Raw genomic sequence first — 72089 nt, 5'->3', positions numbered from 1 at the left:
AGTTAGGAGAAATGTTAACCTTTTGAAGGATTGTGAAATAAAAGACTAATATGGCAGCACTGCAATATCTGAATAACAATAGCTTATAATCTTGTTACATCCTCAGTGCAGGTATTGCTGTTTGCTAGACCAGTGCAGGCACACTGCTTCCCTCATTGTTCTGTCACTCCCTGCAGGAGCCCAGGAGAACCTTTTTCCTCTCACTGCTGCCAAGAGCATGGCTTAACATCCCTCCACAACCAAAAAAGGAATCAGGTCAGGGGTTCATCATTCTTACCTGCCTGGCCCAGGACATAACCTCATCACAGAAATCAGAAGAAACTAAACTGAGAAAATGAATGCAGACTGAGAGCAATGTCTATGCCATGTGGGAGAAATCACCCCACAAATCATAGCTGTCCAGCCTCCACTCCCTTCCCTAACAGATCTATTGCTCTAATGAGTCCCATTAATATAAGGTCTTGTGGTCTAATTAATCTTCCTCCAGGACATTAGCTGAATAACAACCAGAGGAGAAGCCTGGCTGTTCTCTTCACACTTGGTAACTCTTCGGTACCCAGCAGTAGGATTTTAATGAGGAGAAATTATCTGTGTCTTTCAGGGTGCAAAATTTACAAACTAGGTTGGGATTTTATTTTTGAGCAACTTTTTTTTTTTTTTTTTTTTTTTTTTGAGACAGATGAGGGTTATTTCCCCCTCATTAAGATGTTAATGGAATGCTGACAAGTGTTTTGTATTTTTAACATAATTAACTGTCAGGCTATTTTTGTTCTTCTCAAGCTATTTTTCTGTGTGCCTTTTTTTCCCAAGTAGCTCATCATATAATTAGAGATAATGAAACTGTTCAGTCCCAGAAACACAAAACCAACAAAAAAAGAGAAGACCCCAGACCTGCTTGATTCTTTCAGAAGAATGAAAATTTGATGATTTGTGAGACAGGTTAAAATAAACATTATACAGATTACATTCATGCATTTCAAGATAAACTGACCCCAATGCAGGACATTAAGGACTCTGTTTTGAAAAATGACCTTTTCTGTACTTATCCATTGAAATGTGCAGATGCTCACTGAAAACAAAAAGTCTTGCTGAAAATTACTAAACACAAAGCATGGAGAAACTGTCTCATAAAGAGAGCTGTGCCACTCTGACCTTCACCATTCTCAGGCTGAGCAGCTGCTAAATAAACACATTATTCAGGAACAGCTAAACATACAGCATGCTGGTGCAGAGATATCAATGGTAAAAGGATTGGAACAAGACTTTTTTTGTTTTTTTTTTTTTTCTATACATTGAATGAATTTCATCAGTTGAATCAAATTAAATAAGCAGAAAAAAATTCTGTGAATTAAGCACACAGTCCAGCCAGGTGCTAGAAAAACATTGCAATTTGGAGACAGACTGACGGGTAGAGCAAGACTGAGGAATAAACCCTGTCCTCCATCTGAATGGTGCATAAATAGGTTTTTGAAGAGAGTCTAACACACTAACATTTTGCATATCTTGCCAACTACTGGCCATAATGGCTCTAACCAGATGTGATATTTTGTACGATTTCCTTAACCGAAGGTAAATGTGCATTTCTCCTTTTTTCACTGGAATGTTCTCACCTGACCAATTTGTGGGCCTAGCAAAAATCACTGCTGGTTAGTTTACACAGTGGTGCTAATTGTTACAAACAGGGTTTTGAAGAGGAAGTGATCTGAAAAGAAAATAGAAGCATGATGAATGGCCACACAATATCACTGCAGGGAAGTGCTTGAGTCACCTCTCTAGCCTTTGAAAGACATGTAGACACCCTCAGGGGCATGGTTCAGTGGCGGACTTGCCAATGATTGGTTAGTGATCAGACCTGATGTTCTTGAAGGTTTTTACAAAAAATTCTACAATATTGTGTTCCTTAATGTGTAACAAGCATTATGTTTGTTCTCTCACTCATGTACTTTTTCTCCCTGTTTTATTAAAAGAAAGTATTGTGAATACCCCTGTGTTCAGGAAGGTTGAGATAAACCCCAAGCAGCTGACAAAAGTTTACACTTGTCATTCATATAAATAACTGTTAATAATCCATAATGTGATAATGTATGTATTTGTATTGAATGAATACATTATATGTGTGCTAAACAAAAGAAACATAATTATTAATTAAAATCATGCTTAAATGCTATAGGAATTTCTTATTGGAAGTGAATTTTACTTTAATTTTTTATTTTCCTCAGTTTATCTTGGTCCTTTCAAGTAATTTCTGCAGTTTTGCCATTCACTTCTGGGCAAAATGACAGGGTCCTGCTGGGCAAGGTCATGTTCACAACCCAACGAGTTGTATCAGGTCATTACATGGGAAAAGAGAGGTGTCCTCCTCTAAAAATAAAGGTAAAGGTATTTTGTAATGATAGCATTACCAATTACAGCCCAAACACTTGCCCACTTCCTGTCAATCTTTTGATCTTTTCTTTCTCTACTTTCAAGCAAGCGACAAAATCTCTTTGTTATCCATCTGAGTCCTCCCCAAAATTCTCCAGCCTACTATCTAGCTTAATTTTCCTGAGCTTGTACAAAAGAATTTATGTTTTGCCAGATAAAGGCACCTGTGTTGCTATTTCCATGGACTGTGAACTGTCCTGAACAGAGATTAATTGTGCACATGTTTTTGCAGAGAAATTCCTTTAAGATGGTTCATTCTCATGGCATAAAGTCTTTGAAAAGTACTGAACATTCTCTATAACTTTGATTTCTTCAGAATATACCAAAGAGTTTTACCTTTTACAGTTATAGATGCCTTACAACTGTGTGTCCTAGAGTAAAAAGAAGACTTGGGGAGGGAAATTATGGCAATTCTGCAGGATCATTTGCCATACTACCTACAACTCACAGATTGTTTCTAAGCTTGGTTTCTATTTTAACTTTTAAATAAACAGAATTTTCAGCACATAAACGCTCCTTGTCAAACACATCTCAAATTTTTGGCTTGTCAGCAGCTTAGAACACGAATGAAAGACTGAAGCAGCAGTCCGCTGTGTTAAAATAGAATGAGCATAAAGAGCTCCTGCAGGTAATTGGGAGTGCACTGCTTTTTTTCCTCTGCACTGCAAAATATTATTACAGCTCATGAGATAGCCCAAAACGTGTGTCAATTCACAAAGTGAAGCGAGAATTGTAGTGTCTCAGCAACTTTAAAAGGTCACTCCAGCTCTCCAGCTCCAGCGCTTTGTACAACTTCTGGCTACAGCATTAGTTCCACTTCATGTGCAAGGGACATCTCTTCCTTTAATTCACACCCTCCAGTATATTCCTGGGTGTGGGAGCAAGAGCTCACTAAGGTAAAATAATTCCTTTTCCCAGCTCTCATAGAAAGCCATTTGCAACCTTGATATGTAAGCCACGATAGGAGCTGCCTGGTGGTCAGGGGCAAGCAGGAATCACCCACCCACGGATCCTCACATTCAGCAGGAGGGCTGTACAGTTACTGCAGAAAGGTTACAGCTCCACTGGGGGGCTTCTGCATGTGGCCACTGCTTCCTTGAATATGTCCCTGAATATTTATTTCCCCCCAGCAAGCCAAGATTTTCCCCTGTGTTGTTTCTGAGGAACCTCTAATGGCACTTGGAAGGAATGCTCCCTTTGAAACTGCTGTCCCACCTAAACTTTCTCGTCCCATGCATAAGAAAGATTGCCTCCAGCCAGCTGTGCTCTCAGAGTGAAGTGTGGAGGCAGGGCCAGCACTATTCCAAAAATACCAGCAACACAGAGTTTTAAAAAAACCTTTGTCTTTCATGATAAGCACGTCAATGGAAGCACGTTGTCATTGCAGGCAGCTTCTGAGCACTTCTGAGAAATTAGGAAGCTCTTTGAATGACTGACTGGGAGTTCCCAGATTTCTAGCTGGCCATCAAGCCCTTGTAAAGCAACCTGACAAACTGGCTTAGATTTGCACTGACTCACAAGGTGAATCATTCAGCTTTCATTAATCAAACTTTCAGAAGCTGACTTCAAAGAGGTGCACTGTGGCTGGATGTAAATTTTAATGTACCTCATGACACATTGCACCAAAATCAAAAGCTGACTTCAGGAATAAGCAAAATTAGACTTTACAGATATTTGTAACAGCAACATTTAATACAGTAATGACAGATTATTTATCTTCTACCAAGTATTTTAGGATCCTGCAAACATTTTATGCACATTAAACATATGCAAACACAAGAAAAGGCAGAGATTATCAGGGGCAGTTGGCACACTTGAGTTTCAGAAAATCCAGGTGTTGGTTCTCGATGCGAGTCAGGCAGATGGCCCTGAATGCTGGATTATAGCTATTCTCACTCTGTGCAAGGATTCCTCAGCTACCCAGCTGGGCCATGGTACAGTCACATTTCATGGTTCCCATTTATGTTTGCAGATGAATGATACTGTGACTAATTTGGTGGCATAATATATAACATCTTAAAATGAATATACTCCCTAGACTGTTTTTATAGTGTCAGTGACTTGGGCCAGACTAGATGGCATGTATCCCAAATGGTGTTTTGGCAAGAAGACATTCATTTCCAGATGGATCATTTAAAAATTTTAATTTTTCTAACTAAATTACATTCCTGCTAAATCAATGTGTTGTGAGTATTTACAACTGTAGGGATCAATAGGCCATTTAATAGAGATATTTTGGAAACCTACCTCAGAATATCTATCAGCCTTAAATTGCACAGAACTATAGAATAAGGAAAACCATTTCTCTGTCCTTAGATCTATAAATATATAATCCAAAAGTAAAAAGCAGAAGGTGTTGTGGGAGACACAAATTAATTAAAACATTTAAATATGCATATGAAACCAAATGTAGTCAAAACTCTATAATGCATCCAGTATTAGATGCCTTGTACTTTTAGATTAATTAAAAATATTGTTAATAACATTAATTTCATATGGCAGGTTTTTGTTTCTATAATCTTGTGCTTTTCCTGAATTGTAGCAGGTCTCACTATTCTTCATATATGTGATGCCTAGAGAAAATTATAATGTATAAGGTGAATTTTTTGCCAACTGAAATCTCCCAGGCAATCATTCCTCATGAATGTGAAGGGTGTGACAAGATGATTATTTGCTCCTCAGTTATAAATATTCACTGACCCTCTGTGTCTGCTTCCAAAGGGAAATAAAGCTTTTACAATTTCTATTTCATTGCAATAAACTGTGTGATTTCCCTGCATGCACCAAACATTTATTAATTGTGACTTTTTTCAGGCAGCTGTGAGTCAGTAGTGAACAGAGGCACCCATAAGGCAAGCAACCCAGTGTGTCATTTTCTCAGGTTTTCTAGTGTAAAGCCTGAATACACATAAGGCTCTGCACTGGTTCTGGGAAGACTGAGAGTCACAGGGCAGGAGCCCCAGAGCCCTGTGTGCTGGCCATCACAAACTCACTGGAGCAGATCCATCGCCAGTGCACCCCTTCCCTGGGGAGCGGTCTCACCATGAGCTGAACTGCAAGGTTAAATGGTTTTAGTGCACAAAGTGACAAGAGACATATGAGAGCAGTTGCATAGAGGGAGATGGAAAGGAGTGCTCAGGGTACACAAGCAGAGCTCAGGTAGGTTTGGGTTCCCTCAGTCTCAAATGGGCTGATTTTCTCCCTTACACTAATGCAGTGACTTTTCTCCATATTTTTTATCTTCGTACTTCAGATCCTTGGTTTATTTCAGTACAGACTCAAGTATCCAGTAAGTGGGATGCATTTTTACTGAAACATTTCAAGGCAGAATACACAATGTTAATTCAATACTTTTTTTTTGATTGATTGGAAAAAAAAAAAAAACAAAAACCTGTAGAGCTCTTGAGTAGAAATGCCTGTTACTTGGTTGATTGCTTCTCACATTTCCATTAGAGTGACTGTACAAAATGAGTCACATAACTCACTTGTTTACTCTAGTTCTTGTCACAGGTAGACAAACAGATCACCATGGCTTGCATTAAAATGTCATTCCATCCAGATTATGTGTGATGTCTGACAACCTCTCCAACAACCTCTTAATGATGAGAATGGCGCTGTATTGCTACACTCCATAAGAGAGACAGAACAAGATGGCTTTGTCCCTTAAGGGCTAGTCTAGCAGAACCTTGAGTCACAGGCAACACAGATTTCAAAGGAGTTGAGGTGTGAAGCAGAGACACAGGTTGACAGGCCCATGCTTTAGTGGACCTGCCCACCTGGGAAAGCACATGTATCTCAGGCAGGCCTGGTTCTTACTGTTTATGCTGTTTTAATTGTGATGGTAAAATAAGCAAAAATTATTCCTGTGGGAGAAGAAATCTCTTTTATTAAATCAACAATTATGAGCAAGTGTTTGAATACCTAGAAATTACTATTCTTTGGGCTTGAAGCAGAGAAACAAGGATTAAATTGTGTTCAATTGAAGGCCAGTCTCGAGTGCCACAATGGCAGCTCTGCAGGGGTGAGCCAGGCTCCATCCCAGGCAGCAGCAGCAGGCATTCCTGAACCTGGTTCTGACTAATAACACTCAAGGAGGCTGGTTAGAGACAAAGGTCATAGTTATCCATAAGCCCTTTCACGTTTAAGATGTTTTTGTGTTTTGGGTAAAAAAGCCATGTGATGAGTTTTGGTCTAGCACTGAACAAAACAATGATTTAAATAGTGCACCTTCAGATCAAATGAACTTTGACAAATATTTTGATATGAAACCAAGTTAATTTTTCTCCAGTTTTTTTATAAGCGTGCTAAGTAAACCCCCATTTTGGATCAATCAAATCACACTACAGTTTTTTGTTTGGTTTTTTCTGATTTCATCTAAATTAAGCATTGAAATACAACTCTTTTCTTTAGCTGAAAATTCAAGATTGCTATTTTTTGGGGGAATAATCTTTTAATGCAAAACAAAACAAGTTTCAACAGGAAAAATTGCTTCAGTAGAAGCACTCCTGCTACAGGACACATAGGCAGTACATACCATGGCTGAGACCAGTAGATTGTCTCTGTTAAATCATCAACTAATGGTATGTGTTCTTGGGACTAGCTTAAAAAAGTCACTTTCTGTACAAATAAAGGGAATCAAAACTGTCATAAGAGTAGTTTTGTGTGTGTTTGTTAATTTTACAGTAAGAGTGTTAACATTAAATAAACATCAAAGCTCTGCCATCTGACTTCAGACTTTGAGTCTTGGCTTATGTGTAAGGATAGAATCACTGGCACCAGACAACATATTGTAATAATTTATGTCATTCCCAACTTCACACTTCTCCTTATAATTTTTTAATCTATTTTCACTGGACTGTTTCTGTTAAAAATATTTCCATAATGCTTCCCTTGTTTTGAGATATTGTGGTTTAAATATTCATTTTTGATAAGCAGCAAGGGATATGCTTCAAATGTATTGGTTCCTAGGGAATATCCCACATAGTCCATCCTTCCAGATATTTTCCTCTCCAGGGTGAACTTCAGCCTCTGCCTTGAAGACACAGCTCCTCCTCTTGGACCCTGAGATATTTTCTTACCTTGAAGGAATTTTCCAGAATCATTCTGGCCTCACTTTTGCTCTGGTCCCAATGTCTATGTGTTACTTCAGCTCAAAAGTGTCTTAAGTTTTAAGATGTGTAATTCTCAATGGAAAATCAAAAAGAAAGACCTGCTCAGAACTAAGTCTGTGTTATGAAAATGTTCATTTTCTTCAAATCAACATTTATTTTGAAATCGATTTGTTCAAAGAAAATTTATTTGAATGTTATTAATTATGTCTTAAAAAGGAGAATGGATTTCTTCAAACAGTCTGGTGATTAAATTTACTTGTTAAAGAGATCTTATGAAAACATCTATATCTGCAAGTGTGTTCAAATTTGCGTGGAGTTTAATTATGCAAGTTCACATCTTCTTGAGGAAGGACACCAAGTGTCTTGAAATTTTGAATAATTTGTAAGTACTAGCAACAGTGGCACTAATTCTCAATGACAAAATTGCTAACCCATGTAATTATTTTATAATCTATGATTTTGCAGTTTAGTCTTTCATAATAACAGATTGAACATATTGATGTCACATACTCAGAATAAGACATTAAAACCAAACATCAATTTAGGAATTAATTTCTGTTAAATTCAGGAGCCTTTGAACTGAACAGTAATTGCTGTGTAAACTCTAGGGACTCTGACCACAGAACAACAGCCAAGAGGCAAAGCCTGCTCAAGGCGTTCTAGGAGGAGGGCAGGCAGCACCAAGTGTTACTGTCTCAAGGATACAGATAAAATTAGCCAGCCCTTGGGAGACTGATTTCCTGGATTGGTGTTCACAAGGGGACGAGTGGTTTGCTTTCACAGCAGAAGCTGCTTTTCTGCCAAGTCCCCTGCCTTGCCTTAGCAAGGCCATGTCACTGCAGAGGTACCTGACCATCAGGAGAGGCGACAAGGGAAAGCATTCTCCAGAGATATGGCACAGGCAAAGCAGCAGGGAGCAGTACCTGGAGGGCTTCATCTTCCATTTTCACCTAACTGCAATGCTTAAGATTTTGTAAGGTGTTGGACAGAAGAAAGAGAAACCAGAAAGAAATGCAGATGGTGGTGCTAGCCTGCATTCTGTTTAGGGATGGTATAAGAGAGGATTGATTGAAAAATCGGTAAGAATTTGCGTAGTGATCTCAAATGGAGATAAAATTTTACCTATGAAGTTGCACACATGCAGACATGCCTCCATCTGTGTTTGGGTAGAGCAGTGAGCAAGAACATAGATGAACAAGCCCTCGTTTTTACTGTTTTATATTGTTTTTGAAAACTCCTAGAGTCGAGTTAAAGGAATCTATTCTTTAATCCACAATAGTTAACAGAGAGAATAAAGACTAAAATGAAAGAATTGTGTGAGATCCCCTTCCTTTAGGGTTAGGTCCCATTTGCTCCTTATTGTAATATTATTCATCTATTTTGTATTACATTTCTTTGTGTGGGAACATATTGAAGCGATTCTTATTAATCTGACTTAAACGTATTATTTTCACACTCACATTCTGTTAATTTTCCTTAGTTCTTCATCACTGAACATATTTTCTCTAGAGAGATGTATTTATATTTGCCTATAATAAACAATTTTTATTCATTTTCACTTTTTACAATGCTTCAAAATATGTCACTGGGTGTATTTTTTGGAAAATAATTCACCAAATATATTTGTGTCAAACTGACCAGCTCTCCAGTTTCACTCACTCTTCATTTCTTTCAAGTGTTTAGAGTTAACAGAAGTTACATTTATGCTTTACATTATGCACCTCACCTTTTCCACAATGGGATATAATGCAGTTTTACAAATCCACAAAACCCAACTCAGATAGCACCCAAAGCTTTGTAAAGGGGGCACCACCTCTTTGCAACAGACTACCAAAGGATAAAATCATCCACTGACAGAGGCTTAGAATAAACATTTCAAGACTGAAATCCATTAATCTATAAACAGAGATGACATGGTTGACATTTCCTGAAAAAATAAGCAGAGATTATCTTTTCATAGTGGCAGGAGGCTGAAAAAGAGTCTAAAGACTGGGTTGAGTTCTTTTCTTCACATGGAGAGTTCTTCCTCCTAGTAAAGTGTGGTAATCATGGTCTTTATGTTTAAATGCAGCTAATGAACAGGCATTTTAATTCAGACTGCATGCAAACAAAGCTAAAGAAGTTAAGCAATTAGATATACCTTCATGAAAAAACAAGAGTCTTCCACTACCTTCACCTGGAAGGACAGAAATTTTAAAGATAATCTTTGTCTTTAACAGTATCAAATTTATTGACTTTGCAAGTTCAGAGTTGGCAGCACGTATAAATAACTTAATAGACCTTGTGTTTTCTTTGGGAAAGCAAACCTACAATATACCTAAGGTGTAAGTTGCATTCAGTAATATAAATCCTATTATTACTATTACTATTACTATTACTATTGCTATTGCTATTGCTATTGCTATTGCTATTACTACTACTATTACTATTACTATTACTATTACTATTACTATTACTATTACTATTGCTATTGCTATTGCTATTGCTATTACTATTACTACTACTATTACTATTACTATTACTTTTACTATTACTATTGCTATTGCTATTGCTATTGCTATTGCTATTGCTATTACTATTACCATCCTTGGCATGCCTCTATGGGCCTTTTTGAAATAAATAAATACCTATATTTCAGGGAAATATTGTAATAGAAAAATAGAAATATATTTCAGGATATCAAATGTGGAATTAAAGAAAAAAAAAAAAAAAAGAAAAGCATGCCTAAAAGATTGAAAATTCCCAAGTTAAGCTGGAAGAAGAACTAGTCTGAAGAGGCAGGGAAAGATGGAGACCAAAAGAGAACATGTACAAATTACCCTTTAAATGTGGAATAGCAACTCCATTTGCACTGGATTAGAAAACACAATTTTAATACTGCTTGGGTAAGGGAATGTAAGTGCTCATGAGGCAGGAGAATACTGTATTCCACACTGTCTAGAGTTACCAGTTTTATTAGCAATTTCAAGGACACGGATAATATAACTGAGCAACACCTAAAATAAAAATGTAACACGCTCCGGTACAGTGTTCCTTTTCTATGAGACATCTTTACTTCTTTGGTCAGAAAAACCCAGCCTGAGAGTTAACTGGTGGATTTATTTTCCACAATGAAATCCCAAATATAAATCATTCTTTATTTGCTGAATATGGCTGGTTTCCAAAGAATTTTCCAAGCATGTGTTTCACTGTGCTGCTGTGACATCCACGGTCTGGCTACAGACGCAGATGATCAGAGCTGGTTCCCACCCCTCCAAAGTCCCTCAGCAACAGAATTCCCCTGGGAACTTGCTCACAGAAAAGCCTGGATCCCACATGCTCATCCTCACCTCCTTGTGCTTTAGCCCCAAGGCTGAACCTAAACCAGGCAATGCAGGTCCAGCACAGGAAGCACTGGCTGTAGGAGGCTTTACAACAGCAGAACTGCCTCAAAGAAAAAATGCTGTGGAACAACATCCAGCTGTTCTATACTCAAAATACAATATGTAATAAATAAATTAAAAAGTGAGCAAACTGAACTCAGAGAACTGGAGGAGTTAACACAATATCTTCTAGAAGTAATAATATCATACTGTAGTTCTGTTTATTATGCTTCATTATTCTACCCATCTTTCTGGTTTTGTCACTGACCAGAACAGTAAATGCAATGCTAACTTACATGCTATAATTAGTCTGCTGGCTTCTACTCCAATTTGTCAGCAGTAATCCTCGTGTGTAACAGGCGGATGGAAATTTTTTTAGGATTTTATTCTTCAATTCTTTAATTCTTCAAGCAGACAACTTTGTGTCTTCTCACTGTCCCTCATCTATTAGGTCCAGTTTCTTCTTCCCTCATTCCAAAGCCAAAAAAAATTCAGTATTCCAACAGGAGAAAACACATTCAGTTCATTCATGTCAATCTCTCCAAATTGTTTGTATTTGCTTCACAAAAAACTGAAGCTTAGAAACCAAACCTGTGTAAGCCCACGTCTGCCAGCAGACAGCAGCTGTCAGCAAACCAAAGCCAATCACTTCTCATTGAGTCTGAAGGAACTCGAGCTTTTCTCCCCCCTTGTTGCCTCTTCTTCCTGCCAAGGATTACACAAAACAAAACCTTCTTCTCCAAAAAGCAAACAGTCAGATTGGCTTTTCAGAAGGGATTGGCACTTTATCATCACCTTCTTTGCTCATATAAAAACAGATTTTGTGTTCTGCTGTTTCTGGGACTGGCCCATACAGGGCAGCTCTGACACATGGAAAGCCACCAGTGGGTCATTGTGAGGTCTGCACTGGGTACCTCGCTGCTCAGCTGCTGCAAGTGCTCACATGTTTGGGCGAACCAGGGCTGCAAGCCTGCCTGAATCCTGAAGCCATGCTGAGGATGATGAACCCAAGCAAACAGAAGGGATGAAGGGAAGATTCCTGCTGGCTCCATGTGGATGCAGGTCTGGGGCTTCAGGCTTGAGCTAAAACACAGGTAGGATCTCACAGGCTGCACCTATCCTGCATTGAGGTCCAGTTTTTAAAGTTATTAGAAATGTCTCTGCCTGAATCGAGGGGCAAACGAGACCATATGCCAAAGTCAATATTATGGATTTTATTTAATAGTGACTATGAGAGAGACAGAGAGAGATAAAAAGGAAGAGAAAGCAACATAAAAGAGCTGGGGGGGACAGAAAGATACTGACAGATACAAATTCAAGTAAATATCATCATGCCATGGATCCTAACAATGTTCCATTGATCCTCTCCATTTGGTCCTCTTAGCGGTGAGGGTCCCCCCAAAAAACATGGAATCAGATGGGTTAATATATGTTCAGGCCAGGTGGGAATGCCCAGATAACCCTCCTGAGTGGGGGCATGTTTGACACAATCTCTTGCAGAAGGCTCTGGGTTTGTTGCCTCTCTTTACATCACGTGCAGTCTTGTGGTGCAAGGTCTCAGGAACGAGTCTGGGTACCACTTTTGGGGGTCTTTGGTGGATTGTGACACCTCCTCAGCTGCCTTTCACATGAATGTCCCACGGATGTAGCCTTTTGAGGTTGGAGGTTCCATAGGCGAGCCAGTTTGTGTAAGGGAGGATGGGTGTTTACCACCTCTGATCTGAGGTTATGCCATGCCAAAATTCTCCTCCTCCTCACGTCATTGTGGGAGAGGTGAGTCTGTAAACCTGGCCTCTGTGGGCTGTGGTGTCCCCCACCCCAAACCCAGCCAGGGATGATTTTTCTGCTGGACTTGGCTTTCTTGTGGATGCGTTCTTTTCCCTCAGCCTTGTTTACTTTTCCCCAGACCTGAGATGATTGAACAATGGTGTCTTATCTTGAATTCCCTTAGGTGGCTTAACTCACAGTCCAAAGTTCCAGTCAGGAATCTTCAAGGAGGGATGGGCTACAGAGGTTGTAGCTTCTTCGTACAGTTTTTGCTATAATGGGCAAAACTCCTTCATAACAATGCTTAAGGCATGAACCATTTCAGCGTCTGGCACCTGGTGAACAGGAAACATCTCTAGGTTTCTGCCAAGATCACAACCTGTATTGATGCAAACTCAGATATATCATGCCATTTATACTCTTCATAATTTAATTGTGTTAGTCCCTCATGGCCCCACGTAGACTCACAGTTCTGTGCCAGGTGCAACAAAAACATGCAATTCAGAGATGGACTGATGAGTATACCAAGACTGGGGAGTAAACCCTGTCCTCCGTCTAAGTGGTCCATAAAAGATAATTAGGTTTTTGAAGTGAGAGCTGCCTCCAAAAAAAAGTGCAACATATATCAGTGTCTTAATTAAAAACACATGTGAGGTAGTGCTAGAGTTGAAACTGTCTGGTGAGCAGGGCTTGATTGAATAAAATTTTAGTTAGGAGCCTGCATGTGCATGAAACACCACAGAATAAATCACAAAGGAGCAGAAATGTAGCACATGGCTGATCAAAAACTGCAGCATTTACTAAGGAAACATAAAGAGCCTTGGAATGAAACGGACTGAAGGCAAAGAAGCTCTGGGCTATTGCTTGATTCATGTTGCATTCAGAAAATCAGGACTTTTGTTCACTCTGGGTGAGTAGACATGATTCCTCCTAAGCTGCTTGAGACACAATCAACCTCTCTTCTCAGTTGAAAGCAACACAAGGAGCCCTGGAACACGGTGAACTGCTCAGGTCAAAAAAGTGTATAAAAAGGCATAACTTGTCCTGATAGAATTAATCTTGAAGTGGCAAGAGAGCTGTTGTGAGGGCTGCTGTCCCACTTGCTCTTGCCACAAGGTGTTAATTTCTATCTATGACTTAGGACTTTTACCACCTTAATTTTCACTCAAACCTTCAACACCAGAGGTGTATTTGGAATCAGTTAGGATTAAACCTACATTATGAGAGAAGACATGCATATTCTGTCCTTTCTTGATAATATATACTTAAGGCTCACAATAGCAAACAGGCTGAAATTAATTTGTGTGAATTTGCCACTTGATCATTTGTGGAGCAGTTTGCTCCCATGATGGAGGCTATCCTCACCATACAATTGCACAACACTGGTAAAGTGTTGATCCAGACTTATCTTACAGGTCCTTACTTTTGTTGTCAGACCTTCTGGACTACCAGCCTGTGTGTGCAGCTTTCTGTGTCTGCAGCCTCATGAAAGAAAATGTCTGTGGAAAATCCAATGCATTTCTTTCCTTGTGAGATGCTTCTCCCCTAGCATTTATATAACACAGGGCAAAGGCAGAAAAGAGGGATGGGACTGCAGGTCCACTTCTTTCCTGAGAATGTTTTTGAAAGCTACCTTTTTCTGCATGTGTGTTCCTGATAAGGAGCAAATGCAAGACAATGGGTGCATGAGGAAATAGCAAATATTCAAGCACAGAAATAATGCTTGTTATGAGGCATATTACTTTATTTTTGCATTTGGAGTGCATTTCTATATGTCTATATTGACTTTTTTGGCTGAGGAGTAGATGCACCCAAAGCACTTATATTTGAATTAATATTCTTTTCAGATATTGCTGACATATTTTTTAATATCTAGTAATGAATGAATTACATAACAACATAACAATAACAGTACCTTAGTTTAATGTTGATTCAAGAAAACCATGGTGTGGAGCTTAAGTTTCTAAGTTTCTTATTCCACATCATTTCCTCATTACAACAGAATTGTACCATCTTTTCTATTCTATTCATGAGGCTCCTATAAAACGTCTCTTAACTGTCTTCTAGTAAAATATTTAGGGATGACTGCAAAAAAAGTTTTGATCATGCTACAGAAAACAACATCTGAAAAAGAACCAGGAATGTTAAAAGTGTTTGACTCTTGGAACTATAAATCTATTTGTTAAGGATGAATTCAGCCTAAGCATCAAGAAACTTTCATGGTAGTGTTTTACACAAAATCATACTTTGGCTTCATTTCAGTACAGTGTTGCATAATTCCTCTAAGGTTTTCTGAGAATAAAAACTTGTACATATGGTCTACTGATGGCCTTAAAACTTTCCTGGGAAATGGTGTTCTTTATACATTAACTCATTCACAAATGAAAAAGGCAGACCCTGTAATGTTATTGTCTTCAAAGCATAATGCTCTATGTGATTTTTTTATTCTTAACTCTCAACACAGTCAATTTTCCAGCAGCCGTAGTCTAATAAAGAGGGGAAAAGTACTTATGCTTCCTGGTCAAAATAGTCTCTTTGGATGAGCTTGCTTCCCTGCTGCTGCTTTGACTGTCCTGCTCTTGAAGGACGTGGTGCTGTGCCCCAGTTGCTCCTGAGCAACCAGTTCAGTGAACACGATATCTGCACAATTGCCTCTGATCTAAATTCAATTTCTTCCTCTAATCTCTTATTTCTCTTTAATAATGTCTGTTCAAAGAAAAAAAGAAAAAGAGAAAGAGCAAGAGAATGAGAAAGAGAAAGATAAATTTTGCTGGGACGTAGAAGACAAATGCATATATTTCCCCTTTATTGCTTCCCTGACTCTTCTGCCTCCAAAATAGAATGAAGAATTTTTCTTTTTTTCTTTTCTTTTCTTTTCTTTTCTTTTCTTTTCTTTTCTTTTCTTTTCTTTTCTTTTCTTTTCTTTTCTTTTCTTTTCTTTTCTTTTCTTTTCTTTTCTTTTCTTTTCTTTTCTTTTCTTTTCTCTTTTCTTTTCTTTTCTTTTCTTTTCTTTTCTTTTCTTTTCTTTTCTTTTCTTTTCTTTTCTTTTCTCTTTTCTTTTCTCTTTTCTTTCCTTTCTTTTCTTTTCTTTTCTTTTCTTTTCTTTTCTTTTCTTTTCTTTTCTTTTCTTTTCTTTTCTTTTCTTTTCTTTTCTTTTCTTTTCTTTTCTTTTCTTTTCTTTTCTTTTCTTTTCTTTTTTTCTTTTTCTCCTCTCCTCTCCTCTCCTCTCCTCTCCTCTCCTCTCCTCTCCTCTCCTCTCCTCTCCTCCCCCTTCCCTTCCCTTCCCTTCCCTTCCCTTCCCTTCCCTTCCCTTCCCTTCCCTTCCCTTCCCTTCCCTTCCCTTCCCTTCCCTTCCCTTCCCTTCCCTTCCCTTCCCTTCCCTTCCCTTCCCTTCCCTTCCCTTCCCTTCCCTTCCCTTCCCTTCCCTTCCCTTCCCTTCCCTTCCCTTCCCTTCCCTTCCCTTCCCTTCCCTTCCCTTCCCTTCCCTTCCCTTCCCTTCCCTTCCCTTCCCTTCCCTTCCCTTTCTTCTGTTCATTAAATGACCACTCCTTCTCTACCTCCCTCTTTTTTTATGTTTTTTGGCAAAGCTGCAAAAGTGAAAAACTATGTATTGAAAAATAATTCAGATTTTGTTGTTGACTTCAATAGAACTATTGACTTGCATGATGCTTTTCCTTTACCTGCAATAGAACATTCCTTGATTAAAAAAACTCATATTTTAGAATAATGTGCTGGGGTAAAGTGTTGATCCTAACTTATTATTTAGCCTGTATTAAAAATGTGTGAAATACATATCTGTGTGAACACAATACCTGCGAAACACAGACTTTAACAGTAAGATTATAAGAATTCATGTACTCTTTGCCAGTCCAACTTCCTTAAATACATTCATATACGGTTTTGACTCAACCCTTAAGAATTAATTTTGGAAGCCTGATGCTGCCAAGACCACAGAGTTTTTATTGCATTCACTTCTCTACTTTGGAAACTAACTTTGCACTCTTCATGTGACTTTTCTCATTGAAGATCAGAAGTCCAAGACTTTTGCTGCTGACAGAATTATAGTATAGATCTTCTAAACATTTTGCTGCATGCATAAGGAAATTGATTAACTCTAATAAGCCTAGCATGCAATGCTAGTCCTTTAGAGTTTCTTTTGGCAATCTTCAGTTGATTTAATGTAATTCAGTAAGTATCCATACAGATGCCTCATCATGCCCAAAGAGACAGCACTGACACCAGCAGTCAGTGCTGCATCTTAGCATTAAATTTTTATACTGCTTTATGTAATATTTTTGTGTAGTTTTTAATTAAATCTAAGACCTAGAGGAAAGTGAGGGCTGTGCATGCTATTTGTATGCCGGTAGCCATGAAGAGCACCCAGAAGAAAGTGGAAGCAAAGGCAACTGTTTGCCAGTGCTGTTCTTTGCAGTGAATCTCTTGGTTACTGTACGTGTGCGTGGCAGCCAGTGAAAGGAGCTCTTAACGGGCACAAGAGAGAACTCAATGTCATGTGAGTGAGCCCACGAGCACCTGGCAGGCTGTGACTGTTTGCTGTCCATGGCTGGGTGAACACAGAAGGAAGCAGCCGGGCCTAGGAGTCTTTTTGGATGATGTTTCATCCATGAACTCCCCAGGCGCAAGGTGGCTCTTCCAGGCAGTTACCTAAACCCTCTTCTGGGTGAAGATCAGTTCTTCTGAAACCACCCCAGAAGGATTCATAAGAGGGAGATGTCGTTGAATGTGTCACTGTCTATTCTCTTTGAACATTGAAACAATGATAAGGGGGGTTTTTTGACATACTATGGCCAGAAAATGATAGATACAGCAGACTCAATATCTGACTGAAGCTGGTGGGACTGAGAGGGAGCTAATCCTCAAGTCTAGTTCAGAAACAGCAATGACAAAAAGTTCCTTCATAGACAGATTTGCAGGGAAATTAAGAGAATATGCTGGAGACAGCTCCAAAAAAACCCTATAATTAGAAGTATAAACATTGGAGTAAAATCTAGGAGTTTCTTAAAGGTATCAGGCAGTAATCCCCTAGAAGAACAACTCCTTCACATCAAACTACGATTTTAAGAAGGTATTGTCAAGAAGTGGCTAAGAAAATCTAATTTTTTTTTATTATTTTCAATCTCAGAAAAATCTTATCGTGACAAAGGTAATAATAATATATCCTAGAACCTTAATATTCTATTTTTCCCTTTTTTTTTTTTTTTTTACTGTCCTATGTATTTTGAGCCTTACTCTCTCTCCTTATGTAGAGTAGGTACAGCTTCCTTCTAGCAGCCACAACATAATTTTCTAGCTCTCTATGCCTTTGCTCTTTTCCATGAAAAATTTCCCTTTTTTACCATCTTACTGTAACTTTGTTTTAGGTAGTTCCTATTCTCCTCTTACTCCACTCATTCATTCTTGTTTCCTGTCTTTGACAAAACATGTCTCAGAATGAAAGACAAATTAAATTGAATAAATACAAACGAACTTACAAAATAACTTACTTTTTTGTTAAGAAAAATTGTGAAACTTTGAAATCCATTAACCAGAAACCCTTTAGGACTTTTCAGTACTGGGAAACAGAAACAACTTCTACAAATGCATAAAACTCTTGTTCCTAATTTTGTGTGGTTGGGAAAAAAATGCTAAACTCAGACACATTTTCATCTGTAAAGAAAAACTGTCATTTGTCCAGAACTGAACATTGCCCGTTCTGGGCATTAAGCCAGGATGATTTAGTGAGAAGGGAGAGGGGAGCCTGCACTTGGAGAGGCAATGAGGAAATGCTTCTCTGACAGGTTGATTTAAAGGAATGGCAGCTGTGTGAAGGTGCTGAAGGAAGAATTGTACATTACATTTTGAGGAAGAGAGGTTATTGGGCACCCAATGGAAACAGATATGAGGGGGTGATAAAAGCTAAATCCTGTGTAAAATGTACTTGCAGACACCTGAAATTTTGTGAACCTGTATATTTGGGGTGATGATATTTTTCCTCTGGAGCTTAATATATGTTAAATACCGAGGAACAAATCTCCTCATAGCTGGCAGGAAGGCTGCACTGGAACATAGGAACTTCTGCCACGTCCCTCTTTGTGGGTCTCCAGATGAAGGAGATTAACTGGCTGGCCAGTTCAGACGAGAATGTAGAAGCTTTGATAACATGGTCAGATTTTAATGATCATAAAAATAACCAAATCTGATTCCAGCATGTTTGAGTGCAACATTTTGCACAGCTCAGTAGATGATTAATTAAAAATTAATGCCTAAAATGGATTGTCTCTTCTGCCACGGTGCTGCTGTTAGCCTGTGTGTGAGTGATCTGCCACAGATGGTGGAGCTGCTGTGGATGGGAGACTGAGGGCTTCCATTTCCACGCCCAAAGTGCAGCATTTCCTGAACACACATGGACTGCTTGTCATGCCATCAAGCTTCAGCTCAGACTGGGCTCACAGACAGGCTGTATGTGCAAAGCTGATGGAAGGACTCTGGTAGGTAGAGTTTTAAGGTGATTTAAAGATAGGTCATGAGGTGGATTTGGCAGGTTGGGTTTCAGGTACGGATTTGGCACATGACTGAAGGAGCATAGCCATGGCAGAGGCAGAAGGAAACCCTGGCTGTGACAGCAGTCAGTGTCCACTTCCCATGGACAAGGACTTGTTAGCATGAATTTAGGGGTACCTTGTTGGCACCTTCCTGTCCTGTCTTTCATTTATTCTCCTGCTTTCCTGTGAGACCTCTCTGTCACTGCATCCAACAGCCATGACTTGTCCCAGAGTTGTTTCTGACTTTCTCTGGGGACCGTCTGTGTGTGGAACTTTACTTCTCTCCAAGTCAAATAAATTTTCCGGAAAGCACAAGTCAGTTTTGGATGCATCCTTTTTTTCAGAGATTCAGCTTCCTCGCTTTCTGCTAAGGGCTAAAGATGTCTCTGCTAAAGCTACCTCCCTTGGTCCTAGACATTTGTGGAGAATTTATTGAAAATATTGTTTTCTGCATGACAGAATATTTTTATACAAAGAGTGTACAATACTTTAAATTGACTGAATTTCATTATCTTCATGCACAATATCTTATCTGGAAATTTTCCTCAACAAATATTATTAGCATGCAGTTGGTGCAGTAAGTCTGGAAGGAAAAGGTCTTATGTAGTTTTGGGAGAATTATGAATCACTGCTATTTTATATCCCTATGAGAAAATACTGTAATGCATGTAAGTCTTCATCCCAAACCATAACTACATTAGCAGCATTTTGCCTTTCTACATTCCTCCACAGACTCAGTTGATATGATATTCCTCATTTTTTGTCTTAAATCGTTGCATAATGCTGAAAGGTGCTGTTCAAGCTTCTTTATTTCACCCTACTTTTATGCAGTGAAGGAGTAACTCCTGCAAATAATTTGTACCTGGGTTGGGTAAACTAAAATACATTTGTGAGACACTGAGATGCAAAGATAACATGTAAAGGCTTTGGGTATATATTGTTACAATTCATATGAAATATATTTGCAAATAAAATTAAATATTAAGAGATAAAGGAAAAACATAGAACAAACAAAAGCTTCAGGATAAAATACTTCATTTGGAACAGATGGCACAAGCTTTCAGTTGTGAGGAAAAATTTATTAGATCATGGAAAAAGAAATTTGAGAGAACTAGAAGTCATATAAAGTCATTAGGGGTAACTGATGCAGATATTGGAGATGCTGGAGAGAGCAATCTTGTTTTAACAATGCTGTTCTAAACATTCAGAGAAGCATGCTGTGAGCACCTTCTAAGAGAATAATGTAAAAGAGCTGGAGCAAATAAATGGCTGATCGTAAATGTCCACTTAACCTTCCTGCAAGAGCTGAAGTGCCTGCAGTGGATTTGTATGGGAAGTGAGGAATTTCTAAAAAATTGTTTTCCCCAAATTACAACAGTATCTGTGTATTTTATTTAGAAAGAGGGAAAGTATAGTAGATATTTTTGCCCCCAACGAGGGGGAGAGAATGATGCATCTGACTCCATCTTATCAGAAGGCTAATTAATTACTTTATTATGCTATATTATTCTATACTATATTACACTGTATTACATTACATGTAAACTGAATCTGCCAAGCACTCAACTCTGCATTTCACTGCACTGAATCTCCTGACTTTCAGCTGACAGTCCCAACACACACACACACACTTGGCCCTGACAGGCCAAGGAAACAAAACACGACCACTTTGGGTAAACACTCTCCATATTGCATTCTACTTTGGCACAAACACAGGCACAGCAAATGAGATAAGAACTGTTCTCTATTCTCTGAGGTTCAGAGAATGTGAAACCCAGAAATATTCTTGGGAGGAATTGTGCCTTGCTTTTCTCTGTGAAGAGAAACGTGGCTATGGGAAAGAAAGAAAGGAGCTGGAGACACGAGGAGACAAGAAGGAAATGTAACCCAAAGGAGCAACATGAGCCACTTTTCACAATCTGACATTTAGATTTCATTAGTACATCATATATGAATTTTAATATAGCCAAATATAAAACCCTCCTGTTACAGAGTGTTATATAAGAACAGAGGTGAAAAGCCATTGCAGATGAAATGTTGGAATTTTTTCCACTAACTCCTTAGATATGATTTCTGTTAGAGAGACTTTCCCCATTTAAAATGGGACGGCATGGGTGAGGCTTGAAGTCTGTACTGCATATTCACTGGCAAGGGCCAAAATGGATCCACCACCTCTCTGTCCTGTCTTCAATTACCTGTCTGAAATTACTTCATATTTGTTTTATTTGTCATTAAAAGTTACTTGAGTCAAAACTATTTGATGTTCACTAAGTAAATTTCCTAAAGCAGTGCATTTTTGTGTGTTAAAATTTGAAGTAATTTCCACTTATCATACATGGTAATATTACTGATTGAATTATAAAATAGTCTGTGGCTATTGTGAGGAACAATATGACAATGAACTTTATTATTGTTGTATTTTAATTTAATATGTAATTCAAATTACCAACAGCATTGTGATTTTAGTTTTAACATTGTTTTGGGAGCGATGCAAAAGGACAGACAACATAAAAAGGAGATGGTTTGGAAAATAATCATCTGAATCTGGTTGTAGTTAAGTAAAGCTGAGAACATCCTGACCTTCCACACAGCCAGATGTGGAAAATATACTTCAAAGTCTTCAAGACCAACCTAATGGCATACAAGATTAATGGGTGCTGTTCCTGAAGGACATAAAGGGTCTTATAATCTTGGAACCCATGAAAACAAGGCATAGATGTGAAGTGCAAACTGATATTTTTTTTAGTAATCTGGAAGAGATAAATTTCTTATCTATAACTGAATAACTGCTTTGAGAGGCTACTACCTCTTCAATTTGTGTTTTCATTTATTTAATTTAACTTTAACACTGGCTTAATCTTTTACTCAGGTCAGTCTAAGCTTTATCAAAGAAAACTAATTAAAAATAAGTGTTTTAAAAATATATTAAGTTAAATATTTACAGAATTTCTACTATTTGTAGTCAATGTGTGTGAACATTAATTTCCATATACTGCTGTAAATGGAAATTACAGACAACAAAATTATCAGACAACAAAACTATTTTATTTTAAATATAAATTCAGTTAAAATTTAAAACTAAAATATTCTTCAACTTTTAGCAACTAATGCAAATGAAGGGATTTTTTTTTTCAAGCCAGGCTATCACTTAAAAAGCAGTATATTTGGGGAAAAAGAATAACTTTTTTATATTACATCCTGATAGCAAAATTAAAGTTAGTAGAAATTATTTTTTTTTTCATTTTTCAGTTATTCTTTTAAGTGCTGACATATAGTAGGATACTCACCATGTCCTAATACAACTGTACACCTTTGTTTAAGGTGTATGGTTGTGTTAGGACATGGTGAGTATCCATGTCCTAATATAACTCTGTTTATCCCTATCTATGTTTCTTTTATGAAGTAGAGCAACCCCAGCCAGAAATGACTACACAGTATTCCTTGTTATAAGGAATAAAACAGCCAGTCTTCCCAGAGAGGCTGTTGACATCAAACTTTCAGCATTTCATACTCTTCTTTTTTCTCCCTTTGAAGAGAGAAGGGGGAAAGAAAGCCAAAAATCCTACTAAAATACAAAATCCCAATAACAACAACTCATACCCGGTCAGCTCTACTTTATTGAATAAAATGGAGGAGCAGGTGACTTGAAGAATTGGTAACAAGATATGAAGATTTTTATCGCCCATGTGAATGATTTGAACACAGCTCAGTGTTCACAGTGGCTGAATCTGTCCCCAGGAGACTGTTGCTCAAGTGAAAAGCCTGTTGATCATTTTGGTACAATGGCAGTGCCCTGTGTAAGTGCATCTTAGTAACCAGCATCACAGCTGTCATCTCTGCAGCCTCTGCAAGGAGTATAGAAAATAATGCTGAGGAGTGAAATACTCTCTCAAATAAATCATTCCACTGGGGAGCCCTCAGACACTGAAATAAAAATGCACGTGAAGCTTTCACTGTGGCTTTTTCTGATTTTGTACTTGTATGTACACATGGGAATTGTCTGGTTTGATCTAGAGCAGGAATGAGTGTGCCAGGCACCCCAAGAAGGCCCAACCAGTTACCCATGTAGCATTACACTGGGTCAGCTTATTTAGGAATGAGCTTTTAGCAATTCCAGTCATCAGTGCACATATTTCCATTCAACTATTTATCCTATCCATACCAAGGAAAGCAATAGTCACTCCTCAACCCCATCTCCTCTGTACTTAAATAAATGAATTTGAAATAGAATTACTGTCAGACAGCTCAGCAGTTTTGTAGCTCTAATGGAAGCCTTTCCCCTTGGCCCCTCCTTGCAAACACTTAAGTAAATTAACAGAGTATAGACAAAGCCATACACAGATCAAAGGAGCAAATCATACTAAATGGCTTAAGACTATTTAATGTCCTCCTTCTATACAGAAAATGAACCTTTGCTTCTGTTTTCACAAGGTGCAGCCCCGCTTTAAAGGCTGTCATATAAGGATGAATTAACTCTCTCCTCTTGTCAGAGGATCTGTGCTTCTATTTCCCTCTAACAGGACATTTATCTTGCGTGCAAAACCAGAAAATTTGCTCCAATTTGGCTTTTGAAATACTAAAATAATTTAAAATAATCTGCTTATGATGCCAAGTTCTCTTCATTGTATACTCACTCCCCCTATCTTCTGATGGGATTTCCTTAGCCCTGTCTTCTCCAAAGCACCTTATTCAGAAAAACCAATAATCTGCTGATAATTTCCACACTGTACCTTATTGCTTCTTTGTCTGTTTCTACTTCCCTTCCACAAAGACATGGATTTGTTAAATGGCAGAGATTACAACTCTCTCCATTTATGCCTCATTTTGCCTTTTTCAGGTGGTAATGTACCGTGTTGCTTTTTCTTCCCTGTAGTTCTAAATTTCAGAAGTTAATGTGGTTTACCTAAATATGGGCATAATTGTTTCACTGAGGAACAAGATCATCTATCAGCTGCTCTGAAAACTCCTTCTCAGCAGCAAGAGCATAACCAGGATTGCCCTCTCACGGGGGATACGACTGTATGATGCTCAGGGGGGAAAAAACCCAACACTAAAAAACAACAAATAAAAAACACAGAAGAGGGGCTTTGAGTTATGGGAAGAGTAAATCTTTCAGAAAAGTACATATCTGTCATCTTAAACAACCCCATGAGCAGTGGAGGCACCCCCAGTTGGGAAATGCCATGCTGCAGCCCAGCAGCAGAATTCATAATGGTAGGGACTGGCAGTGGATTTCTGACCCTTTTCACGATGGAAGCCAGTGGTTCTCTGATTCCACCTCCAGAAAACAAGTGAGCATGGCTGCTGCTGCTCCCAGCTGGGGAAGCACACAGCAGTGTGTGGGCAGAACCACTGTATGCCTCACAGCTGGCCAGCTGCAGCAGCAGATAAATGTCCCTCTCTGCAACAGGGGAGGTCGAGCTTCCTCAGACCAAAAGAAACACTCTTCCTCTGCTTAATAGCCCTTCAGCTGGAAATCATTAAGGAGCAGATAAGAATAATATGATGATGGCTTGGGGAGAAGCATTTTACATCTTTGCCTGTTCTATGTGCTTGAAGGGGCTTTGCTGAGCTGGAAGGCAATGGTGTGCCTGGAGCTGTGCCAGAACAGACCGTCCTCCCTCCTCAGCATGGTCAAACTGGCATCTGACTTCCAGTGCCGCAACCAGGAGAGCTACTTGAGTTAAACACCTTGAGGCAGGGACCTGATTAATTGCAAGGTATCCAAGTTCCTGCCAGTTACAGGAATGGTTTGTCTCCTATTAGCACAAGGCAAGGTCCAAGGTAGGGTTGAATGCATGACATCCCTTCAGTGTTTGCTTTTCTTTAGTCTGGCCCCACTTGCTGCTTTATGAGAAAATGCATGTAGCCAAAAAAGGGCACTCAACAACTACTCACAATCACTTCAGCAGCATCTTTTATAGGAATGGAAAAGAAGGTCACTGTTTGTGTCTCTGTGTGTTTTTGATTTACTTTTAACAATCTTCATATTTGCTAAGTTGGTGGCACAATACAAGTTTCTTTGGAATGGCAATTTGAACAGAACTGTGCAAATGTCAAAAACTAAGCTACTGTGAAACAAACGTCTGTAATTATAATTCATAATATTCCCTGCAAAATGCTTCAGGCCTGAAAAAATTGTCAAAGCAGACAACTGGACAAGTGCACTGTGATCCTAAGCTTATGATGGCTTGACCCCCCACTGAATCATTGCCATCCTAAATGATGCAGGGTAGCCCTTTTTTTCTCATTCTCTTATTTTGTGCTCCTCTCAAATCAAAACTTTTCATCATCTGCTGTTTGGCTGCTGTCTTTGGTAGGGGGTGGGAGGTTTAGTTACTTTTGTTTTCCTACTCACTGTGTGACTTCAGCAGCAATCTTTCTTTAAAATTATTGTTCTTCATATTTGAATGACTAATTTCTTGCTATATAGATGACTCAGGACAGCATTCACTTGTGAGATATAAGGGAGTGCTGGAGACCTTTGAAACAGCAAAAGTCAGTGCCAGAGGAAGACACCCAAAATTCAGCTGCTGTTTGTTCCGTGGGACATTACAGCATAGAACAGGAAGGAAAACAACCTCATTTTCAGCCTTCCAATCTCCATGTCTCTCTTTCTGTTCCTATTACACCAGAATGAAAACCAGCTGTTTATCAGCTCATAGTTTGCTTTGCTGATTGTGGTTTTGGCAGACGAATGAGATTTCCTCTTTTGTGCTTCTTGTATTTCCCACAGTACCAAAGTCTATTAGAGGGGAAGAGTGCTGAATATTAATTCCAGACACTGCATTGTAAAGTTGTACCTGGCACTTCTGTTCAGATGCATTAACATTCCAGTTCAAATACATTAACATTCCCAGACCCAGCTCTGACCTCACTTGTGCTGATTTTACACTTATATAACTGCTGACAGATCAGGACTTGTCCTTAATTTACACTGAGCTGCTTTTACTGTCTGTTTGCAATGTTTACAAATGCTTGGTTATTTACTGTACTTCTATTTATCATCCTGTTTTGTAAAGAAGATTTGTATCATTTATCTCACAAGGCTGTGGCATGCATCACAATAGATAACATACTTTTTATTATTTTCTTTACAGTTTGATTTCTTTTCATTCTTTCTTTTAGTATTCTCTTAATCATACTTCTTAATTAATATTGCCATAAGTTATGTACAATATTTGCTCTCCATTGTTCTGCATTCCTTTCTAGATCTTGCTAAAACATTTCTCATGTGAGGACTAGAAGCTTTTAATGGCTTTTTTCAGTCATGAAGAAAGCCAGCAGCAGAATAGAGACAACCAGCTTCCCAGCTCTGAGCCAGAAGACCACTTTGCCCTGCACTTTTTGTTGCTCTTGGCTGCTCTGAATCCTCCAAACTTCTGAGTTGAATAAGTATTCACTAGAAACTGATGAATAAACCTAATGAATGTTCTGTGACCAGTCAAATTCATGTGCTCTTTGTTTCCCTTCATTTATTTATACCCAGGGGGAATAAAATTACTTTTATTCTAAGTTTCTAAAGCAAATTAAATGTAATTGACAGCCCTGTGCTGCTTGCTGCTGATGATTATTGAATGAGAGTGAAATTAACTGAAAAGCAGTATTTCTAGACTGGTCTAGACTAACTTCAATTTTTCTACAGCTTAAGAGTTACATTTATTAGCATTCTTCAGCCTTTAGTTAAAAGGAAAGGGAGAAAAAAAGAAAGAAATGGGTCTGTGAATATCCTCAAGTCTTATATATATTTATTTTTTTAAGTAATTTTGGAGCTTCTGATAACAACATGTAGACCAGATAAGACTAGCAGGAAATAACAACAAAAAAATCTGAGAAAAAATATTAGATAACCTTTGGGAGTAATTTCCTCAGAATCAGACAAGTAAGTTACAACATATATTTTATCTTGCTGAGTATGTTTTTAAAGCAAAACATAAATTGTCTCCATGCAAATGATATTTCATGACAAGAATAATAGTAAGTAGTTATGCTCTTACCATAGCCCTGTACTGTCTAGTCAGCTGCTAACACTCTTTAAGAATACCTTTTTTCCTGATTTTTTTTGTGTAGTGATTCAATCACAGCTACTATTTTGAGCTGCTTTGTGCTTTGGTTTTAAATATATTCAGCTGTTTCCCATTGGTTTACAGTGGCTGAATAACTGTAATAAATGCTTCTTGGTTTCTTTGTTTTACCAGAATGGCCTAAATTACTCACCAACTTACCAGTTTGAAATCTGCTTCAAAGAAGTCCATGCTATGTTACACATTTCCACTTTTGTGTTCCATAGGGGTTTTTTCTTAAAAAAAAAAAAATCCAAATTTTCCATAAGAGGATCATTCTGATTCTTGATTCCTAGCTTTATCCACCTGTTGAGGAAAATTCAGAAGCAGCAGAATTCCCAGCCTGCCACCAGGCAGTCAGCTATGAGTAATTACAGTTGATCAAAGGTTTTCCATACGCCACTTGTAAATAGTAAGGGACAAATTTGAATCAATTCAAATTCCAGCTCTGCTGACATCAATGGAATGAGGTGAATTGACAACAATTACTGACTCTAATGCTTTCCCACTAAAGTCTTTCACATCAAACTGCTAACCACTAGCAGGTACTGATAATTTTTTTTGTATCTCACAGGTGTATATATTAGAAGAGTTCTTTTCTATTCTAGTGGTGCTAAAATGTTCCAAAAGCTTCTTACCTATAACCTCCAATAATTATATTGCCATTTTAGTAATTTTTATTATTATTGCTGTTAATATTACTGCATCTAAAGCTAGTTTTATTCTCTAATCTGTTGCAAAATCATGACCAGATAATGCAGAATTCATTATTTCCTTTGTCTTGCCATTATTTCTAGGACTTGTCGCAACTTCTTTTAAATTAATGAGTCCCAAGAACACACATTTTCTTTTGGGAGTTTACCAAATACAATAAACTATGATTAGTGAATGCTAATCATTTGTATTAACTGGAGAAATTATGTTTAATCAAATTAATCTTATCATCTATAGACAAGCCTTTGACATCTTTTTAATAAATGGTTGTATCTTTTAGGGCATTTTATCTCTCAGGCTGCAGGATAAGAAAACAGGCAAACTTGCTTGTCTCTGGTAGTTGACAATATTAATGCTGATAAATTTATTTGCAAGAAGCACCAAGGTTGGTGTTGGATGGCAAATGTATCTCCTGTCTATAGAAATGGATGTGGAAGGCATCCTGGGATTTAGAGGCCAGTCTGCAGTCTGTGATGAGGTGCAAGAACATTGTGCTCTTATTCTCTGCAGCCCATGCCAAAGTTAGTGAGTTATATGCATGTTGTGGGGGAGTTAATGTGTGAGGGATGATCATCATGCAAGGCATTGCTTAGTAACTTTATTCCACTTACCCTGACAGTTTGCCATAGAAACAAATATATAAATCCCTGCAAATCTGAAGAAAATAATTAGCTGTAGTGTAATTTGGGATTAATAAGATTGTTATTTGCTATTTGCCATGTTGTTGCCTCTGCTGTTTGATTTATGAGAGATAAATTGATTTTCTTTAATACCACATTTTGATTTCTTTTTAGGCAGACTTGCTAATGGCACATGATACCTAAAAAACATGTTGCTGCACTGTGAGCAAATCCTTCCTTCCCTGAGGCTTGCTCAAATTGCTCAAAATCAAACTACATAGTCATTGCAGTCCTTAAAATAAGTACCAAGTCTTGTAAGTTGCTTTTTCTGCCACTGACATAAGTGGTGGGTCCTCATTCTCAGATTCTTTGAACATTTACTTCCCCTCATAGAAGAAAAACTTTTTGTAATGCTCCAGGGAAATGGATTTGCCTTGACCTGAAGTTTCTGGGAAGTTCTCTGCATGCTTGTGTGGGCAGTTTCAATAGTGCACCCAGCACAGGGTGAGAAGCACCACAGAAATCAGGAGACATTACTCAGAGCTGTGAACCTGTTTCTATAGAATTCCCAAAATAAACAAAGATGATTCAGGGATATTTTGCACCTAGGAGCCTTGTTGTTTTGTTTCATTGATTATATTATTTTACACTGGTAATCAATTAGCAATGGTGAAATCATGACCATTTTTTGTTTTGTTGATGAATAATTGTCTTTCACATTCAAAAGTAATGAAATGAGGAGAATCAAACTGAATACAGCTATTCCTTTTCTGGGGAGAGGATGGATAAGAGATTAATGTGCCAGTATTCTACATTTAAGAGGGTAAAAATACAATCTGATTTCCTTCAGACATAAAAAACCTTGCATGTGATCTGTATAGCAAGCATCACTTAGGATTTATGTGAGAACAGTTTAGAATAACATAGTTCAGTCTTTTCTTCTTTCTAACTGGATTGAAGCATATTTTGCATTAGCTGTATCTTTGCTTCTACAGCTATTATTATGTCACCTAAGCAATTTTTCAATAGAATACTGCTGAAAAGCTCCTTCCACAAGGGGAGAAAAAAGACTATTAAAAGAATCTGGAAGATTAAGAAAATCCAGTGGTCTACTAAATAGTTTACTGAAAGACTGATCTTCAAAGTCCAGAAAACAGCCATTACAAAGTCCAGAAAACAATAATTGCAAAGCAAAGGCAACAGAATAGAATATAAACAAAATAAATCTATTTAAAACAGATTACACGGAGGTTGAACGTTTTCATTCCACTTTCAGTAAAATCACTGGCAGTGCTGTCAGTTCAGTGTTCAAAGAATAAAGAGCAGGATTCCTGGAAAAGAAATTCCGCTTTCTGTAAAGTGATACAAATTATCTAAAACACATGGTCACTGCAAACAACAAAGGGGGATAATCCACATTTTTTACCATTAAAGGAAAAAGCTTTGCAAACAAAGGCTGCATTGTTATTGATGATGATATCTAAAATTAAACTTTGAAGATATTTGTGTCTGTTAGTGGAGAAACAAACATTCTGATGCGACTGTGGAGTGGAACAAAGTTGTGAAACTGTGTTTGCTATTCCATATATTTACAGATGAGAAATTGAGTAAAAAAATACTTAAATAACCTTCATGTGTTGTTTATAAGAATTCTAAGTATTTAATGATGAAAAAGACAGTTTGTTTTTTTAGTTTTCTTAGTAAAATTATTAGCTAAATGCCTCCAAATCTCAATGCACATAAAACACCAAATTGTTGTGGGTACTGGAAAAGGGACTAGTCAAAAGGGACAAATTTGTGGCATAAATAAGTATTTTATCACAAGGAGCTGGACTTTGGAGATTACATTTCTGAGGTCAATGAAGTTACTTGCATTTTGCACTACATGCAGCCTTTCTTGATCCTGTGTCTGGGGAAATTAAGAACCTTGAAATTAGTTCCATATGCAAGCAGACCTTGTAGGAGTATAAAACAAAGAAATGGTCCTTTTCAGCCTGAGTTCTAATCCTCTAAGCCCACTTTAAGGTTTCAGATTTCTTTTGTCTCAGAAGGTAATAAATCAAAGTAAGGAGCATAGAATATTGATCTTCTGCACACCAAAAAAAAAAAAAAAAAAAAAAAAAGCAAAGGAAAAAAAATCTCACCACCACCAAAAAGACAAAATAGAATAATGACCTTGTCTAGCTTTATGCTCTTATCTGGTCTGGCTTGAATATCAAGTGCTGGTTAGCATTTGTTTCTTTGGAGGGTGAAATAAACGCAAGAATTCCATCTCCTCAGTACACATAATTTAATTTTATCAGCCTGAACCTATGTGCTCAGTCCAATTGATTCTCCTATTAAGAAGGAAAATGGCTTTCCCTCAGATCTTTAATGTCTTCAGACCTACTGGGAACCTGCATGACCATCAAACAAAGATTACTACAACACTGAAACTATTGAACAACTATCACAAGCCCACTGCAGTGATCTTTAAATAAGGTTGCTTTTTATTACTTGTGCTCCCAGTGGGCAAAAAAATAGATTGAATCAGAATGAAGTAAACTGCTCTGTTTAGTTGGTGCAAAAAACAAGAGTGGCTGAAGTGGACAAATTGCATCTATTTTTTTAAATTAATGCACAGTAGCTCTTTTTTTGGTAACAGAAGGAGGGTCAAAGGTTATTGCCCAAGAGATTGATGGTTTTCCCAGTGTAACAAGAAGAACTTGTGAAACTAAAAGTTCTACTTTTCTGTGATAAGTCTAGAAGGAGGAAACTAAACTTGTGCCTCACTTCTGAGTAGAGCTCCAGCATTCTGCTTCAACAGACTTTTCAGAAAATGGCCCAGGAAGTTTGCTCACCCAGAAAATTGTTGGACTAATCAAAATTGAAGACCTTTCCAGAGCTTAACCTGTTCCAGAGTTTCCGAGTTTCATTAGGAATTAACCATGAAGAGCTGAGCCTACATGTCAGTCACAGAGGCACCCTGATTCCAGGAACGGTGTCTGGCTGCCCACAGCTTCCCCACAAAACCCAGGGCCCTCTTCTTCCTGAAGACAGTGAGATAATGTGAGACCTGTTCTGTTAGAATCAGCCTGGCAGGCCCTGCATTATAAAATAATCATAAGAAAGGAGATGGAGCAAATGAAAAGAATACACACCTGTCACAGTGGATGGACTTCTAAGGAGAGGATTTTTCCACAGCTTTGCAAATAGGCACAGCCATGCATGATGTCTCAGGCTGGAGGCAGACATATGAACCTTTTCCTCATGGATCTCCTCTCCTTCTGCTAACTGTTGTTTGCACAACGTTGTTTGGTATCTTCCACTGATGTCTATTCTCTTAGCAGCAAGCAGTGGAAGGATGTGACACAAAGTTGTTTCTATTTTCAGATGCTGGGGGATATATATGAAACAGGCATGGAAGCAAGCACACTGGGACTAGGCTAAAAGATATTCATCCTGCATACTGACATTCCCTTTAAAGTCAGTGACAGTATAAAGAACTGCTTTCCTCCTCACTTATCCATGTGCACAGACTAATGGCAACAGGAGTCGGAATTTTGGGGTTTCAGCTGCCTCATTCCACTTTTTTAAATTGATGTATGTATTTTCTGATTTTTTAAATTAACAGCAAAAATCCTTGTCAGGCTCTCTGTACAAATATGGTAGCTTTCATTAATAAAGCTGCCCAAAAGCCATCCTCTTAAGGTAGACTTAGAATTTCAGTTTATGGCAAAAAGAATTTGGGGGTGGAACTTCTGGGCAGTGAGAAGAGAGCAAGCTGGGAAGCCCCGATGCTGCTTCTTGCCATATGAGAAATGAAAATCCTATTGTATTAAAACATTGAGAATTCAGGCATTATTTGAATTCAGAAATATACAGTATTCAGAATTCATTATATACCTATCACTTTTGCAGAAAACATCTTCTAAATCCATTTCATATCAAGAATAATATTTAGGAGGATTTAAATAAATATACATAAAAATATAACATAATTTCTCTACAATTTTGTCAAAATATATTCTGTCAAAGCAGTTTGGGGACAATCTGGAAATCATCCATTTCACAACCAATTAAGATGGAACTATACAAAAATCAAAGGAACCCTCAAAATCTAACACAAATGCAGCAGACAAAAAGTACTGATTTAACCTAAAACAAAATTTTGGTACAAACATTTTCAGTCCTAATTATTGCCATTTACTGCATTTGAAAGTCAAATCTCTCAAGTGCCACTAACTTTAAGTTCTGTCTTAAACTTTTATATAAACACAAAGAATTGGTGATATTTAATTTTTGGTATCACAACCAAATAAAAAAAAATATGAGAGATGATTGTCCTATAAAGTCTCAAGCCCCCATTATTTCCTTACTCTGTCTCAAACATTTATATTCTCAGAAGTAAAGATAAATGTCTTTGGTATATGCATTCACATATTATTCCAAAAAAAGTACTTGACTATCAAAATCAATATGTATCTGTTAAAACTGCTGAGTATACCACTCCCTATTTAGGTTTTGAAAGCCCTGATTTCAAAATAAAGTATGAAATTAATTATTATTCATTTAACAAGGTTTGTTGTTGCAATTCAGACTGAGTCTGGCTACACCTCATTATAAGTGTTCCATGTCCAGAAATTTAATTTCTCTTTAAGGACATCTACTACACACTTCCTGTATAAAGATGCTTAACTTAATAAGCTTTTAATACCTGATAAGCAGTAAGCTACAATATATTTCTTTTCAAAGCAAATGAGGAATAGCAGTTTCGCAACATTTAATGGTATATAGTAAAACACTAATCTCTTTAAGACATAAAATACACCACAGCAGATACCTGTTATCATCTTACTAAAAAATCAAAAGTCATTATTAATTCACTCTACATTAATTATGATAGCCATTAATCACAATGATCTTGTTTAGCATTTTGATTACTAGAAAGAATATTATAGCTTGGAGATTCAGTATTTTATTCCAGGAGGATTAAATCAATTAAGGTGATGCAAAATCATTATTTTCATAGAAATATAATGTCCAATTTTCACTTTGATTAAAACTTTATAACTTGAAACTTTTACTAGGTTTCCACTTTGTTTGATTCATGTAAAAATGCAGGCTTTGCAATTTTTTTTTTTTACTTATGAATATTTCAGTCCAATGGGAAAACAACAGTGCCTCTTAAAAACTGTGCAAATAAAATTACAAAGAGGCAAAATTTGTATATGTTTTGCCTGGGTCGACCAGATAGAATGCTCATTACATAATAGGGAACATTTTACCCAGATTTATTTCAAGTACATCTTGGGCACATAGAAAGAATTCTGAAGAGAGATCCCAGCCTGTTGTATGACCGATAATACCATATCCACTGCATTTTCACATTCAAGCAGAGGCCATATCTTGTTTATTTTAACTTGAATGCTCTGTAAATACTTCCCCAAAAATTAAATTGTAAATCTTGAAATTTACTATCATAACAAGAAATGGTTTGCTCTGAAACTATATTGGCAATGAAATGTCCTTGAACAACAGGTGAAAGGTGTGGATAATATCCCACATAAAAAGACTTGACTACTCAAATGGCACCCCAAGCAGGTGAAAGCATAAATATTTATGATATCTTCTTATTTCAATTCCAGTTTTAGTATAGTTCTTACCCTCCTTCATTGCACACAAATAGTGGTAATGACAGATTCTGCACCTGGGATGGGGCATCCCTGGATGTATGGACAGACTGGGAATGAGAAGCTGGTGAGCAGAGCTGCAGAAGGATCTGGGGCTCCTGGTGGATGGATGAGCCAGCAGTGCCCTGGCAGCCAGGAGGCACCAGACAGCCTGGGGTGTCCTGGGGGAATCAGGCACAGCATCACCAGCCAGGCAAGGGAGGGCATTGTCCCCTCTGCTCTGCACTGGGGTGGCCTCACTCGAGTGATGGGGGCAGTTCTGGGTGCCACAGTATAAGAAATAAAGCCATTTGAAGCTTCCAAAGGAGGGCTACAAATATGATGAAGAATCTTGAGAGGAAGCCTTACAAGTGGCTGAGAAGTGGCTGAGGTCACTTCATCTGTTCAGCCTGGAGAGGAAGACAATGAGGTACCTCATTGCAGTCTGTGACGTTCTGAAGAGAGGGAGCAGAAGGGCAGCTACCAATATTTTCTCTGTGGTCACCAGTTACAGAACTTGAGGAAACAGCATGAAACTGAGCCAGAGGAGGTTAATTTATATACCAGAAAAAGTTTCTTCACCCAGAGTGTGGTTGGGCACTGGAAGAGGCTCCGCAGGGAGGTGGTCACAGCACCAGCCTGACAGAGCTCAAAAAGCGTTTCAACATTTCTCTCAGATGCATGGTGTGACTCTTGAGCTGCCCTGTGTCGGACCAGGAGTGGAACTTTGATAATTGTTGCTAGTCCCTTCCAACTCAGAACATTCTATGATTCTACAAGTTTATGAATGGCCTTAACATAGGTTTTTCACAAAATTCAAATCCTGTGAAGTTACTCATTCATCACTAACACAAGCCTAGTTGTTCCATTTAGTCATGTGGTCACTACACAATCATCCACAAAGAATTTGTGCCTCCATGTAGTCCTGCTCAAATCAATGTGATATTTCTTACCTGCCCAGCTATGCATGCAGATTTGCAGTACTGTTGCCTGCTAGAACAAAATCCTGCTTGACACATGCATTAAAAGTCAAGCTGGCACATCTTATCTGCTGCTCTAAAATTTGGGATCAAATCACTCTTATCAGAATTAGCAATTTCAACATTTTGTTGATAGGCAAAGATGAAAAACAAGAGACATGAGGTGGCATTTGAACCACAGAGAAATTCTTGTTTGTTGCAGTGGAACAATGGTTTTCTTATTTACTGACATAGTAAATCAGAAAGACTTACTCTGAATTTCAGGCATCCTACAGCTTTGCTGAACACTCTGAAGTATTTCATAAAATCCCCCAAAGCCTCTGAGAAAAGGTATTGGGACATAACTAAAAAGGTCAAAAGTGAAAAGAGAAATGAGAGAAGGGAGTGAAAAAAGACATACTCATCCAGAAAAGCAGATGTAAGGGTTGAAAACAGGTGAGGTGCACTGACAATTACAGAAAGAGAGAGGTCTTGCTTAGTCAGAGCTCTTTTTTTCTGTGAATGAGCAGAAAAGAGAGAATCACTGAGTAGCCCTTTTAAACTTTTATTTCAGTTGCTGCTGAGCTATAAAAGTATGTCTTGACTTTTGAGACTTTTGACACAAGTGAAATTAGTATGATGTACAAGAGAAGTTTCTTTATCTGAAAGAAAGTCACATGTATCACACTTTTTACATTGTGAACTTCTAAAGATTAAAAGTTGCAAACCGTCAGAAGCCTTATCCCTTGTAAATCAGATCTAGACTGGACAAAGGCACCACTAAATACATTGAACAATGCCAGATTGCACTGCTGAGAAGTTGCACTGGATGACCTACTTGGCCTTTGCTGCCTTTAAATTATGTAATTCTCCTTAATGCTTTATTAAGGTTTTGAGGCAAAGCCAATGGCTCCTAAAAACATTTGCCAATCCTTTTAAGAGAGAAAACTAAATAAACCCTCAAAGATCCTCCCAGAAAATTTCTGTGGCTGATGGAGGACAGAATGCTCCTCCTGGGAGGGCTTTCTCTTCCCCCTTTTTATTGAACATTTCCGTCTGAAATGCATCTAGGGCAATGTTTCATAAATACCTCTTGGCAGTATTTTTAAATCCCTGTCAGAATGAGATGCCCAACTACTGCTGGAGGGGCAGGACTGGAACTGAGCTGAAAGGTACCAGCAGATGCCTACAACAGTGTGGCTTGATGTGGCAGCAGCTACCCCCACAGGGTGCAGAAAATGCAGAAGAGTGGCACAGGAACCTCAATGCCAAAAGCTGTGCCTGTGGTTGGGAAGTGTCAGGGAGCATAAGCCTGGGCCAGGAAGGGCTTGGAAAATAGTTGGGCAGAGGACAAGGAAGGCTTTGAGATCAGAAGAGTTTGGTGATGGATAGAAAAAGATGGGCTAGAAGGGCTTAGAGCAGCTCTGAGACTGAAAAGATGAGGGACAGGAGTCCTGCGGCAACTGAGGGAAAGCTGGGAGGCCATCACTCTTTTCATTCACTCAGAAAGATGATGCCAGCAAGGACACTTCATGCTCATACTTAATGACAGTGCACCAAATTCCCTGGGCATTTTTGGGGTACTCAGACATAACCCAACTGCATAGTGTTTTCTCATCAAGAAATACCACAGGTCCTCACTGCATGTCTAGCAAGACACTCAGTATTTACCTACTGTGTATTGTCTATGACATGAAATGCCATCTTATTCCAAAATGTGCTGTCATCACACCCTATAATGCACTCACTGCACTAGTTAGTATGTGTCATAAAATATCATAAATGAGGTTGGAAGATAGTGGGAAAGTAAAGGTCCTAGAGAGCAGTAGATGAATCCAAAGATTGTAGGACCTACCACAAAAAAAGGTTGCCCCAAAAGGGCAATTTATCTTTGCTTTACTGGATATGCTAATTATGTCTGGGCCCAGATGGAGATTTGCTTTTCCAAGCTGAGAAGTGGCTGGTTTTCAGCCCTGGGGACAGGTGAATGGTTGGGGAAGCCTAGATACTGGATGAGAAGCTTGTGTTTGCACTGTTTACAGAGTGTTTACTACTGCAGCAGCTAAAAAATTGCAACAGCCTAATTGTTTTCAAATTCAATTATCTCTTAATTATTACAGTTATTGTTATATATTACTCCATTAATTTTTATCTTAGATTTTACCATATATCCACCTATATTTCATCTACTGGACCTCACAGGTAAGTAACTTACAACTTTTTTGGTGAAAATAAATTAATTAATCAATAGCCATCAACTCCAACACTCAGGTATGTTTAAAAAATCATCCTTGCATTGCCTTTTCCACAGCAGGATGGTGGTCCAGTGCATTTTGCACTCTTAATAATTGACTGACCTCAGCTACATCATATGCTGGTCTGTCCTTTAAACCGAAAGAGGGTAGATTTAGATTAGATATTAGGAAGAAATCCTTTACTGGGAGATTGGTGAGACACTGGAACATGTTGTCTAGAGCAGCTGGATGCCCACCCCAAGAAGTGTGGAAGACCAGGTTCAATGAGGCTCTGAGTCTGGTCTAGTGTAAGGTGCCCCTGCCCATGGCAGAGGGTTGAAACTGGATGACCTTTAGGGTCCCTTCCAACCCAAACCATTCTGCAATTACAATATGAGACCACCACGTGAGAGTACAGATTCATTTGTGGTGAGAAGAGATCAAATAGCAGGTATTGCTTAAGGAGAGCCATCTCTAATGGGATGCTGCAGGTGCAGGACCTCCCTTTTCTCTTTCCCAGGTGAGACCTGAGCTGGGGATTGCTGGGCACTTGGCATGCTCGATATCAGAGTGATTCACAGGCTGCCTAAGGATATTGGGATGGGCCTGGGAGGGGAGCTCCTCTCTGCCAGCCTCCTCCAGCCACGTTGTGCTCAGGGTGTCCTGGAGAGCACTCCTGGAGTCAGACACTGTAGGCATTCCAAGGATTCACTTTGAAAGCCAAGCAAAAGCTTTGGGGGTTCTATAGATGTGCAACCCAGACAAAGCCAGAAGCTCCTCTTTTGCTGATATATCCAAACACACACTCAACACAGACCCAATGTATCTGCTGTGCCATGCAGAATTCCTCTGAAACTCCTGAGAATTGTACTGCTTTCATTTTGAGAAATGCCACAAAAATAGTAGATGCCTTCTCTTGAAAAAGAGGGAACATATTTCAAATGAGACTTAATATATATCAATATATATCATTGATATCTTCAAAATAAACATTTAGAAAATTAACTTCTGTTTTTATCAACTTTTGTACTGCTTTCTATAGAGAAAGAGAAATGTTGAAAGTTGGTCCAGGAGTAAGGACAGGTATTTGATGGAAAGAGACCTGACATTTTATATATAAACAAATATAAATAAATATTTTCTATGGAATCATTGATGTAATACATTTAATTTCATTACTGTTGGTATATTAGCTGGAGGAAGGACTAAATGTATATATTCTCTGCAGTTTCTACAATTGGGTAAGCATCTGAATCCCAAAAAATCCCATCACAATCCCTGTGTTGTAGTCTGTGGCTTCATTAAAACAGCGTACAACACTCTTCCATAATGTGCATGTTCTGTGGTGAGGAATAGAATAATTTTCTCTGTTAAACAGACTGCTATGTAAAGCAGAACTGAAATTCAAGGAGACTTATTTTCTTTGCTCCTTTGTAACCCCAACAGTACATTCCTCTTCATCACTATGCTAAACCTGAAAAGACTTCTATTAATAAAAATTAGAATTGGAAAAAATATATTACACCATCTCTATGCCTGTTAAATTAATTATAGGCAAGTAATGAACAAAATTGGGATTCATTATGCATTCTATGACAAAAAGAATAATTTATAAATCCAATGTAATGTTATTTCTTCTGTAATAGCAAAATGAATCATCAGCTTTTAATTTTCTGCTATAACTATCTAAACCCTTTTTAATAAGGGGTTTATCTATCTCTTGAGGTGTCTAGCAAAGTCTGATGGAAGTTCTCAAGTTTTAGTTATGACACAACTGCACCAGCTAAAAAATTGCAACAGGCTAATTGCTTTCAAATTCAATTATCTCTTAATTATTACAGTTATTGTTACATATTACTCCATGAATTTTGATCTTAGATTTTGCCATATATCCACCTATATTTCATCTACTGAACTTCACAGGGTATGCCTCACAGGCAAGTAACTTACAACTTTTTTGGTGAAAATAGATTAATTAATGAATAGTCATCAACTCCAACGCTCAGGTATGTTTAAAAAATTGATGCTGTGATAAATTTTGTTGAAAAGCAAACCAGTAATAAATATTTGCATTGGAACCTGTTATATATTTCGGAATACTGCTGCTTGTTTCTTAATGCTGCAGCTTGAATGTTTTTGGTTCCTGTAGAGGTCATTGGAATTTTAAGGACTAGCTAATAGGGTGCAGTTCCAGTTCAGTCCCCAATATAGAAGAATTTACAGCATCTTCCTGACAAATTTTTGCATGCCAATCATAAATTGACTGTGTATCTAGCAGAGCCACCATTTTAAATGGGATATCAAACAGGATTTGATATATTTTTTGTGTGTCACACAGAAAGGACGAGACCAAATTGGCCAAAGATAATATGGATTGTCCTCTAAGAAAAAACACCCAATATTACAGAGATTTTGCCCACTGCTAGGACCTGTATCCTCTGTGATAATCTGCACTGAGATATATGACTACAACCTGAAGGATAAAGAAAGCAAGTCATACTGGATGAATAGTGCATCTGGAACATGCCACCTGTAGCAATAGAGAAACTTTTATGTCTCCACTTGACACACATAGAATAGGAATCCAGATGCTTAAAAATGCTTCTGAATTCTCAAAATATTCAGTTTGTTAAATGTTTTCAGCTTGTGATGGAAACTAGACTTTTTATCCTGGGAAGCTTAATAATTAAGCCACCCTTAAAAATCAGAGAAGATATCAATGGAATGTATTAACATTTTTTCATTTCTTACGTGTTGTGTCCTTGTGTTACAAATTTCATTACTGAATTATGACTGTGATCATAGATCTGCAGCAGACCAGCACGGGAAGGCACTCCTGCTCTGGTAGAACTATTAGAATCTTTGACAGTGAGGAATGAATGAGCTCTCTAGGGCAAGCTGTGCTCTCTCCTTCTGTGTTTGCATTCTGCACTGCATTCTCGGAGCTCAGCTGAGGACCAAAGGTTCTTCAGTGCACCTCTGGCACAAGCAATGCAGATAATCCCATTATCTTCCACCTCACAGTCTTTTTCTTGTTTCTGTCATCGTGGAGAAGTATTTAACATAAGGTAGAATTTATCTTGCCTAATTTTAGCTCTCTAAATGTCAGGAATCAAGTATAAACTGATTGCTCAGGGCAACCTGTAGTCAGAGGAGAAAGACAGGCTTCTCCACGCAGCAATTCTTCCCACCCTGCTTGAGGAATCTCAGTGAACTGCTGTGCTCTGACAATTTCCATCTCTCTTTCCCTCTCTTGAAATAGGACACCAAAGGCCTAAGATTAAAGTGACTGTTCAAAAAATTTATGTATTCCCCTAAAACTCCAGTCTTAAACCTTCTAAAATGGTAAAGGAACTGTATTCCTCTATTTTATCATCCATAGCTATTAGTTTTAGAAATAAATTTAGTTTCTTAAAATAGATTTCTTTTTCCTTTTATATGGCTTTTGTGTTTGATAATGTAACTCCGTCACTATTCTCCATGGCTGGAATAGCTGAATATGAGGTTTTTTCTTTAAACAATAATCCAAACACTATTAGGATATTTATTACTACAAGGCCACATTATCTTAAGTAGCATAATGCTCACATTTTGAATATTATGGCTGGGAATGCTATCAAAATTAATTTTACTCGGGTGTCAATGAAAATTTATTGTTGGGAGCTTTTTCAGCCATAATGAAAGAAGAGTAAAATGTTAAAGAACGACATTGATCTTCAAGAGCTAAACACTTTCCAAAGAACTTAGGGATGCCATTGCTAGCTTTCCTCAAAATTATGGTCATTACAGAAGACATATGGTCTGCTTCATTCAAAAGAGAATTCCTTTGTCTTGAAGGCACTAATGCACCACAGTAACTGTATAATAAAATCTGAATAATAGTATAATAATAAATGTTTGAAGGGGTAAACAAATGCTTTCAAATTGGTGTGGGAAACATTGCCATTCTTCTTCTAATTTATGAACTCTAGTGAAAGGCCTGGTCCCATGGAGCTGAGTAAAGAGTCCCCAATGTTGTTTTACCTCTCTTTGTATTATTGATGTAATCAAACCAGACCTTGATATTTGATACTTCACAAAAATTACAGAAAGGTCTTGCACAGACACCAATTTTGGTTTGACATCTCACTGGCGCTTTGTAGATCTTAAAGATGTGCTTTTGTTTCAATTTCAAGAAAAACTGGAATTCCTTGAACCAAACTGCTTGGAAAAGATGCGTAGTGAATGAATACACATTCAGTAAAAAAGAAAATATTACATATAAAAAGAGGACACATAGTGATTTGTTTTGTTTAAGGTCAAGAAAAAGAGCATGTATTGAATATATATTAAGTCATTGCATATATTTACAGAATAATACTTGGAACCTGAACAGCATTTGAAGGCTTTAAATTCCATTATTTTTTATCTTTCCTATTTTCAGTGGTAATTTGGGATATGAATTGCTTCTGTCCTCAACTTTTTTATTTACAGCAGCGCCTTTTTAAAGTGAACATTATTTACTCTTATAGTACTCACTCATATGTTTTAAAAATTTTATGAATAAAACCAGATGTGTAAAAGTCTTGCCAAATTTGCAGACCCATGGGTAATGCACAACTCTAAAAAGAAGCTTATTCTATTTAATTATTGCAGAAGCTGAATCTGGCTTTTGTTTAAGCAATTTTTAAGCATAAGTATGAGTCATTTATAATACCAGGATCTACCTTTTCTCCTTCTTTCTTGCCAGAATATACCAATATTTTTGAAAGAATAAGACTAAGGGCAGGTTCTCTCTCTTAGCGAATATGTGTACAATTTATGTTATTTCCACTTGAAGTGAAGGGAGTGTTCAGCAATGTTAGTTTGGATCATCTCCAGTACAAGGAAAAGTTTCCATCAATTCTCGTGTTTGTTTCATGCCCAATGCAAACGATGCATTTCAAGACTTCAGTCAAGAGCATTTGGGAAGTGCTTTGAGACCCCCAGTGGAAGCCACTCTGACCATGCAAACTACTTTTAAGATAGACTGAAAAGTCAGTTATATCACACTAAAATACTCCATGATTCTATATTGATAATCTCAACCTTATCTAAGGAATTAAGTGTTTCAGACAAATTGTCTGCTTCTCTGCGTGGTTTCCCACCTGTCTGCTTGCCAGAGAGGCTGAATGGTGTGTCAGAATGCCATATTCTTTCAGCCACTGAACTTCCACCTACCTGTGGCGTCATGTTGCTGGCTTCTCAGGGATTTAGGAAGATGGAATGTCTAGCTAAAGAAAAAGCTGAAAATGAGATAATTTGCTGTTTGCTGTACGTTTTCTTCTTAAATGGATTTTTTTAAATTGTGATTCCTCCTTCAGAGAGACAATAAATCCAAACTTTTAACTTTTTATTTCCATTCAAAGATAGTATTATTTAAAGTGAAATATATCAGATTTCTGGTGGGCTATAGCTAATACTGTATCTTTTAACTTTCTCAGATCCTGATCCTGTGGGAAGCCAACAGTACAGTCAGTCTTTTAACATAGAATTTTGGGCGAGATATTTGATTATCTTGTTCTGTATTTTTTTCTACCAAAATATATACCTACTGAAATACAGGAATTTGAAATCCATTTCAGATATCCATCTCAGTGGTGACCTTCAAAATATAAATATTTGTCAGGTTTATGTGACAAATAAATTTTGTCACTCACTTATATTCTACCAGAAATTATTTTTGTATAAGAAAACTTTGAAGGCTGACACAAATGAGGTGAATTCCCACTATTTTTCAATCTGTTCTTCCAGTGGAAATCACATTTTTCGAGACAGGTCCATGCCTAACTCTGTTTAAGTTCCCATACATGTAAAATAGATCTATGGTTTGGATATCCTTCCCTTTCCCAAGTTTGAAAGCACCTCAGAACTCTGAAAACCAGCGATAATTCAGCATTAGAGCTAACAGAATGAGTTTTCCAATTTAGGTTCATTTGTTCTTGTATTTTTACCTTGAATACTGTTTAAGTCACTGCAGGACTAATTAACTAAAAAGTGGATTTTAAAATATGATCTTGCAGAAGAAAGTGAAAAAGTGAAGAGGATAGCAACTTCTAAAGAAATGGACAATCTTTCACAGTTTTTATGTAATAATCGTAAGTAAGTAAGTATTTATGTAATAACAGTAATAAATAAGACTATGTAAGGAAGACTATGTAAACAAATGTATGAGAAAGGAGCAAAAAGATAAATATGTCACAGAAAAATGTCATTCACAGCAATATGAATGGTAGTTAACTTACATTTAAAAGCAGATTGGTTCAGAAAAGGAGAATGAAGTTGAATATGGCACCACTTTTCAAATGTTAGTTATTGACTCCTTTTAGCTCACCTTTTTTTTCTGTGGATGCCTATATTAAAAGCCTATTTTGGGTGTTCATTACCAAAAAATATTTGAAAAAAATGATGACACTAACTTTAAATTGAGGTTAGATGTATCTATATTTGAATCCTAAAATAAGCAAATAACAAAAATTGAATGGTTTAGAAAATACACACGTAGCAAAAGTACACATTGTCATTCTATTAGAGTGTCATTATTTCTACAAGGATACATTTCATGTGGAAGACAAAATAATCATGACAGCACATAAAGACATCATGGTAGAGTAGGAGGTGTAGCTGTTCAATGATGTTAGAAAAAAGAAAATGTGCTGATTCACTGGTTATCTTTCCTAAAGGGATTAAGAAGTCAACTTGTCCAAAATAGTACACAGCTGGCTTTCATTCTTGCTTTCTTAAAAACTGAGCTAAATGTCATCTGGTGATTTTCATGAGGTCTGAAGTTTAGTTAAAATTCACAAATACAACATACCTAATCCAAATTGGAAACACAGATGTTAGAAAATATTCTATCATTTTAAAATGTTTTTGACCACCTCCTAGTCGAAGCCACTTCAGACTCCATCTGAAAACTGATACAAACTTCTGTGCATGTACATCTTCACAAACTGTCCTAAATTCAAAGGGAATGGTTTAAGCAATTTCTTTTCTGAGTATTTAAGGGACAGACCACCAGAGGGAAGTACTGAACACTCTTAGGAGACAGCATTTGAGCAAGTTTTCATTCTTGAATGAAATGCCATATGGCTGGGGGGTGGGATTTGCATCTCTGAGGAAGCTGTGACAAGTGGCAACGTTTATTTTTTGCCTTAATCTTTCTGTGGCTTCAATTTTTAAAGCAGACTTTTCTCCTGAAGAAGTTTAGATTTTCAGTCCCAAGAAGGAGATGAAATATTGCTTCTGAACACCATTGCTGCTGTTCACATTTGCCTGGATTCTCTGCAACATATTTCTAGATCAACAATAAAATAACCTCTTCGTCTTGATAGGCTAACAATTTCAGAAAATCAACAATATTTTACACAAGTATTCCATGAAAGTAATTTTTCATTTATTGCCCAAAGAGTAAAAAGATTGTGCAGAAGGGTGAGTCAGGGAGATTCAGCAATCACATGAATTCAAACATAATGCAGTACAGAGGGGTCCATGTGTGTGTCCATCTGTCAGAGGAGGGGAAGAGCATCTTTGGTCGTAGGCTTGCCAAGCTGGTGAAGAGAGCTTCAGACTAAAGTTGCTGAGGAAAGGGAACTGTAATCCATCTCACCCTTACCAGTATCAGCAAGAGATGCCCAGAACCTGGAGAGGCATTGCAGGTCATCAGGAGAGCACCTAAAGAGAAGCACAAACAAATCCATTCCACTCCAGCCAGCAAGTTGACTTCATCAGAGTTCAACTTAAATGCTCCTATCAAACACATATGAAATGTGCAATAAACAAGATGAGTTAGAGATATGCACAAACTATCAGGGCTATTATCTTACTATCACAGAGTTGTAGTGGGATGGTTCCTATGGCTGGAGAGAATGCCATGCAATAAAACCCTGTAGGGAAGAGGGGCACAAAAAGTCTGGTTAATATTTAAGGATCACCTCCTCCAAGCTCAGGAGGTCAGATTGGATGGGGATTTGAGCAACCTGGTCTGGTGAAATGTGTCCCTACCCAAATTGGGGGTGGAGGTGGTCATACCAAGATCATCATCAAGTTCTCATCCAACACAAACTGTTCTATGCCTCTATGATTCTATGCATCCAAAGGCTGGCAAAAACACATTTATACCTCCTGCAATTTAAAAATGTGCTTTGCCTGGTAGTGCAATTTAATCAGAAAAATTTTCAAGGGTGCAACAACTTTATTGATCCTAAAAACTTAACAGAAACAAAATTATTTAGTCCCGTATGACAGCAGATGGCACTCTAAAACTGTTGGCATGTACATGTATGACTGCATATATGTATACATACGCAATCAAAATACATGTTTCTTTCCAAATAATGAGGCTTTGGAAAAGTCTGGAATCTAAGATTGTGATGCTATTTTTTCTCAAAAAATATTTGAAACACAAAATCTTTCCATGCAATATTTATAAACATTGTGACATTGGAAGATCTCCAACAGAAGGGAAATAAAATCTATTTCTAACATTTTACTTTGTTTTTACTGTCTTTCCATATAGTAAAGGTCATCTTCCTTGAAAATAAGGGTATATTTACTTATAGACAAAAAAAATTATACATAGAGGTGGTTTGTTTTTTTTTTCAAATGCCACAATGGAATATCTGCTCAATAATTACCATGGATCCCAAAAAGTATTTAACTTGTTAAGACTGTATTAAGAAGAGGAAAGAGAGGAAATATGGAATCCATTGCAGTCTTCTTTGCATATGCAAGAAATATGATCATAGCATTATATGAATTCTGTCACCTCATTTTGAAGTTTTGTCAGGTTTTATTTTCTCTTATATAGAAGGAGAAAGAAAAATAATTAGTAGATTTAATAAATTATTGAAGCTGGAGAAATCTGAGAGAAGAACAATAATTATTCAAGCAAGAAGCAACAGTAGTGGGAAGAGAACAATACCACTTGAGAATAGATTGTAACTGGATGCCAAATTACCCTACTATTTTTGACCATAGTGGGTGGTTTTGCTTGAATAAGGACTATAGTGTTAAAGCCAAATATATGTGCAATACATATGTTTGAAGAACCAAAACTCCTGAGACTCTGGAGTACAGTCTGTAACTGGAGGATCAGACCTGCCTTCCTTTGTAATATAAACAGTCCTGGAAGAGAACTGGACAGCTCTTATACTAGCTGTGCTAATGCCAAAAAATAAAATAACCTCTGAGGTGACAAGGAGAAAAGTTTTTTTCGTTGTTCCTGTTTTCAGGAATCTCTGACTAACCAAAGAGGCCCTAGCAGCCTGTACTCTTGAAGTACTGAAGACTAAATTCACCAAGATAATATTCCTAAATTTTTCTGCAGTCCCAAACAATGACTCTATATACATCAGTTTATCCCAGAGGTGCCCACCTGATAGATTTGTAGCTCTTCCTCACTGTTGACTTACATGAAAAGCTTGATGCATGAGGCATGGCTGGGCCTGGTACTTCTCCCTCTGTGTTTCTAGAAGGGAAAGGCTTGGCAAGATTTCTCCTAGCACCTTTAAGCACACCCCCAATAAGAACAACAAAATGACAAGTTTAATTTTTTGCTGCTGTCTCATCTTTAATCACTGTGTGATTACTGGAATACCCATAACAAAATGGGAAATTTGGTTTTTAGAGGACAAAAGCACGCTAAGAAAATATTTTAATGCCCCATGTAACCTCCTATAAGAGTGTCTGGGTTTATCTGGAAAGACATTTAGGGAGAAACAGAAAAATTCTGGAGGATGTTATGATGAAACCAAGCTGTAGAGTAATAACAAAATGAGGATCAATTGGATTGGAACATTAGAAAAAAATAAGCAGAAAAATTTTTGTTTGGTTCGTAGCTTAATGGCTAAGACACTGGCAATAAGACAGCTGAATCCTAATCCTTTTCTAAACAGTCTTTACACAGTGATTGTTCCTTAAATCTTTATAAAGCCTCTGATAAGGACAAGAAATCTATATATCTATATATTTACCTCTATGGTAAAATACAGAAAAACCAATCTAGCTTTGTATTGCATTTTGTTGTACAAAAATAAATCTTGCATTCTTTTTCACAGTGAGAGGGCTTCAACAGGAGGGGATGAAAATGTTCCCTCTTTCTCCCATAGTGCATTAAAGTGTCTATAATGGTTGAGGAACACTAGAAAATACAGCTGTGTATCCTGTTGGGTAGACAAGAGCATGAAATAAGCTTTTTCCTGCTTCTGGATGAGAGCTCAGGTTGTAGTCGCAGAAGAAGCTGTTTATATAGCTGTCAACTAAGAAAAGTCAACTTTATATTTTTTTCAGGAGTCTGTTTTGTGCTCGATACACTGTATGGTGGCTTGTGACATAGCCCAGGGACTCAGGAGGCAGAACATGTCTGGGCAGTCTGGGACACGACCCTGCTCTCTGGCAGCATCTGAGCTGGGCAGGACTTTGTCTCAGCTTTGGGCATAGCCACCAAAAGTCATGCTTCACTGGAGTGCACTCTTAGGTTTTTCACAAACATGTGAGGCCTTGGGTGCAGAATGCTGGGGACTGAGGGTGTGATCCAAATCTTTGGCTGTTAAAAGTCATTGACAGCAATGAGTTTTTGGTACTGCTTAAGCCACTACAACTCCTCTAGAATGCATTCCACAGAACACGAAGCATTTGGAAATTGGCTGAGGAAGCCAGAGTGGTGAAATTCATGCTTGTGTTCCTCTCCTGCAATTATTCCCAAGCCCTATTTTCAATCTGCATGCTGCTTATTTTCAGCGATTCCCCCTAGTGTGCGATTCATCTGGCTTGGCAGCTGCTCTGTGTGCAGTACATTTCAAGAAGGAAGGGGACAGAAGCACAGGCATGTTTCCAAGAAAACAGATAAACTGCTTTGGTGTCACTGACGTGGAAAGTGGGTTAGTCACACCCTCAAAGACTGGTATTCCTGATTGGTTTTGCTTGTCCAGTGCAACGTATTGCTGCGCTGGCCCACCACTTGGAGTATAATTCAGTGGGTCTTCCCTGAGAGTAGAGCAATGAACTTAGATTTTGAAGTTTACTATTTAAATGATTCAAAGTATTCCACTGTTTTAAGGCAGCATGTAAAGCTGATTTAGGGATTACTGTTATGTCGCTTCTCTTTTTTTAGATACGCTAAGTATTTATCTATACATTTAAACCTTTATCCAGACAGAGAATAGGTAGGCAGATTAGATGACAGAGAATTGACAATTTTCACTCTTTCAAGCACAAAAAAAGCATTATTAAATTGACAATTTTCAGTTAACCTTTCCATACCACAAGCTTGCTAAATTCCCCTTAAACCTAATTATTTTTAGGATTCAGATTTGATTACAAAAACTAACAGTATAATCAAAACAAAATATGGCAGATTTATAGGATGATGATATGAAATGTGTGTAGCTGTGGGTTGTGAAGAAAAGGAGGAACATTAATTATAATATTTGGTGGATCTGAAAATAAAATGAAGCTTTTTCTTTTTTGCTTGTTAATATTCAGGCATGGGCTTAGCATTTACCTGACAGAAGCTAGTAAATTCTTTGTCCAAAGAAACACAAGGAAAATTTAAAAAAATTAAAATCCCAGAGTAATCATATTCGGTAAGGTTTACAGTAATATATCACATGCTTACTAAACTTAGAGGTGTAAAATAATTCTATTTAATTTCTTATTCTCTCTTCCTCCCACTACTGATTGAGTTGATTGGTACAATCTTAAAGTGAGAAACTAACGGCTCAAGGAATCACAGTACTAGGTCTTGAAGACATTTCATTGGTCTTATTTTTATATTGTTGCAACTGCATCAATTTTAGCGAATTACTTCTGATTTGCACTGGTGCTTGTTGCATCACTGATATTTCAGTGCAGGAATCTTCCCATGCAGAAGGTGCATATCGTATTTTCAAATAAATAATGAATACTTCTGGTTGAAGAAATGTTGTTGCCATGAGAATAAAACAAGCCCTGCTTGAGAATCCAAGTTGGTCTAGTAAATTTGAAGAAGATCAGCAGACACAAGAAAAGGAAACACCTAAGGAAACACCTTCTAAAGCAGAAGGAGAGAATTTGTTTGTGAATCTACATTTTTTCCTTTCTCTAAGAGGTCATTCACCCAGAATGAGCACACATTCAGCTGTACTGGAAGCTATGGCAGGTAGGTCACTGCCTGTGGGATGTGAGTTATTACGTTGTGAATAATTAATGGGTGCCATAGCCACTTTGAGCTATGCACAATTATACAACTGCTTGAAATCAGTGGATATGCTGGAAAAATGTAAAAGGCTCAGTAGATGTATTCATGCAGTCCCACACAACTGCTTTCAGCTCTCCCCTCAAAGCCAAATTGCTGAAGACCCCGTGCTATCTGACCACAGAATGAATGTCACAGTATGCCACATGATAAATCCAGGAGGCAACGCAGGATTTTCTTCTTATGGGAATGATCCATGGGGCACAAACTCAGGCCTTTGGTGAGAACACCCTTTCATCTGCCACTACAACCGAATCCCAACACCCTCCCAGCTTGCCCCTAGCCCCAGGCTGTGCTGCAGGGTGCTGCTGTGCGTGTTGGCTGGCAGGCACGGGCTCTCCCAGGCTCCCTCTGCCAAACTGCAGCCTCAGGGGTGCAGCCCACCCGGGCACATCCCAGCAGCAGCAGCACAATTCCTTTCCCATGCAGGCAGAAAAGAGGGCACCCTATACCAATTATTTAGAAAGATGACTTTTAACTACAGTCTCTGGGGTTTTTTACTATTTGTGTCACAAGAAGAGAATATTGCCACTCAGACACATTCTACCACGTCAAGAGTCTTCAGTTGCCTTGACAGGATTGCTCACCTGATAGACGCATCTACCCACAATGAGCAACCTGTTTACTTAGAAATTTGGTAGAAACTTTCCAGGCTTCAAGTGATTCATCCAGCAATGCTCAGGGATCTAAGAGTGTCCCTGGCCTCTTCAAAAGAACACTGTTTGTATCAAGTAAGAAGAAACCACTTGTGAATCTATTTTGGGGCAGCCTGATGACAAGTGGAAGGAGGAAAGGTGGGTGAATCCTTTAACTGGGTTGTAGATCACATTTGAACCTCCAGTTACCTAAGGAGAGGCAACTGAAATAATCCATTCCTGGAATTGCAGGATCCACTTGAACCTGAATTTAATATTAACATTTTTCTGTCTTATTTTGGCCCTGAAAAAATAGTCTTTCTGAGAATGGCCTCAAGCACTGCACATGTACCTTGGGCACAGAGGTTGTGCTGGATGTGCAGCTGCTCATATATGAGGCTAACATGTGCCATGGACTCAAGGGACTCTTCATCAAAGAATGGCAGCTAAGCAGCCATTTCCTCTAGAATGTACTCAAAAAGCAAAACCTTAAACCTGCATGACATATTCTTATCCTGACAAGTCTATGACAGAGGATCCAGAAATAAAAAGTACAATAAGCCTACAAAGGTCATGTACAGGGATGCATGAGCCACAGACAGGATGAATGGGCCCAGCTGAAATGTAGGCATGTGTATGGGACAGAACAACTTGAGAAAAGAACACTAAGGCATTCTTATCACTATGCTTTTAGGGATCAACATTGCCCCAAAAATCTTTTTCACTGTGATGGATGCAACCATAAAAATTTATCTATGTGAAGGGAAGGGCTGGAAATGAAAAGATTAGCCAAAAGACCACATCTTCTGGGATCAACCTGAAAGCACACTTGTGATGCATTTCACACTGGCTGTAAGCATTTCTTGTTGATCCTCTTGACTCAGTAGTGAGACAGCAACAGGCAGAGGTTCAAATTTATCCATGGTTTGGCAAAGAAAGTCTGAAAAAATATTAAGGACAGCAAATGTAAGACAAGGGAGAAGATGAGAGGGAGTTTTAAAGTCCCATTTGATTAATACTTACCTTAAAGTGTTTATTTATATATGGATAAACATGTAAGAAAACACAGTGCCTGATGAATGAGAACCACCCAAGTCATGACCTCTGCCCTTTAATATGATACTTGAATGAAGGCTGTAAACTCATGCAAAGCCTTATTAAAGCACTGTTAAAGAGATGTCAGAGGGACAGAGCCACTAGGATTAGTGGATTATAAATGTAGTTATGCTCCATACTGACCTTAAACTACAGTCATGTATTTAGTACTGGTATATTACTTATGGAAGTGAAAAAATGGTGCTATCTGTGACCACATTTATAGCTTTACCAGCTACTGGTTTCTTAGAAATACTTCCTCTTCATATGATGAACTAATTCTGAAGGGGAAAATGTTGGTAAGATTTTATGGAAACCAAGAGAGACTACTTACTGAAAAAGTCATTAGCTAAAGGTCATAACTGCATTCCCTTTAAATGCCTGATTTTGATATAGTTTGGAATGCTGCCTACCTTCTAGAAGAACCTGTGGCTATGTAGTTTCAACAATCAGACATTATGCCTAGCCTGTACTTATTTACATTTCAAATTATAGCAACTTTCCATTCAAAACACCAGAGTTTCTCTGTAACTATTCATGTCTCCAACAGAAGCTATGCAGGGAAACACAAAAGATGTCTAAAGTCTCCACGATTCTTTTTCTTAATCATGGCCATAATCCTAATCCTGAGGACAAAAAAAAAAAAAAAAAAAAAAAAAAAAAAAAAAAAGTAAAGCATGAATAGGAAAATAAAGAGAAAACAGAGAAAACAATAAAAACAATACAACTTATCTTGTGTAAGTAATGGAGATACTAGTCCTGCATAAACACAGTCAGGAGTGGATTTGATTTGTTTCTAAGTGAACACTACTTATGTTCCTTAAGGAAAAGCAAATCCTCTCTTGTAGCCAAAGAAGCAGAGAACTTTCTGAAGATAATGGTTATTTTTAACAGCAGTCAATTCTTTGTGGCTCTGTTAAAATTTTCTACAAATTCGTATCTGAGAGGCTTTGTTAAGCTAGGAAAAGAAAATTAATGCATACTACCAGCAAATTTGTTTGAATATTATTTTCAATATAATTCAAGATTATTTTTGATTATTTGAATTTGTCACATATTTATAATAAAAGAGCATACATCTCACTTTTATTCTAACAGGTAATCTTTGTTTCTTCCCGCTAAAGTCACTGTGAAAGAGCTTGTTGCTTCTCCCTCTGAAGACTTTCATTCTCTGCTACTGCTATACCATAACAATATCAGCAATGTAATGCCAGAAACATTCATTAACAACCTATTTAGTGAAATTCACATCTCTGCTGATTAAAGCCAAAGGAGACAGAACAAGGTATGTCAATAGAACTGTTCACACATCCTTTTTTCCCCAAGGAAATCCTTTTCTACATTATATAGATGTATGTGTGTGCTAAAAGGAAATATTCAAAGTTGTTTTCATCAATGCAAAGGAAAATCACACATGTCCGTCTGTCACAGACAAACTGATTATTTTTGAAAACTCTGGGAAAAGAAGTATGCAGAAACAAATACGAATTTTTGGTTACAGGAAAGCCAAGCACTTCTTGCTGTTCCTCACCTTCCCTAAATCTGTTTTGTTAATATGTAACAAGAGAATTAGTCTTCTTTTTCCCCACATAATTTTTCAGATTTCTTCTATGTACTATAAAGAAAGCAAAAAAATCCCAGACTCCTTCCTTTCAGTCCATTTGTAGACTGCCTTTAAAAATGTTTATTAGATTAAAGTTATTACACTCTAGTATTACAGTATTTTATCACAGTGTTTTACTTTCTTAATAATTCTAAATAAAATGGAACTGATCTTTCTCACTTATCCTTTCTTTCAGACATGTGGATGCTGTTTTACTGGTGCATATGTGAAATGCTAACCTGATTTTCACAACTATAGGCTACATTTCATTTCTCAGTTATTAAAGGCAGAAACATGCAACTAGAGGTTTATTATCCCATGTGGATTTATACAGGAGACAAATCTTTCCTGGGACACAAATATAGTCATAAAGGGACCCACCTTGAGTTCAGCACGTCTGGTTTACCTCACCTGCTCTGAAAGATTGGCACTGATTAGAGAATTTTGGAATTGCATTGCAATATGTATTAAAACAAATCAGTAAAACCAGATGAACTCACCGAAGGAGTCCAAAGAAACCCAGTTAAAAAATTGCTGAATTTCCTGTGTTACAGCTGCTTTCTCACTCTTATGCCATCTACTGTCAAAGGGAATAATGATAATATGATTTAAAAAATTTAAAAAAAAATAAATAAGGCTTCAAATAAATAGGATCACAAACTAAGGAATAGACTTTCATTCCAAGTCTATTAGTGGAAATTTATGCCTCCTAGATTTGAAAGGTATGAGTTCTTCCAAAGAGTCTGCAATCATGTGGAAAGAAGGGTTCTCAAATAACCCACCTTTGGATTTTCAAAATCTGTTACAATGTTTTTCAAAGAAACTAAGCTTTCATGTAGAAAAGTTGTTGTCTTGTGGATCACTACTTGGTAGAAAAGTAAATAACAAATTACAGCAATAAAGGCTCATTTTCCAAAAAGAAAGAGAGGATTCTTAGAGGAGTCCCATATGGAACTGTCTCAGGGACCAAGAATATTCTGAAATAGTCTTCAAAAGAGACTGAAATATTACCCAAAACAATATGCAAGTGATACAAGAATAGCTTTGATGATCAAAACTAAAATTGATCATAATGTTCTGAAAGAAAAAAATCTCAAATATTTTGTAATGTTGAGCAGCAGATTAATAAAATGGAAAATAAAATTCATTGTCAGTGGTACAAACACCCTCAACTATACATACAAATGTAAAACTGAATTAATTTCTACCACCAAAGGAAGATATCTGTAAGTCATAGGTTTTGAAATTTTCATAGCAATGTTTAATCAAAAGGAAAATTGAATGCCAGGAATTTGCAGAAAGATAATAGAAAATGAAACAGAAAACTGCTACATTCATGTACAAATTCCTGATGCCAACACCTTTTAATTATTATGACTTCTTCTGGTCATTCCACCTCCATAAAGATACATTAGAATAAGACAAGAAATTATATAAAAGGCAGTAGGAAGAGTCAATGAAACTGGAGAGGCTTCTTTCTACACAAGCAGAGCCTTAAACTCACTAGAATTTATCCAAAAACCCCAAAAGAAACACTTAACAGAAACATGGCAAAGAAGGTTATCATTCAGTAACTTGTCATTGTTTCTCATAACACCAGACCTGGAATGAACTAAATGAAATCCTGAGTCATCAAGTTAAAAACAAAGAGTGGAAGTATTTTTTTTAATTTCAAAATAAAAACATAGGTAAGAAAGGTTCACGGATGGGTAATACATGTAGTTATGAATAGGCAGCCTCTGCAAAACTCATGGCACAGTTCACATCCTGAGGAAAATATTCCATTGAATTTTCCTGCTTTATCCTCTTTTCTAAAATAACCACTTTGTTCATTTTTACAGAGAAAGGACAGTGACTTAATTTCTCTATGCCAGATCTTCTGAAGTTGTCAGTGCCCTCAGGTCATACATAAGAACAGGTGGAATCTCCCGGACTTGTTATAAGCAGGGTGAAAGAAAGCTGGTTGGATTTTCCCTTGGAATCCATGCTACATTCAAGGTCCATCCAGACCTATAAGTTCTCCCCAACAGGACTTAATGGGAATAAAATCACCATATTAGAAGTCAAGACCATCTGGCAGTATGGTCAGTGCCACAGGTCTCACCTTTATGACTACTGAACTACAAATAGATAAAATTCCTAATGGGACCACCCTGCAGAAAGCCGTCAGCCTTTCAAAGGGCAGTGTCAAAAGCTAAGATCAAGTCTGGTTTTATTGGCAATTTCTTTAACTTCAGAAATTCCTTTAGAAAGTTACACTATATATAGTTCTTTCAAACCTTATTTTTAAAGTAACTGTGTTGAACTTAAGGATTTGTTGAAAAGAAAGACTCTGCTATTGTAAGGAGGTTGTCATTGTCAAGGGATAGGGGTCAGCTCTAGCCATTAATCCACATTCCAAAAGTCTCATTATCAAGAAACAGGAGTTCCAAAGACAGAATTGGGTCTGTAAAAAACTTTTGCTAGGATTTTTTCAGATTTGTCTTGCAACACATCATAAATATAAAAAGAATGAGATAGTATCTTTGAAGATTTAGAGAATTTTACCTTACCTCATCTGATAGGTTTTATACCCTAAGTAAAAAAAAACATACAGGCAGTCCGAAAAACACTGTGGAACAAGACCAAGATAGAAGAGAAGGCAGTGATTCAGGAATGATAACTACAGATATTTAATGATAACAATAAAAAATGCCATCTCTTCCCACAGCATCTGAGTACTGACCTAAATGTTATTGGCAATGCTAGGCACTAATGCACCTGCTAATGCACCTGCACTGCATCTCCACTAATGAATGGAGAATGACATGAACTGGGAAGGCAGACAGTATGTCTACAGCTGCACAGTCAGAAATGATTCCCACAGCTCCTCTGAGCCTGGAAATGCTGCAGCAGAAAATTCTGCCCGTGGCTGCAAAAGCAGCACTGCTTGGAAAACCAGACAGAAATGGTTTGTAAGTACTTGTTTGGGAAAAAAAAAAAAATCTCATTTTTACTACTTTTAGTTATTGAAAACATGCTTTCAAATTGAGCATTGCAGACTTAAATGGGGTTATCATTCATAGACTTTTAGAAATGCTGAACTTCCACATCTATCAATGGAAGCTGGATGCTAGCAAGAACCAGATTTACACTTATCCAGTTTAGAGTCATCATTTTGGTTGCTCTGATAAAATCTGGTTCCAGTTAAGCCAAGTGCTGTTTTTGACTCAGTAGGACCAGCATTCTTCAGAACAGAAGAAAACTCCTTCACTCCCCTTGCAGGTTATTTATCGATTGGCACCACTTTAACTTTTCATTTCCGTGTTCATTATCACATGTTCACAGGAAAGCACATATATTTCCACACACTTCATGTATGTGTCTGTAGCACTCTTCTAGTCTATGCTGGTAGATGCTTCCCTGGACACCAAGGGTAGGATTTTTCATACCTAACTCTACCTATGTCAGAGTTTATTCTAGCCATTTAAGTAAGAAAACACTTCCAGAATATAACTTATAATAGTGATGTTTAAAGTTTACATACCAGTCCTCTAAAAGCTGCTTTAAATGTCATTCCTGTAACTGACCATTATCTCTGAGTCACCAGAGTAGACTTTGAAAAGTACTTAAAAATAAATTACATACTGCACATTTTTATAACCAAAATAACCTGCAAGGTTGATTTCAGTGAATCAAATCATAGCAGCTTTCTTACAGACAAATAAAAATTTCAAAGCTTTTTGAAGCTGGAAGCAGGTATTAGAAATTAAATGGCAAAAAATCTCTTGGAAATGTTCCCCTGAAAGTGTTTGGAAACCTCCTAAAAGCATATCATAGAAGTTGTACAATAAGTCCCCTTGAAGGTGGGTACCATTAATTATTGCTACAGTAGCAATGTGTCCTTTTTTTGATTAGACAAACACAAAATTTTGCAATTTTGTCAGTACATTTTTGCTTTCAATGTTAAATAATATTAGGTATTGCTATCTCCATTTAAACACTAGTTTCACACTGCATATGAATAGAATTAAGAATATACTTTATTGGTAGAAAAGAACAAGTAAGATGTGAACAAGTAAGAGCACACAAACACTGCAATTATGAAAAAATCAAAATATCCTACTTACTTTTCATTCTATTTATTGGTTAATATAAATCACTAAAGTTATTAATGGCTAGGACAAATAATAATTGAAAAATCCAGGAATTTCAGATTTCTAGTAAAGCAAGACTAAAAGTTTGAAAGCCATCAGGTACTAAAAATTCTGTGAATTATTTGTGATGCAATACAGTGGAAAACTAAAATGGTAGGGAAAGGAAACAAAACATTTGGCTGCATTGCTTTTCTACTGAAGACAAACAAATTCTATGTCTTGGAGACAACAGGCTGTCAGTAGCTTCAGATCAGGTACATTTTCATTCAAATGCAAATTTAAGAAAAAATTTTGCTAATCTCTGTGCAGATGGTCAAGCCTAGCTCTAGCAAAGTTCTTCCCATTGTAATTTTAAATGTCTTCCGTGACAAAATAGAACAATTGATTTTGGGAAGAAAATAGCTTTTTGCATGGCTTAACTAAAAGAAATATGGATAAAACTCAGATCCATTAAACTCAAATAACGTCAGGCATTTCTCTTCACAAGTTGCACCTTCAGTTCCCTTCCTCCCAGCCAATGCACAGGGTGCCCATAGGCACAGTCACAGCAGAATTCCATGTCAGTGTTCCCCAGATGATTAAGCCCCTGGCTGTGGGCATCAGCAGAAACATCACAGTCATTACGCAGCTGACCGCCTAAGCAGCTAAATGTGAGCCATCCCTCTCCATCAGGCCCTCACCCAGTGCTTGTTTCCAAGCACATCTACACTCGTAGGCTCTGCTCAAGAACAGGAGCACTGTAAGCCTTCTGTACACCACCTGCCTGGAAAGCGGAAAAATCTGCTCAATAGTGTGTGAGTTTAGCTGTGGTAAAAAGATCTGTGAACCAGTCCCAGACTATGGGTGGAACCTGTTTCTTTATTCCTAGAGGGACTGTTTGAGTGAAATGCATACACAGCCCTGAAATCAAGAATGGGAGGCTTCTGTCTATGAAAGACCTTGTCACATAGCATGTGCAAATATTTCTATTTCTACATTTCTATGTACATTTCACAGGCTTTCTATTGAAGCCTGTGAAAGGCTTTAATTTTCTATGTGTTTGAACTTTCCCACAGAGATATATAGGCACTCTGAGCGTGGGGGGAGTAGAGTTAAGAGCAGAAATAAGGCACGGTGCTCTCTGTGACCTCTGTGCCAGACAACAGCCCTGAGCACAACAATTTCCCTGGTCTAGAAGCGGCAGTATTTACTGTATTTGTGCAGTATTTGTCACTAACCTCCCTGAAGTGTCTCTGAAGCAAAGGGATCACTGTGAAGAGAAAGTGCAGAGCATCTCTGGCCAGATGGGTGCATGTGCATAAATCTCAGCTGTACCCACAAGAGCAGATCCTGTCTGACACCTCTGGTCACGCAGCTGACCGTGGGGAGCATCAATGCTGCCGGTATTGCAAGAAGTCTTGAAATACCAGGCATGTTCTGCAAAATCCCTGTGATCAGGATTTACGTTAGAAAGAGGATTCTGTTGGAAATTTAGGTCTACAGCAACCCCATTTTTTAAATCTGTATTAATGACTTACATATTTAAAGTCCACCTTGGTCCTAGGAAAACACTTCTGTATTTGGCTCTGGCCTCTTGCTGCTGTGTGTGGATGTGTTGGCTCAGCAATGTTAACAGGAGCAGAAGGCAATAAAAGTTTATTTTTGTTTTAAACAGTGTAAGCCAATCTGCCCTAGAACGTGCACAGAGAGTTGTTACATTATTTAACAAGGTGCCACTTTTACTTGGTCACTTTTTTAATAATAACTACATTATGCTGCTAGATGTGCCAACTAACATAAGTTTTCTTTCCTCCAACTAAAGATCACACTGTGAAGACTTTCTTTGCCAGAACATGGGATTATTTATATCTAGTAAGAACTTCTATGAACTAGTTAGTGTTGCCAAGCACTTACTCTTTTGCTGCAGATGGTTATGCTAGGGCAGAATTACTCTTTTTTTAAAGTTACTTCTATACTTTAAAATCTGCATTAACAAGAGAATACAAATTGGAAATAAACCACAAATGTAGTTCCAATGCTGTGGTTGTCCAGTTCAGAAGTGAAATATAAGGGCTTATTCAGACTTGCCTGAATGCTTCCACAACAGAGTTAGAGTGTTCATTTCCTTCAAGGTGAAACCAAACCCATGAAGATTAGTAATTAAGGAATTGGCATTCTAAACCTGAAAGCTCTAAGACCCATGCTAAATGACTAACAGCCTATTCAGCACCTATTTCTCACCCAGATATATGGAGAAAATTACATTCCTGTTTCAACCAGCAGAAAGAAACAAAATATTATCGTTGACAAATTTGCTCCTATTGCAAGTGAGAAGCAGCACAGGCATCCAACACATGTGCCTTTACACATTTTGTTTAAACTGGCAAATCTGTTTAGTTGGGAAGGGAGCAGACTGGGTTGAAGAACAACTTGGAGTGTGGCAGTAGGAGGATACACTACCAGCATTATAGCATTCAAAAAGCACTCCTCAAAGGGCAGAGGAAACCTGCACGGCTAAGGAATGCCAGCATCTGTAGCCAACAGCATGTAAGACAAGCATTATATCCAGCTGCTTTCAATTCCCCAGCTCAAAGGAGCAAAACCTCATTCATAACAGAGGCAGCCTGTAGCATGAATCTGGGGTATGGCGTAACCTCAGACCTCTGCTTCTGCATGCAGTGAGAAAGAAGCTTTTCACCTCTCTGTTCTTAGCTTGAAGTTCTGCTTAGCATCATGGGGGAAATCGTGACGGCAGGAACCACGAGCCATTCTTGGCATGCCATAGACAATGATAAAAAGGAAGCAGACACTGAATGTAAATACTTAGGCATGTTTGTGTGATTCCTTCTTTAAGTTGTTGACTGGTCTAGTGTGCTGGCTGCTTCTCTAACACTAAAAAGTCTATGGGAAGTATAGCTGAATGCATGGAACTTGTCTTGTGGTATTGAAAATGTCTTTAATAAAGGGCCTTTTAACTTCTGAATTATGAGAATTGAGGGGCATTTCTGAAGGAAAACAACTGGGGCTCAAACTGGACATTAGAAAACATCTCTCCTGGGAGCACGAGATAACAATCAGAGGGGCTGTAGGATCTCCATCCCTGGAGGTTTGTTGAAGGCCTTTGGAGACTTCTAAGATTCAGCTAGGCAAAGTCAAGGCTGATCTGATCTAGTTTTGACAATAGCCCTTCTGTGATTAGGCTTATCTGAAGACTTCAATAACCTAATAGCTGATAAATATAATATTTGTTTTAAGTATTTTTTCAGAGACTCTGAAGCATGACTAAGTCTCACCAATTAAGTGGTTGATAAGGGCTGATTTCTCTGCAAGTGAAAGAGTAGCAACAACTGTTTCCCAATGTTCTTGGCTGTCTCTGGTAAAAATGCTCAGCACACAGAGTACAGCTTGTAGATACTATCAAACTGAGTTTTGAAAAATAAAAAATATCTTGTCTCCTTGTGTGTTTCTTTGAATCTGTTAGCAATTGTACACTTTCTTTGACTGCTTTTTGCAGCTTCTCCTTCTTAACTGATATTTTGCTTGTCATACAGTATCATTTCCAATTTGAATCCTTGATCAGCTCCACTTGTTCATTGATATCACATTCAAGCTGCTTACATTCACCCTTACTATCTACTATCTACTACTACACTATCCATACTTACCTTTTAGTTCCTCCCTTTCTCTTCTCTTCTCTTCACTATCCCAAAGGCATACCTTTCCTTCCTGCTACTACTATCAGTTTACAAAAAAAAAAGTTTATTATTTGTCTTCTTCTAGGCTTCTGTCTTCTTTATTATTACATATTAATTTTACCCCTGTTTTGTTTTGGGTTCTTTTTTCTCATTATGTAGTTACATTCTTCAGGGGAGGAGTTATTTTGAAATCAATTCACTTTATATTTTTTCTATTTGCAACTCAGGATTAGCAGAGTAAAGCCTGTCAGGAGAGAAAAAACCCTTGGATTACTCCTTCTTTGTCAGCTATTCTCACTGAAGCATATGCCATTGTCAACTAATACTTAGAAGTTTTCTCTACACTCATGTTCTTATAGCATCTCTGCTAAAATATGTTCAGGTAATCTGACCATGACTCATATGTTTGCCTTAACAGTTATTTAGTCCATTATGTTTACACCTAAATATTATATTTAATATACAATCTATACTACTTGGATGTTTTACTTAAATGTGTTATGTTTGATATAAATGAAACTATTTCAGATTTAAGCATTTTGGGAAACACATTGTATTGCTATGTTTTAATCAAATGTGGCTCACACTTTTGATATTCTGTACATTTTGAAAAATCATTTCAGCTTTGGTAGGACTTGTCCTTCAATCTAATCTATTCCTGGATTTGAAGGGAGAGAAGCATACTGTACACTTAGGCTGCTGGGGTGCCATGCTTGACAAACATAAGCTTTTAAGAACAAAATCCACCTCAGTTTAAGCAGCATTCCTATACCTGCCAACTGTTTACTTGAATCAAACCCAAATTGTTCAACCAGTCTTCTTTTAGCCAGAAGATATTATCTTTCTAAAGACCACCATGGCACTGAAAATTGTAAACTCTCTGATCAGCTGTCAGATGCCAGCTTCCAGCTCATTGCATGCTCGAAGATAACTAGAAACTGTATATCTAGTTTAAGGCAATTTCAAGCCTTCAGAATGCTGGGTAGCTCCAATAGGGGTGTTTCTTCCTCTAAACCCATCTCCTTCACAGGAGACATTTTCCTGGGACTTCATGACTAGGCAGTCAAAGGTCTTGAACTGTAGAAAGCATTTCTTTTATATGTCAAATCAGTTTCATGTAGATGCAGTTACTTTGCTGCTACAATCAGCTATCCACTGATCATTAATTCAGTTTAATTAATAGGGAGCTTTTTGGACCTTGACTTATAACTGTGACTGTGCTTTAATGCTATGACTGTGCTTTAATGCTTCTTCAAGCAGAAGGTTTTCCCTTCTTGAGCAAAGATAAAGCTTAAGTCACAGTGTAGTGTCAGGAGAGCATAATCATCTTTTCCTATTTTCCTTTCACAATGCAAATCAAGGAACCCAAATGATTTTTACATCCTTCTTAAACTCTAAATGGAAAAATGTATTCAGGGACAGATGGAACTCTCTATCCACATGGACTTTTTGTCTCATCTCAGCTGCAAGCTGTTCAAGCCACTTTCCAGTAAGACCATTAGACCTCTCAGCTGGCACAGCTTTCACTTATCTTGTACATTCTCTAGTCCTGTTCCAATGTCTCTGGTCTATTATTTAATTTGGCAGACAAACACACTCAACTGTCTCAAATATATTTTCTGGCCCCCTGTGTTTTATTAGCTGCCAAAATGTCAGTATAACCCGCAGCAAAGGAAGTAAGAAGGACTTTTTGTATGAATGTATCTGATTCATTAGTCCACTGGGGCAAGTTTTCTTGTTTCTTTCTTAAAAAGTGAATTGTGACTCATTGACATGTTCAGTGCCATAATATAACACCCATTTCTTGTTTCAAAAAGCTGACCTAAGAGATTGTGACATACTGCTCTATGGCGCCTTTAGGAAGTGGCAGTTCCCAGGAAACAGGAGTCATTTCTGGATCACAGAAGCAAGGACTTTATCAACAGCTCCCAGAATGGCATATTGCAGCATTCTTGCAATCTGAGTTGTGCTAAGAGATCTGACTACATATTATTTTGCAGCTGTACAATGACCAAATATCTCCTTCTGCATTTCCCACCAAGCTTCCTTGTAAAGTTGTAATATGACAGTATCCCAGTAAAGGGAAGAATTTAGTTGAAAACATTTCACTGAAAAGCATTCTCAAACAATGCCTTTTCTGTCAGCCCAAATGATGAGCAATACTAAACTTTTCACCAGAACTTCTTTTTTGTTGTATGAATATAAGGAGGTACTAAATGTAAATACTGATTTTCTTTAGAAAATATTATGGATTTTAAATACTATACTCACAGCTATTTTCTCACCCTTTGTGGAGCTGCAAAATAACAATAGGTTACATTAACAACAATGTACAATAGCAACAGCATATATTAATTCATGCATGACATTTTGCACCTGTAGAGATACTTTCTACAGAAATTTTAGTATATATATATTTTGTCTTGAATTTTTAACATTTAGGTTTATTAAAAAGGAAAAAAAAAACATTTAGGCAGACTGTTTCACCTACAATGCTTATTCAATTGCTTCTTTTTGCAAATGGCTGACTTTTCTGGAAAACTAATGTACTAAAACCACATCAGTTTAAATATTGCAGACTGCTATCCCATCAGAGCTAGAAGTCTCTTCAACTTCTATCAGTATGTTTCCTGAATATGGAATCATATATTTATGAGACAAACATCTTTTGACTCTGAGCTTTTATCAGTATGTTGCTGCTATCCAGCATATTGCTCCATATATATTTTAATATTAGACAGGAGAAGAAAGTATTGTGACATCTGGTAAAATCAAAACACTGGTGAATCTCACTTAGGAAGAGAAGAAGCTCTGTGCTTCTGCCAAGGCAATATCAAAATCTGTTGTGCTGTTTCTAGGGATAATAGTAAGAGCACCCACATTGTGGTAGAAAGGAACGTCTCATATGGCTTAATGGAAGAAATAAATTATGATCAACAAAGTAGCAAAAATAGCACATTGATTTTCAAAAGGTGGCTAATGCTAACTTCTTAACTACCTGCAGTCCTTGTTCCAAACCCTAATTAGAAAGTCTTATCAGAAGCTCTGTAAATTAGCACTGGAACTAATTTTGTCACGTGGCTTATAATGCCTAGTGACTAGTTCAGACTGGAAAGGAAGGCTGGCAGCCAGCAGTGTGGCCTCAGTATGCCGATGCACTGCAAGCTCCACTCTTCCCACTCTCACATATGAACATGAAATCAATTTTCTCTGGTTTAATTGCCATTTAATTGTGAAGATTTTCCCCTACAAACTTATTTGCCACTAGATGCCACTAAAGGTCAAACAGGCTGCACAGAAGGCTGAGCATTGGCAGCATTGTACTGATAGTGTCCTGCCTTGGTGTCCAGAAGATGCACATCTTTTGAGAGAGAGGCAGGAAGTCACACTTCTATTGTATGTGGCTATAAAATGGATGGAGCTGGCCACATATGCTTAATCATAAATGTCACAGTGTCTGGAGATGGTTTAGGGATTTATTGAATCCCTCTAAGCCATAGGAAAATGAATTAAACATATCAGGGAATTCTTGTGGGTTCACAGTTTCTGAAGGAAATTGTGCCACTGGGATGGAAATGAGTATAAGAAAGGTGTAAATGCAGCAGTTAACTCTTCTGAAGCTTGTTTTAGACCACAAAGGAGTAAAACTATATGTAAAAGATGCATATGTAAAAATTCCCAGCATAAGAAAGTTAAGGGAAAGTTTAAAGAAAAATGCTTTAAAGTCCTGATATGGGTCCATACTGCTGCTGAGAAAAAAAATCTCTGCTGGTTTTGAGGTTGACAGGAAGGGACAATGTAGCATGCTTTGTTTGCTGGGTTTTCTCTGTTCCCCAAAGATCCTTCCTCTTTCTGTTTTATGGGGAACCATTTATACTGTCTTCAGATTGGATTGTACCTGGCTGTCCTCACTGTCACACAGAGAGTGACAGCAAACCGCATTGTCCAAGGAGAGTTCTGAAGTCCCTTATGCTAAGGAAGTAAAATCCTATCAGTGCCATTTCCTTTGAATAAGACATGATGTTCTTTGGAAACGTGTGGTTTGATGTTCCTAATATGCTTGACACACCAGTAAGAGTTTTGGCTTGGTTTGGGCATTAGGTTGCTTCCCAGAGAAGATAAGAGATGCTCCCAAAGAAAGGAATCTGTGGCCAGCATTTTTTCCTCTGTGTCAGGCCTTCAGTTTTCTTTAACCTACGCATGGGGTACTCCACTCAGAATTATTTTTTGTGCTGGAATTTAGGATTTAGGACATTGTTTCTGTAGTTCAATGTAACTCAAGGCTAAGACAAGCAGTATTAACACCAGCACTAATATTTTGTATGCTCAAACTTGTAAATAATTTGAGGATAACTACATGAAAATGCAAAAGAGAGCGGAAATCTGAAAAATGTTTATCAAATTTTTAATTGTACCAACAGTTTGAAAAAACTTGTCCCCTATGAATTTTTCTCAACTAAGTTGGCTGTTTAGGATATACATTTCATGAAGTAAAAATTCTGTGTTTGTATGGAGAGTGAAGCACTATAAAGCATCATTCAATATTAGCTATGACCCTACTGATTGGCTTACATTTCACCAGAAGACCATCATAAAAAAATATTGTGATTTGTGTCATTCATTGTGGCTTATGGTCGTTGGCCTTGGCAGAAAATTTAAATATGGTGTAAACAAGCAAATTCATTTTAGCAGTGCGTAAGTTCTGTAGGGACATACTTTGTTATTTGTGCTAGAGACAAATGTGCAGGTTATTTCCCCAGTTTCCTTCATAAGTGTGCTAAAATGTGTCCTACATAAAAGGGTTTAGGACATGTTTGTCTAAGTCTCTGTACAAGTCAAAAAGGCAACCAATCAAGTATGACTCTCTCTGTAGTTTAAAGCAGACATGGGTAAGATTTTCTTTTATAGGGTAGCACAATGTCCAGTACTACAGAAATCCACTGTCAACTTCCCATCTGCAAGCTGGTTCCTGCAGACCACTCTGCCTCCCTGCACTTTGGGTGGTGAAACTCTGCCCTTGAATCTTGGTGAGGGAAAACACAGAAAGATTTTGCTTTTTGCTCTGATAATACCAGAGGTTGTGACTTAAATGAGGAAATGGGATTAGAGCTCTCCTGGATACACCCAAGTCATCACTGACAGCACATGTGGAAAGAAGGAGAGGAAACAAGTGCCAAACATCCAAATAAATGGCACTATTCACACAAGACAAAAAGGAGGAAAGATTCAACATGTCCAGAACTAGAGTGAACTGTGGAAGGGAATGTCTGCAAGGAACAATTATGTCAATGAGAAGCTGCTTTCCTTACTGCTATGCAAAGCTAAGATGTATTGATAATCCAGAAGTGAAATGTATTTGCTGAAAAATCATTTCACTCAGCAGTGTTGGCCAGTGGGGAACTGGGAAGGGAAAGCTTTGGAAATGCTTTTTTTGGAAAAAAAATAAAACTCTAATGTAACCAAGATCTAGCGTCTTTGATTAAGGATTTCTTTATTTATTTGTTTGTTTATTTATTTATTTAGCATTGTTTCCTTTACTGTTTTTAAGATTTTCATTTCAAAGTCAGGCAAGTTTGGAAAGGACAGAAACTTCTCAAAAATCATTACAATTTGGGAAAAAATAAGGAAAGAAAAGATCTTTACCTTCCATCCAAGTGGGATTAAAGATGCAAAGTGTCTTTATGTACAGCTCAATATTTCATTACAGTGCTTTGGCACAGGACATTTTACGAAATAATTATTATTTGGAGCTTTTATGGTATTTGGCTGTGTTCCATATAGGAGAGATATCAAGATTGCACCTGTTTATGTCATTCAACAAATTACTTGGCTTTAGTAAAGAGAAGAGTAATCAGAGCTAAACAAATTTCATATTCAGCACTTAAAAGGCATATTTTTATCTGATTTAGGGAAAAAGGGTAAATACTGTGGTTGCTTCCCACCATGGCCCTCCTGTTAGGAGACATGGGTATGAGAAATGCCTTCTGGCACGTCTAACCAGTGTCACTAGCCCCACCTGCAAAGCCTGTCACTGTGGATCCAAACACTATATCCTGTCCGCCACTTCCAGTGTGTACTGCAGCCACGTGTGATCCTTCAGCTGAAGAACTTGGGGTATTTTGTGCTTTTTTCAATCACTGCTCCAATTGCCACCAGTCAGCCAACTAAAATTGACTCAAAAAGTGTCAGCCTAAGGAAGTGCAGGACCAGTAACTTCCTATAGACTTTCAACATCAGATCAGGCAAATAAGGGTTCTCAAACAACCTCTGTTATACAAATGTTTTTCCTTTCAAACACAGAGAAATGCATTTCCCCTATGTAAAATACTATCAATGAGATGCCAACGTCTGTTGCCATAGTTCCTTGCTTAAGGGACCATGTGTTTTCTTGCCTTCCCAGCATTAATTATGAGGTCATACCTTCATTGCAGAGAGTTTGGTAGATATCTATTTTTAGATGCATTTCTGCAATTGCATGATTGAAAAAAAAGCAAAATAGAACCTAATGTGGTACTGCCTTCAAAGCACCTCAACAATTGTCTCAGGTAATCAGAGATAAAAGATGTCATAAAAAAATAGGAAAGAAAAGGCCATTTTACATCTCTGAAAAGAAATAACAGATCATCTTCACATTTACATTTTAGATTCTGTGATTATAGAAGTCATTAGTTTATATTGTTTAAAAGTTGTCTTAACTTTAACTCTCGTAAAAAAAGTCCAGAGGTGTGCAATTGGAATGAACTGCAAGCTAAAAAAAAAAGAACTATACAGAAGCATCAGGGGAATTATGTTATTTTTGCTTACAGCAGAGATGACTGAGTTGTGGGAGGAAAGACAGACCAATGGTCTTCACATATTTTAAGTGAAACTGTCAGAGGAAAAGAACATAAACTGCACTGTTTGTTCTCTGAGAGAAGAACTAGGGGTAATAAGCAAAAATTGTAGCAAAGATCTATATTAGCCATTATAAAAGAGGTGTATAACTGTCTGGTGGTTATTTACTAGAATAGTTTGCCCTGGGACCATGAAGTTACTGTGACTCTTAGGTTTCAGGAAGCAGTAAGATGGTCATCCTTCAGGGGTGGTTCAAACAGCTGCTCTTGTCTTTGTCTTTGACCTGCAACGTTGTGTCTGGCCTTGCTTTCTACAAGTCCAGAACTGGCCCAGTCAGGAGATGCAGAAGCTGGCATGGGCTGTGCTGTCAGAAGTTGGCATGGTGTGCCTGCCAGCCCAGAGCATCCTATGTAGGAAAGCTGCCATAAAGTGTACCAGACAAGAACTGCTGGCTCAGTCTATCTGTCAGCTTCCATATATACTATGGCAAGGATTTAATAGTTAATTCATTTGAAGAAGTGTTGCACAAGAGGCAGAGAGAGAGAGAAGAAAAAACTCCAAGAGGACAGGAAAAAGTCTTTATGAAAATTTGGAATCCTAATAATACTTTTTCAGATTGGGAAAGTTTTGACAATTGATTCTCTGAAGTGATACAAAGTCCACTACAACATACATACAGTTCCTAACATAGATACAATTAATCCGTACTGCTTGTATGTGCTTTCAAGTGCATTTGGTGTATTTGGTCTAAAATGAAAAACAGTTTTGTTATGGATATAGATGGATATGGATATAAATGGATATAGATAGATATTTATATATGTGTTTGCATGCTAATATACATACATACGTACATGCCATAATGCAAATTTCTTAGTCATTATTAGTACAAATTTGTCGATATAACGAACTATATGTATAACTATGAATATATACGATTTCTATGTATATATACACAAAAATGTAATGAAATATTGCAGCCAAACACACTTTGTCTTTCTGATTACTGTTATTTTTGTTCAATGGGTCAATCCTCAGAAGGAGCTTCACTTTCATGAGACTTTTTGGATCACTCACTGCCATATATACTCTGGCTTTTTAAATCATTAAGGTCTGTACAAGGGTCTGTTCTGCTTTTCTGTCCACTCTGCAGTCTTTAGCGCTCCAAAAATCAGTTTTACCTTCAACTTAAAAATTGAATTCTATTTCTCTTTTGTCCATCGTACCAGACTGTTAGGGGGACAAGGCAGCTGGATTTTGTTCAAGAACATTTTACATTGAAGACCTCACTTCTAGGACAACCAATAATCACTGTACATTTAGATCAGTATCTTCTTGTCGTTTTAACCAAAAGGAAAACTTACAGAACCTTTTTTTAATAGATTTCATATTGGGTTGAGAGAAATAGTTTGGGAATATTGAAGCCAACTGTTCCTGCCATTTCTAGCACATTTCATTTTCATCTACTTGTGGTGAAATGAAACACAAAAAGCACAAAATAAAGTATGGGAAGAAAGGAAAGATAATACTTTTGAGCAATAGTTCATTGCTTAGAATAGAGGGGGTGGGGGACAAGTATTCAATTCACTTTTTTCTTCAAATCCCACCTTTCAATGCCTGATAGGACTGCATTGTGGGTTGTTCCAGAGGAAAATGTTCTCGAGCTCTTCTATTCATGCTATTCCGATGTGTATGACATGCTAAAGCATTCATGGAGAGCCATACTGGCACCTCTCAGGAGAGCCACTGTGTGAGCAAGAGATGTGATGTCTCTCTTTCACTGGGTGAGACAGAGAGGAGCACATCTACAGAGGCACAAGAAGACAGCAAGAGGGAACACACAGGGCACTAGGCCCTGATGAAGGGATACCCACACCTGTGGGTCTGCCTCTTTCTGCATGTGCACTGCAATGTCTGCTACCTGTACAGCAGGGCTTGGAGTGGGGCAAGAAGCAGTGCTGGTGGTAGTCCCAGAGCTGACCACCAGCTTCTTCTGTTTACCCAGTACACATGCTCTTTAAGTGGAAGATACAATGCTTTTTCTCCACCTTCCACATATGCCTTTACCACCAGTGGTTGTCTGCAAAGCTTCTGAGATCCTTCTAGGGCAGCTCCTGACATTCTCTTCCAGAAAGGAGCGTGGCATCTGCAGGCCAGCAGAGATCAGTGTGAATCCTAACTGCTTACAAGGACAGTATGGGCAGCCAAGGTGATTTTTGTCATGATCTGAACACCTGTGATTTAAATTTACCCATCTGAGCAGTTCATTCTAGGCTTTCCTTATAACCAAAAGACATAAATAGACATACACAGAGCACAGTTCACCTTATTTATTTCATGCTTGAGTGTGTCTAAAATAAGATTAATTCAGTCTATCTGTAGTTACTTCTCCTGTTGACTATCAAAGGAATTCAGGTGCCTAGTGCAGTACAAAATCTTCTTTATACAAAGCTGGAGAGAATATCTCACTCCAAATTCAGACTAGTCTGTGAGGTTCTAGCAGCCCTGATAATAGCTGACCAAGCACCATTTAAAGAAGCACTCACTGAGACTCTCTCTCCCCTAACCAATAGGCTCTGAACAGTGGACACTGAAAGGCTGAGGAAAAAACACATTGTTAGCATGGTTACCTTTTACACTGTGATTCAAATTCTGGAGGGCTTTTCCATCTGCTATGCTTTACCAGCCACATGGTCCAAATAATAATGGATTTATAGAGCTAGATCAGGGAAGATGGTGGATGATTTTTCAAACTTAGATCTCTCCTGACACTGGTATTAACATGAAACCTGATATTATCAGCTCATAATGCACTTTTGGGGATGTATATGTTATATTCGAGCACTCACCCTCTACTACGAGCCTAGTACTGTAAAATGCCATAAATGTAGTGTAGTGTAGGTAAAAGCCCAGACAGGGATGGGTTAAATGTTTGCCCATCCACAACTTTGACCAGGCCTGGCTCCACTATTCACTCTGTAGCTACACCCATTCTGCAAAGTGAATGGGGCACACCTCAGGGGAACACCCACACCTCACTGATTTGCCTGACAAAACAAGTGAGTATTGCCTGAAAACAGAGCCAGGCACAGCAGAGCTGGGAGAGGCCAATCCAGAGAATGAGAAAGAGCTGCCTGGGAAAGGGACCTCTTTGAATGTGGGTTCTGAAGAGCAAGTTGGTAGTGGCATGGTAAGACCAGTAAAGATGTCAGTCTAAATAGAAAAAGACCTCAGATGTACCAAAGGAAAGTACAAAAAGAAAAACATTAAATATTTTTTATAAAAGGTAGTAACTATCACAATATTTTGTATTTAAATTATATTGTTGCAGATTCCCAGTGAATTTTGTTTTATCTACAGACAATCTGGGTTTTCTTCTTTTTTCCTAAATTGATTCTTTATAGGATTTGTGTGGGTTTTCTCTTATTCCCATGGTATTTATTATCCAGCCATTTGCTTTCTTTTCTGAGTTGAACACAGAATGAAAAGCTTGAGTTACTGGGGCTAGATTACTACTTGCTGTAAATCAGGACAGTAGTATCAACTTCAGTGAAGTCACTGATTATTTATATCATCTGACCTTTGTAATTTTTTGATGTAGCATATTATGAAGAAACCTTGGAAAGGAAGTCCATTTGTTTGTTAGGGATCTTCGTGCTTGTTTGTATTGACTTTCAGAATAAATGAATAATATAAGGCAGCAAATGCACTACCAGAATTCAGTCATATAATGCATTACAAAAGAGGAGGCAAAATAAGGACAAGCTGGACAGCTCCAGGCTCACTGAACAAATGGTAAATGCAAGAACTGGATGTTTTTTTTTTTCACAGAATTTAAAGATATTTTCAACATTTTCCTCTCTTTTCAAGGAAAGATGTAGGTCCTGCAGCTTAGGCACTACAGCACTTAGCACAGGCAGTGTCCTGCATCTTCATTGATCCCCACAACCTGTGAGTTCCTGTGTTCACAGATTTGTACTGCCACAGACAGAATCAATGGTGATCATTTTGTTTGGCTTTTTTTTAAAAACCTCCTCCTTTAAAAACTGAGTAATTTCTTCTCTGAGACATGCTCAAATGGACAACTTACCCACCAGTGTGCTTATTTACCACCATGAGAACTTCTTCCCATTTGTGATGTTATAGCATCCCTATGGCAACTGCAGCACTTGCTTACTTTGGAAAGTAATTTTAGGAAAGTATTGAATTTATTTTTAGCTTCTTTTAGTGAAATCTAGCATCTGGAAATGAAGTGAGCCAGCACCATGTTACTAGCCAGAGCAATGCAGAAGAAAAAACTACTGGTTTAAATCATATTATTTTCATTATTATTTAATTATTTCTGTAATTAATACCTGAGAATACACAGCTTGGGTCTATGTCACAGATTTGTCTGTTTAGGAACAACAATA

This window comes from Ammospiza nelsoni, chromosome 5 (genome assembly GCF_027579445.1).
Source record: "Ammospiza nelsoni isolate bAmmNel1 chromosome 5, bAmmNel1.pri, whole genome shotgun sequence".
NCBI lineage: Eukaryota > Metazoa > Chordata > Aves > Passeriformes > Passerellidae > Ammospiza > Ammospiza nelsoni.
Note: the sequence above shows the minus strand (reverse complement) of the source record.